The 61,341-nt window shown below is 55.5% G+C and overlaps 7 protein-coding genes and 1 pseudogene across 23 annotated transcripts; 4 read left to right on the top strand and 4 right to left on the bottom strand.

Moving 5' to 3' along the window:
• The first annotated feature begins 8,975 nt into the window (after positions 1-8,975).
• On the top strand, positions 8,976-10,226 carry LOC132232576 (small ribosomal subunit protein uS10-like; annotated as a pseudogene).
• A 4,000-nt stretch (positions 10,227-14,226) lies between these two features.
• On the top strand, positions 14,227-24,844 carry BICDL2 (BICD family like cargo adaptor 2). 4 transcript variants are annotated; one of them, XM_059692837.1, is made up of 10 exons: positions 14,227-14,348; positions 15,634-15,928; positions 18,380-18,595; positions 18,725-18,841; positions 18,952-19,092; positions 19,979-20,176; positions 20,281-20,400; positions 21,087-21,217; positions 21,458-21,578; positions 21,663-24,844. In XM_059692837.1, the coding sequence occupies exons 2-10, from the start codon at positions 15,647-15,649 to the stop codon at positions 21,819-21,821; spliced, it is 1,485 nt and encodes a 494-aa protein (XP_059548820.1). In that variant the 5' UTR covers positions 14,227-14,348; positions 15,634-15,646; the 3' UTR covers positions 21,822-24,844. The 4 variants fall into 4 exon arrangements, with proteins under 4 accessions (XP_059548820.1, XP_059548818.1, XP_059548819.1 ...); XM_059692835.1 differs by having other exon boundaries at positions 18,946-19,092; XM_059692836.1 differs by lacking the exon at positions 14,227-14,348 and adding an exon at positions 14,642-15,006 and having other exon boundaries at positions 18,946-19,092.
• THOC6 (THO complex subunit 6) lies at positions 22,197-25,805 on the bottom strand. Of its 10 annotated transcripts, XM_059692851.1 has the most exons (13): positions 25,666-25,805; positions 24,220-24,335; positions 24,049-24,113; positions 23,854-23,957; positions 23,726-23,763; positions 23,594-23,642; positions 23,405-23,476; positions 23,224-23,326; positions 23,085-23,134; positions 22,929-22,991; positions 22,721-22,831; positions 22,498-22,632; positions 22,197-22,420 (listed from the first exon to the last, which is right to left on the bottom strand). In XM_059692851.1, the coding sequence occupies exons 1-13, from the start codon at positions 25,702-25,704 to the stop codon at positions 22,340-22,342; spliced, it is 1,026 nt and encodes a 341-aa protein (XP_059548834.1). In that variant the 5' UTR covers positions 25,705-25,805; the 3' UTR covers positions 22,197-22,339. The 10 variants fall into 10 exon arrangements, with proteins under 10 accessions (XP_059548834.1, XP_059548832.1, XP_059548833.1 ...); XM_059692849.1 differs by having other exon boundaries at positions 22,498-22,831; XM_059692850.1 differs by having other exon boundaries at positions 22,929-23,134; positions 23,224-23,476.
• Positions 25,748-27,392, top strand: HCFC1R1 (host cell factor C1 regulator 1). 2 transcript variants are annotated; one of them, XM_059692877.1, is made up of 4 exons: positions 25,748-26,197; positions 26,472-26,528; positions 26,642-26,770; positions 27,013-27,392. In XM_059692877.1, exons 1-4 carry the CDS (start codon positions 26,115-26,117, stop codon positions 27,146-27,148), a joined length of 405 nt encoding a protein of 134 aa, XP_059548860.1. In that variant the 5' UTR covers positions 25,748-26,114; the 3' UTR covers positions 27,149-27,392. The 2 variants fall into 2 exon arrangements, with proteins under 2 accessions (XP_059548860.1, XP_059548862.1); XM_059692879.1 differs by lacking the exon at positions 26,472-26,528 and having other exon boundaries at positions 25,751-26,197.
• Positions 27,393-27,626: 234 nt separating this feature from the next.
• On the bottom strand, positions 27,627-29,655 carry TNFRSF12A (TNF receptor superfamily member 12A). Its single transcript, XM_059692880.1, has 4 exons — positions 29,496-29,655; positions 28,680-28,784; positions 28,323-28,457; positions 27,627-28,239 (listed from the first exon to the last, which is right to left on the bottom strand). The coding sequence occupies exons 1-4, from the start codon at positions 29,587-29,589 to the stop codon at positions 28,184-28,186; spliced, it is 390 nt and encodes a 129-aa protein (XP_059548863.1). The 5' UTR covers positions 29,590-29,655; the 3' UTR covers positions 27,627-28,183.
• Positions 29,656-29,660: 5 nt separating this feature from the next.
• CLDN6 (claudin 6) lies at positions 29,661-33,359 on the top strand. Its single transcript, XM_059692867.1, has 2 exons — positions 29,661-30,290; positions 31,811-33,359. Exon 2 carries the CDS (start codon positions 31,839-31,841, stop codon positions 32,502-32,504), a length of 666 nt encoding a protein of 221 aa, XP_059548850.1. The 5' UTR covers positions 29,661-30,290; positions 31,811-31,838; the 3' UTR covers positions 32,505-33,359.
• CLDN9 (claudin 9) lies at positions 33,352-34,931 on the bottom strand. The gene has a single exon (XM_059692868.1). The coding sequence runs from the start codon at positions 34,503-34,505 to the stop codon at positions 33,852-33,854; it is 654 nt and encodes a 217-aa protein (XP_059548851.1). The 5' UTR covers positions 34,506-34,931; the 3' UTR covers positions 33,352-33,851.
• Positions 34,932-48,741: 13,810 nt separating this feature from the next.
• On the bottom strand, positions 48,742-60,294 carry GREP1 (glycine rich extracellular protein 1). Of its 4 annotated transcripts, XM_059692855.1 has the most exons (22): positions 60,252-60,294; positions 59,885-59,914; positions 59,773-59,805; positions 59,356-59,391; positions 58,921-58,950; positions 58,811-58,843; positions 53,336-53,368; positions 52,084-52,116; positions 51,968-51,997; positions 51,845-51,877; positions 51,708-51,743; positions 51,351-51,455; positions 51,043-51,087; positions 50,747-50,788; positions 50,593-50,625; positions 50,106-50,168; positions 49,995-50,024; positions 49,846-49,905; positions 49,588-49,701; positions 49,263-49,307; positions 49,118-49,171; positions 48,742-48,887 (listed from the first exon to the last, which is right to left on the bottom strand). In XM_059692855.1, exons 1-22 carry the CDS (start codon positions 60,268-60,270, stop codon positions 48,862-48,864), a joined length of 963 nt encoding a protein of 320 aa, XP_059548838.1. In that variant the 5' UTR covers positions 60,271-60,294; the 3' UTR covers positions 48,742-48,861. The 4 variants fall into 4 exon arrangements, with proteins under 4 accessions (XP_059548838.1, XP_059548839.1, XP_059548836.1 ...); XM_059692856.1 differs by lacking the exons at positions 58,811-58,843; positions 58,921-58,950; positions 59,356-59,391; ... (1 more) ...; positions 59,885-59,914; positions 60,252-60,294 and adding exons at positions 54,136-54,168; positions 54,246-54,275; positions 54,618-54,653; positions 55,034-55,066; positions 55,146-55,275; XM_059692853.1 differs by lacking the exons at positions 53,336-53,368; positions 58,811-58,843; positions 58,921-58,950; ... (2 more) ...; positions 59,885-59,914; positions 60,252-60,294 and having other exon boundaries at positions 52,084-52,914.
• Positions 60,295-61,341: the final 1,047 nt, after the last annotated feature.

The following is a 61,341-nucleotide window of genomic DNA, read 5'->3' as shown; positions in this document are numbered from 1 at the left end:
TCCAATTCTCTATCAAATAGAACTCTGAGAGGGACATCTCTGCCCACTGCTGGACATGAGGGCTAGAAAGTGTGGTCCTTGGCCTGAAGAAACGACAATTGGCCATAATAATCGGTGCACTCTCTTCTGTCCTGTTCTGTTGTTGTTGTTAATCCTCCCCCAAGGATAATTTTCCATTGATTTTCAGAGAGAGTGGAAGGGAGAGACAGAGACAGAGAGAGAAACATCAATGTCAGAAAGACACATCGATTGGTTACCTCCCATACACGCCCCACCAGGGCTAGGAATCGAGCCTGCAACAGAGGTATGTGCCCTTGACGGGAATCGAACCCGGGACGCTTCAGTCCACAGCTGACGCTCTATCCACTAAGCCAAACCAGCTAGGGCTGTTCTGGTGCGTGTGTTTTTTTAAATAGCATCTGAGCATTTGCATCTATCGCTGAGTAAGCAAAGCCCAGTCCAGACCCAGTGTCTGTTCTGACCAGGACCCATCTTTAACCCACTAGGGCCACCAGCATCACTCTGACTCGCCAGCTTTGATCAAAGCTTTAGCCCCAGGGAATTTGCCCCAGAGCCACTGCCGTCTTCCTGAACGATTAGTTTATGGTGAGCACACAGAGGTATCTGCTGCTGATCCTAATCGTCTTCAAGTCTGGAATGGGGTTCTTCAGATGGACATCTGCATGTCCTACTTTATTCACTCCTCAAGTTCCCATAGGGATCTCCACGGGGACCAAGTTTCCACTGCCCTCCTGCCTGCCCAGATGGCCAGGCCCTTGGTCACTACCCATGAGTTGGTAGAAACAAAAACAGGGAATTTTCCTGTTCAATTCTTCCATCACTGCTGGGAAAACAGCATGCAAGCCAGTCCACTGAACTGCTCTGTCCTTACCTTCTCTGATCAGAGTACTGGCCTTCCAACCAGGATGTTGTCCATTCACCCGGGAACTGCCGGCCACAAACCAAGCAGCTCTTTGTTGTTCCGTTAAGGGCTACGTATAGGGCACTGCCCACGTGACAATTGAAGCCAGGAGCTCCTCACTCCATTCCAAAGTTGGTTGTAGGGGGGAAAGGTTCCCTGCTTGCGACTATGTCTTTGTGTTCCCAGCAGCATGAGCCTGTATAAACCATTTCCATTTCATTATCAAACACTTCTGGGCCCTGCAGTACCCAGTAGAGCATTTCTCTGACATCACCCAAGACATTGTGGGTAGATCAGGTTTCAAGATCACTTTATGTCCTTCAGTCTGTGAGTAGCTTCGATGTACGTCTGATAGCAAGGTAGTCAATGCCCACAAAATGAAAATCCTCTTGTCCAACGTACCAGTAGTCGTCACTAGGAGGTGCTCATGGGTGTTGTAAGAGCCTCATCCCGCACTCCACTTGGGCTATGGCACAGAGACAGCTTCTCTTCCACACTTTGTGGGCTCAGGCAATCACACAGGTCTCCATTCAGCATGTCCAGTTAATGTGGCTTGAAGGGCACATTGACAAGCCTGTTTTACAAGACTGGGTAGGGAAATGTTCCCCAGTTAGATACAATGTCCACCCCGTAACACAGTCAGGTAAGAGACACGACTTCACATAAAGCCTGCTCAAGCATACCAATTCTCCTGCTAACTTTTACCTGAATTCCATCAACCCTCACATTTCTAACTGTAGGCCCTATTGGGATTTATCAACTGGTCTTGGTTTTACAATAGTAGGTAGGGGAAATATGCCCCGGTAGGACATGATATCCACTCCCATAAAACGTTAGTAAAAAAAGATACAACTTCTTTACATAAAGCCTGTTTACATATTCCAACTTTCATAATCTTATAGACGCTTATATTTTACATCTCAATCTAATGATAGCCCCAGTCATGGCTTCACCAGTGGGTTTGGTACCACAGTGTTGGGGGCTCCTGTATCAAGCAGCCCTGGGAACTTTTCTTCTTCACTCCCTGACCAATTAACCCACTCTCCTGCAAAAGGCCTTGGATTAGAGAGAATTCTGGGAAGATGGTGGAGTAGGAAGCACCAGGAATCTATCTCCCCACCTGGACAGAATCTGTCTGATGGAACTGTTATGGAACTCTGAACATTTACAACTCCTGGGGGAAGGATTGGACAGTAAATTGTGGTAAATTTTATGTCTTAACGTAGTAGCAGCTACTCAAAGCGCACACCCAGCCATGTGGCATGTTTACCGGAGCAGCTAGCACACAGCTTTCAAGAACTTCTCAAAATGTCAGTACTACCCAAAGCAATCTACAGATTTGATGCAGTTCCTATTAAATCCCAATGATGTTTTTGCAGAATAGAAAAACTCATCCTAAAATTCATATGGGATCTCAAGGGACCCCAAATCACCAAAACGATCTTGAAGAAAAAAAAAAAAGGAACAAAACTGGAAGACTCACACTTCCGAATTTTAAAACGTACTACAAAGCTACAGTTATCAAAGCAGTGTGGTACTGGCATAAAGATAGACATATAGACCAATGGTATAAATAGAGAGGCCAGAAATACACCCTCACATATACAGTTAAATAGTTTTGATAAGGATGTTAGACCATTAAATGGAGAAAAGATAGTCTTTTCAATAAACGGTTCTGGGAGCCTTGGTCAGTGTGGCTCAGCTCGTTGGGCGTGGTCCTGTGTACCAGGAGGTTGTCAGTTTGATTCCCTGTCCAGTGCCCAGTAGGGAGCATGAAGGAGGCAGCCGATTGAAGTTGCACTCTCACACTGATGTTTCTCTCTCTCCCCTCCCCATTTCTCTCTAAAAATCAATAAGCTATTCTTTTAAAAATTAAATAAAGTAAATGGTTCTTGGGAAAATTGGATGACACATGCAAAAGAATGAAATTGGATCCTTACCTATCACCATATGCAAAAATTAACTCAAAATGGATCAAGGACCTAATGTAAGACCTAAAACAATTAAACTCCTTGAAGAAAACAGGCCAAACACTTCACAGCATTGGATTTGGCAGTGATTTCTTGGATACAATACCAAAGGCACAGGTAACAAAACAAAAATTAGACAAATTTGACTTCACAAAAAATTTAAAATTTTGTGCATTGATACTATCCGTGGGGTAAAAAGGCAACCCACAGGATGGGAAAAATATTTTCAAATCATATCTCTGATAAGGGATTAATATCCAGAATATATAAAGAATTCCTAAAACTCAACAAGAAAACAACCCAACTTAAAAATGGGACTCGAATGGATATTTCTCCAAGGAAGATACACAAATGGCCAAGAAGCACATGAAAATGTGCTCAACATCACTAGTCATTAGTGTTTCCTCTTTGTTCCACTCCCATCAATATTTGCTTAATTTGTCCTATTTCTTAGTGACTTTTAAAATTTCCACTCTGCTAAGACCAATCTGTTGATTCTCTCCTCTGCCTTTCCCCCATTTTCTTGTTAATTAACCTAATATTTGTATTAGTAGTAAGACCCATGAAGGAAAGCAGAGAGAGCAAGTTCTATATCTTCCTGTGGCGCTCCACGTGGCATTGGTGGGAAACAGGCAGTACGCCTTCTCAGGGTTCACCTCGTTTCTATTCGTTTGCTTGGGAATAACTTCTTGTGTGTCTGGATCAGGAGCGCCATCTGTGATAGCTCCACAGGAGCTTCGGGTCCTGTACTAACAAACATGCTCTTCCACTCGCTTTGCAGCATCAAAACCAGGGACACGGCCTCCAGATTGGTCACTCTCACACTGCATTTCAGTAAAGGTTCTTCAGGAAGCTGCTGATACTGATCTACCCTCTGGTTTCTGTAGTTTCCTGGTTTTGCCCTTCCCTGATATTAACTACCTTCTTGGTGACCACAGATCTTAGAGGTTCTTTCTGTGCTTCCTGCACAATTTTCACCTTGAGCAGCAGCTGTGACTAAAGTCTGAGCTTGTCCTAGTATCAAGGTCCAACCTCAAACTCTTTTTAAATTGTCCCCCATATACATCCCGACTGGGGACTGAGCCCACAACCTGGGTATGTGCCCCGACAGGAAATCGAACCAACGTCCTTTTGGTGCATGGGATGAGCCACACCAGCCAGGGTTTGCCTCTTTTTTATTAGCTTGCATGTCCTTATCCATCCCATGAACCAGCTCCTCAGGGGAAGACTCATTTCTAAATCCCATTGGTAAATTTGCCTTTGGCAACTGAGCACAACCCAGCTGTTGCTCCCTCCATCCATGGGTAACCGTGTGGCCACTAGGAATCAAAGGCTCCTTCTTTCCATCCTTTCTCTATCCAACCCATATGTTTCTTTCTTTTTTTAATTAAATCTTTATTGTTCAGATTATTACAGTTGTTCCTCTTTTTCCCTCCATAGCTCCCCTCCACCCGTTTCCCACCCCACCCTCCGCCCTCACCGCCCCCCCCCACTGTCCTCATCCATAGGTGCACAATTTTTGTTCAGTCTCTTCCTGCATCCCCCACACCCCTTTCCCCCACAAGAATAGTCATTCCACTCCCTTTCTATGCCCCTGATTCTATTATAATCACCAGTTTATTCTGTTCATCAGATTATTTATTCACTTGATTTTTATTTTTATTTTATTTATTTTTATTTTTATTTTTAAATATACTTTATTGATTTCTTACAGAGAGGAAGGGAGGGGGATAGAGAGTTAGAAACATTGATGAGAGAGAAACATCGATCAGCTGCCTCCTGCACACTCCCTACTGGGTATGTGCCTGCAATCAAGGTACATGCCCTTGACCGGAATCGAACCTGGGACCCTTGAGTCCACAGGCCGACGCTCTATCCATTGAGCCAAACCGGCTAGGGCGATTCACTTGATTTTTAGATTTACTTGTTGATAGATGTGTATTTGTTGTTCATAGTTTGTATCTTTGCCATTTTCTTCTTCTTCCTCTTCTTAAAGGATACCTTTCAGCATTTCATATAATCCTGGTTTGGTGGTGATGAACTCCTTTAGCTTTTTCTTATCTGTGAAGCTCTTTATCTGACCTTCACTTCTGAATGATAGCTTTGCCGGATAAAGTAATCTTGGTTGTAGGTTCTTGGTATTCATCACTTTGAATATTTCTTGCCACTCCCTTCTGGCCTGCAAAGTTTCTGTTGAGAACTCAGCTGACAGTCGTATGGGTACTTCCTTGTAGGTAACTGACTGTCTTTCTCTTGCTGCTTTTAAGATTCTCTCTTGCCGAAACAGGTTTGGCTCAGTGGATAGAGCGTCGGCCTGCGGACTGAAGGGTCCCAGGTTCGATTCCGGTCAAGGGCATGTACCTGGGTTGCGGGCACATCCCCGGTGGGGGATGTGCAGGAGGCGGCTGGTCGATGTTTCTCTCTCATCGATGTTTCTGACTCTCTATCTCTCTCCCTTCCTCTCTGTAAAAAATCAATAAAATATATTTAAAAAATAAATAAATAAATAAATAAATAAATAAATAAATGATTCTCTCTTTGTCTTTTGATCTTGGCATTTTAATGATGATGTGTCTTGGTGTGGTCCTCTTTGGATTTCTTTTGTTTGGGGTTCTCTGTGCTTCCTGGACTTGTAAGTCTATTTCTTTCACCAGGTAGGGGAAGTTTTCTGTCATTATTTCTTCAAATAGGTTTTCAATATCTTGCTCTCTCTCTTCTTCTGGCACCCCTATAATTCTGATGTTGGTACACTTGAAGCTGTCCCAGAGGCTCCTTACGCTATCTTCGTATTTTTGGATTCCTTTTTCATTTTGCTTTTCCGGTTGGGTGTTTTTTGCTTCTTCATATTTCAAATCTTTGACTTGATTCTTGGGATCCTCTAGTCTGCTGTTGGGGGTCTGTATAATATTCTTTATTTCAGTCAGTGTGTGCTTAACTTCCAGTTGGTCCTTTATCACAACCTCGAGGGTCTCATTAGATTTCTTGAGGGTCTCATTAAGTTTATCGGCGATTTCTAGAAAATTCTTGAAAAACCTTATAACCGTGGTTTTGAACTCTATATCCAGTAGTTTGCTTTCCTCCATTTCTGTCATTTGTGTCCTGTTTCTTTGTCTCACATTTTTTTATGCTTCGCTGTGTCGATAGAGTAGCTTTCTGTGCTGGGTGTCCTATAGGACCCAGTGGCTCAGCCTCCCCAATTACCGGAGGTCGACACTCTTGGTGCACCCCTTTGTGGGCTTTGTGCACAGTCTTGTTGTAGTTAAACCTTGATTGTTGTAGGTATCACTGGGAGGAATTGACCTCCAGGCCAATTGGCTGTGAGAATCAGCTGTGTCTGCAGTGGGAGAACTTCTGTGCTGGAGACACCCTTATGGGGCAAGACTTGCTTCAGTGGGGCTTTGGTGCTCACTGAGTCTGCCCCCTGAGTGTGTCCCTTATGGATCTGAGGAGTTGTAATCTGAATGGTCCCTCTCTGACCACTGGGTACACTGGCTCCTGGATCTCTAAGGAGGTGCTAATCTAGCCTCTGCCTGAGGCTATCCAGCAGGAGCCAGCTGTGATGCAATGCAAGTTGCCCTGGGGCCTTGGGTCAGCTGCAGTTTGTTAGGTAATTATCAGATTTCAAAGGGCCAGGCCTTTCATATGCAAAAGCCTCCTTGAACAGCTTCAGCAGGGCAGGGTCCCAGGGGATCAACAGGGTGGAGTGAGCAGTTATGGCTGCTCTCTGTCCTGCCCTCAGAGGCCCTGCTTCTCAGTGTACTGGCAATAGCTGCAAGCACCCCCGAGAGAAAGCTGCCCTCGAGTTCCGACCGTTGCCAGACAGCCCAGTTTCTCCCATATGAGTCTAGGTCCCCAGAGACTCGTCCGGAACTGGAGCTCAGAGCTTGAGACTCCCTCCCGATTGAAAAAGACAACCATGTCCTCAGCCGCCAACCCTCTCCGCATGCACCTCTGTACCTCTGTATTTTACTTCCGCACCTCACCTCCTCTGAGTCTCAGTATACTTTTCTCTTTCCTTCTAGTTGTAGAATTTCCACTCAGCCAGCCTTCCTGTGGTTCTGGATGATGTCCGTTCCGTCTTTTAGTTGTATTTTTGAAGTGGTTGCGCAAGGCAGCAATCTCTGGTGTTTCCCCTCCAATCCATATGTTTCTATGAGCCAGAGCTGTACTAGAAAATCCCACTTTTCTCATGCCAATGGTAACGCAAACCTCATTTCTTATAGCACAAGTGTTTTAAGAGTCCTGGGCCAGGAAATGGGGTCAGAGACCAATATAAATATATATTTTTTCTCTATTATCTCACATCATGTTTGTCATCAGATTGACAAAAATTACAAAGTCTGGTGATGCCAAGTATTGGGCAGGGGTAGGCCAGATGAAATCCACACTGTGCTGACAGGAGTGTATTTTGTTGCTCCACAATGGAATCAACCCTCCCCACAAAATTTGGTTCAGATGTGGAGACTTTTGAGGCCACTCACACCAAGAGAATATGATGAGCTGGATTACTCACACGATAGGTTTTCGTGGGGAGCAGGGCTTGTCTGAAATGTCTTGAAAAGGCAAAGAGGGGTTTTTATAGTGGTTAGGGAGGGAGCTGGGCTGAGGGCCCCTCCACACTGCCAGGGCTTTCCCAATTTCAGTTTCCCTCAGCAGCAAGGCCTTCTTTTCAGCCTGCCTAGCTGTGCAGCCCAAGGCGAGGGAGGACGCATGGGGCTTTAAGTCTGTTAGCAACCAAACATCAAAAATGGAGTCAGACTCTTTATTACAGAGTGTAAATTAGTACCTACACTTTGGAAACCAGTTTGGCAATATTTAATAAAGCTGAAGAGCATAGCCTCTGTGGTAGATAAAAGATGGCTGCAAATTCTTTGCTACTCCTTCCATTAAGAGATGAAATCTAGTCCTCTCCCCTTGAGCCGGTGGAATGCCATGGAAGTGGTGGTTCTGGGGCCTCCAGGTTGCATCTGAAGACTTGCAGCTTCTTGGAACCTCTCTTTGGGGGAGGTCAGTTGCCATGTCAGACGTCTGGGATCGTCAAACTGTGAGGAAATCCACGCAGGCCACAGGCAGGGGCTGCGTGGAGAGAGAAACGCTGTCTGGCCCCAGCTCACACAGCCATTCAGCCCAGGCATCGGACGTGAGAGCAGAGGAACCGACGGATGACTCCAGCCCAGGCCACCATTTACCTGCAACTGCATGAGGTCCCAGCAGCAAGACCCCCCGCAGAACCAGCCAATCCTCAGAACCAAATTGTTGCTTTTAGCCTCTAAGTTGTGGTATGGTTATTACACAGCAAGCGATCATGGGAACAGCTCTCCCCACGACTCCACTTCTAGATGGATGGTAGCATGAAACGCCCACCAAGGTGCCCATGGAAATATGTGTACAAACGATGTGCATTAGAATGTTGGGAAAGTGCCAGCAGTGTTCATTGATAGGAGAGTGGAGGCATAAAGTCAGGATACACATGGGATGAAATGTCATACAGTTATTAGGGACAAACAAAATCCAAATGCATCATCCTGGATAAATCTCAGAAACCTTCTGGAAAACAGCTGCCTGGATTCTTTTAAAAAATTAAAAAGTCAGTATCATAAAAGACACATAAGAAGACACAGGGACTACTTTAGATTAAAAGGGACTGAAGAGAAATGACAGCTAGATGCAATATGTGATCTTTGAACTTCTCCTGGATTAAAAAAAAAAAAAATCATTTAAAAAGGGCATTCCTGCCTGGCCGGCGTGGCTCAGTGGTTGAGCATCAACCTATGAACCAGGAGGTCACTGGTTGGATTCCTAGTCAGGGCACATGCCCCAGTTGTGAGCTCAGTCCCCAGTAGGGGGTGTGTAGGAGGCAGTCGATCAATGACTTTCTCTTATCATTGATGTTTCTATCTCTCTCTCTCCCTCTCTGAAATCAATTTAAAAAAAAATCTAAAAATAAAAATAATAAATAAAAAGGGCATTCCTGTAATAAACAGTAAAAAGATTATTGCATCTACAGCATTTTACCAATGTCCAGTTTGTCACATGTGATAATAGTATGTGCTTCTGCAGGAGAACATATGTGTCGTCAGGAGATGCTGAGTGAGAAGCTGAAGCAGCCAATGGTTTGGCAAAACGTGTGCCTGCGTGTGCAGCGTGAGAGAGAGAGAGAAAGCAAATGCGGCAAAATGTTCACAGTTGTGAGCCTGCGGGGAAGCTATTCATCACGTTCTCCCTGCAACCTTTCCTTAGGTGTGAAGCTTCTCAAACCTATTGATGCCACTGAGACATACAACACAGATGTATCTCAGAAGCATGATGTGAAGCTTACCAAAGACGCTTATAATGCAGGCACAAAAGACCCCATACTATCTGTGATTCTATTCAGAGAGCATTCTGGAAAAGACGACAGTGACAGAAAGCAGATCAGTGATCACCAGAGGCTGGGGTGAGAGGGAAATTGACAGCAGAGGGTGATGAGGAACTTCTGTGGTGATGAAAGTCTCTGTATCTCTTTGAGGAAGACGCCGCGGCCACTGCAGCGAGCTCCGGTCCTCCGCCCACTCCCGTTCCTGACTCACCGCTGTTTGCTCTCACAGAACAAGTGGGTCAGCGAGCTGCACCGCAGCCACGGCTTTTAAAGAGGCTGAAAGACACCCACAGAACCAGAGTGCGATTCGCCGAATTAGAATTACCCTCACCAGCCGCAGTGTACAATCTTGGGAGGGGTGTGCTGACTTGATCAGGGGCGAGAAGGAAAAGAATCTCAAACTGTAAGGACCAGTTCGGGTGTCTGTCTGCCAAGACTCTGGGAATCACTACAAGACAAACTCCCTGTGGGGAAGGTTCTAACACTTGGGGTTGTTTTCAGATGAGGATCCACAAGTGGATCATTGACTGACAGTCCCTCTGAGATTGCTATCAGGTTACTTCCACCAGCATTGAGCCAGGAGGCAAGGTTAAAGTCACCATTGCAGATGTTCAAATCAACCTTTTAAATAAATTGACTATTAGCTGTTTTTTTCAAAAATGTATATTTTTTTATCCATTTCAGAGAAGAAGGGAGAGGGAAAGAGAGATAGAAACATCAATGATGAGAGAGAATCATTGATTGGCTGCTTCCTGCACACCCCCTACTGGGGATCGAGCCCGCAACCCGGGCATGTGCCCTTGACCAGAATTGAACCCGGGACCCTTCAGTCCACAGGCTGACGCTCTATACACTGAGCCAAACCGACCAGGGCTATCATGGCTGTTTTTTTTAAAAATGTGTTCCATATCATGATTGTGGTGGCAGTTACGTAACTGCATATACTTCTCCAAAGCTCAACAAACGAAACACTTAAAATTGCTTAACTTTATTATATAAAAATTATTCATTGGAGTAGGTTGAATTGTGTCTCCAAAAAATACAAGTCCAAGTCCTAACCTCCAGTTCCCGAGAATGTGACGTTATTTAAAAAGAGGGTCTTTGCCTTGGCGTCATCCCGTGCACTGACAGGTCGCCAGTTTGATTCCGGGTCAGGGCACATGCCAAGGTTGCAAGCTCGATCCCCAGTATGGGGCATGTAAGGGGCAGCCGATGGAAGTCTCACTCTCATATTGATGTTTCTCTTTCTCCCTCTCCCTTCCTCTCTCTCTAAAAAGAAAAAAAATCAATAAAAAATACTTTTTAAAAAAACAGTGGTCTTGCCCAGCCAGGTGTGGCTCAGCAGTTGAGTGTGGGCCCAGGAACCAGGAGGTCTCTGGTTCGATTCTGGTCAGGGCATATGCCCAGGTTGCGGTTGCGGGCTGGATCCCCAGTAGGGCCTGTGTGGGAGGCAGCCGATCAATGATTCTCTCTCATCATTGATGTTTCTGTCTCTCTCTCCCTCTCCCTTCCTCTCTGAAATCAATAAATGTATTTTTTTAAAAGGGGTGGGAGTGTCTTTGCAGATGTAAGTTAAGTCTCCAGATGACATCAATCTGGATTTAGGATGGGCCCTAAATCTAATCACTGTGTCCTTATAAGAGAAAGTAGGGAGCCATATGCGACCCAGGGACACGGAGAAGACCAAGGGGAAGTGAAAATGGAGGCAGAGATTGGAGTGATATGTCTACAAGCCAAGAAATGTCAGGGGTTGCTGGCAGCCCCAGACACTGGGAGAGAGGCATAGACTAGACTTCATCTTAGGAGCATCTGTAAGGAACCAACCCTGCCCACACCTTAATTTTGGTTTGGTCTCCGGAACGAAGAGACAGCAAACTTTTGTTGTTTAGTAATTTGTTACAGCAGCTCTAGAAAACAAATACCCACCTTAATAAAGCTGATTTTTCTTTTTAAGTTGAGAAAAAACAACAACTTGGAAACATCAGGTTAAATGGATAAGGAGCCACGTAAGGGTCTACCATGTAGGCACAGGCCAACCACTCCACCTCCCCGAGCTGGTTTCCTTCTTGGAGGGTATGAACACATCAAAGTGTTATGAGGATAAAACACATCATAATGTGCGTGGTGAGTCACCGTCGCGGCGAGGCTGAGGATCACTAGCACGGCCTAAGTGCTTGTACTTCAACCTCATTTAATCCTCACAACTCTACGAGGTGGAAGTTGTCACACCCATTTCACAGACGGTGAAACTGAGGGTGGCAGAGATTAATCAGCTGAACGACACAGGCATGCGCAGCTGAGAAGTGGCCAAACTGGGATCTGGACTGAGGTTATACGATGTAGCGCCCACGAGCCACGCTCCTTGGCTGTCCTGCTTTATTGGCTCATGTTTGGTTTATGGGTTGAGACCTGTTCCAGCTCCGGGGTGGGCTGTGAATCTCTTGGGAGGCAGGCCTTAACCATTTCATCTCCAGATGAGCCCCGCCTCCTGCCTGACAGGAGGAGGACTCGGGGAAATGTGAGGGTGGGTGAGTATGGGTTGAACCCATGGTGACCCTGGCATTTAGACGGGGTCAGCCCTGCAAAGTCCACCAGGCTGTCACCACAGATGCCACGGGAGCACATGGCAGCTTTGCTAGGCAATAGAGCTCCCAGACCCTTTTGCAAAGAACTGGCCCTTCTACTCCATAGTGGCAGGAAACCTGTCCCAACCCCAGGGCCCAGGAGTTCCGGCACCTAAACCACCCCTCCTCTTCTACCACTGGGACAAGGAGTCTTTGCACCCATTTTCCCACAAATCAGTAGTCCCAGCTCCCATCTTCTTATTTTCTAGGATCCAGGAGGCAACTGATTGATGTTCCCCATGACTCAGGCATCCTCACCCCCCAGCCAGAGGGACACAGGACCCACTGGTACTGACAGGCAAAGCTGCGTATGCACACCTCCACCCATCTTCACCTTCAACGGTGTCATGTTGGTAGCCTTGCCTGCAATCAGCTGGGGAGGGAGTATTTACACCACAGAAACTGGCAAATGCAACAAATCCAGGCTTTCTTTTCCCCCAGACGCCTGCTGTTAAATAGGTACCAGCACACCGCTGCTCCCAGCCCTCCGTTTGTCACTGCTCAGCGGGCCAGGAGTCCCCGTTACAGGAACTCAGGGAGCCTGGAAGTTTGAGGAGACTTGAGATGAGCCACCAGGCCACAGCTAGGACATCACCTACATGCCCAGGCTGCACTGGGCTGGACCGTGGAACCCAGCCCTGGATCCTCCAGTCTCCATTTTTTTTTGTTATTATTATTACTTTTATTTATTTATTTATTGCTTAAAGTATTACAAAGGGTATTACATATGTGCTCCAGTCTCCATTCGAAGGCCTCTGTCCCTGACTGGAGAGCACAGCTCCCAGCTCTACGCAGCCTGGGAACTGAGAGCACCAAGCTGGGGACCACACAGGCAAGTCACTCTAGCTGTCCTCCCCTGCAGCACGGAAAGCAGTGTACGAGCACCCACCCTAAAGTCACACTGCTGCAGGTCACGTTCAAGGTCTGTCCATGGGACCCCAAGCAAGTCAGACCCTCCCTGCGCCTCAGCACCCTCATCAATAAGATGGAGGTAATGGCAGTTCCTGTTTCATTAGGATGTCACAAAAGTAAATAAGTTGTGCATTTGCGCCTATAAAAGAGCTGACTTCGCAGAGTGCTTAATGTGTGTTAGGTTTGTTATTATAATTGTTAATGATTTCCCATCCCAAACCACAACGAGCTATCGACTCACACTTGTCAGAATGGCTATCATCAATAAATCAGAGAGCCCTGGCCGGTGTGGCTCAGTTGGTTGAGCATTGTCCCAGGAGGTCACCGATTCAATTCCCTGTCAGGGCACATGTCTGGCTTGCAGGATTGATTCTCAGTGGGAGGTGTACAGGAGGCAGCTGACTGATGTTTCTATCTCTCTTTCTCTCTTCTTCTTTCTTCTCTCTCTAAAATCAATAAAAACATACTTCTAATAATTTAAAAAAATATGCCCAGCATGTGGCTCAGGGGTTGAGCATTAACCCATGCACCAAGAGGTCACAGGTTCAATTCCTGGTCAGGGCACGTGTCGGGGTTTTGAACTTGATCCCTGGCTGGGGGTGTGCAGGAGGTAACCAGTCAATCAACACTGATGTTTCTCCCTTTCCCTTCCTCTCTCTCTAAAATCAATGAAAACATTCATTTAAAAAATATTTTTATTAATTTCAGAGAAGAAGGGAGGGGGGGAAGAAGAGAGAGAAACATCTATAATGAGAAAGAATCACTGATTGGCCGCCTCCTGCATGCCCCACCCTGGGGATCGAGCCTAAAACCTGGGCATGTGCCCTGACTGGAAATCGAACAGTGACCTCCTGGCTCATAGGTCAACACTCAACCACTGAGCCACACTGGCTGGGCAAAAAAACACACATTTGTTTTAAAAATAGTCGTGGGAGCCCTTGCTAGTTTGGCTCAGGGCATCAGCCTGTGGACTGAAGGGTCCTGGGTTCAATTCCTATATATATAGTCATGGGAGGCAACCAAATTTTTGGTGGCCTTGTTTAAAAAATAATAATAATAATAAAGTAAAAATAGTCATGGGGATGTAAATAAAGTAGAGTGTAGGGAGCATAGTCAATAATATTGTAACTACTATGAATGTTGCCAGGTGGGGAATAGAATTACTGGAGGGAACACTTGGTAAGGTATCTAAATCACTATGTACAACTAATATAATAGTGTATGTCAACTGTAATTGAAAAATAAAGAAAAATATATAAACAAATTCTTTTCTATCCCACAGGGCAGTTGTGGGGGGAAAGGAGCTGACATGGATGCTCAGCGCAGAGTCTGCACACAGTAGGTGCTCAGTTAAGGGGCCCTGTTGTTCCTGACAGGAGCAAGATGGTCAGTGCCTCTGCCCTGGGTTGAGGTGACTTTCCTTGGGCCCCGCCTGGCCATTCTGGTCACCAGGGGGCGCCCCAGCCCCGCCCACGGCACCGCCCCACACCTGTGCACCTGGCGCCGCCTCCGGAAGAAGGGATCGGACGGCAGGGGTCTCGGCGGGATCCCGGCATCGTCGGGTGAGAGCCTAGGGGGCGCTGAGGACCGGGGGACCGGGGCCCTCCGAGCTTCAGGCTGGACAGCGCCGGGGCGGGCTGGTGTGGTTGGCTCGGGGCTGGAGGCACCCGCCGGACTCCTGGGGCCGGGAAGCACAGGGCGCAGGCTGCAAGGAAGGCGGTGGCTGGGCTTCCCACCCCTGACACCTGGGCTGGGGGTTCGAGGGACTATGGGCCCTGCTGCCTGGGTTGAGGTACGGGGAGGGAGGAAGGGGCGCCCCGGAATCCCCAGAGCAGGCCGGGCTGCGGGGGCCATGCCAGGGAGACCCTGGGCGCAGCCTGAGGGCAGCTGGCCTGGGACTGCTGGGATCCCTGGGCTGGGACGCCTGGTGAGGGGAGTAGAGGGAGGGACAGGGGTGTGTGTTGGGGGTTACCCCAGGGAAGCCCCCTGTGCCCCCTCCCTCTGGAGCCCTGAACTGCTGGGCCCTGGGAGGCCCTAGGGGAGTGCCGCCAGCGCCTGTCCCCAGGGCGCGCTGGGGAGTAAACAGGAACCGGGATTGGCAGGGCAGTGTGGCTGGCACAACCTGTTACCTCGCCCTGCCCGGGCCTGGGGAACAAGGCTGGTGCCTACACTCCAGAGAGACACGGCTGGCCGAGCGTCTGGGCACCCGAGTTCTGAGGGGTGAGGAGCCAAACACCTGACTCCTGAGAAAATGGGAGAACGGGGCCAGGACACCTGGGCGAGCATCTGAGGCCCCCGGAGCTGGGTGGGCACCTGGGCTCCTGGAGAGGAGGGGCTGGACTGCTGGGGGCTGAGGGTCAGGACACCTCCGTTCCCAAGGCCCTGTGTTCTTGGAAGGAAAAGGGTCTGGACTCTCCCCCGAGGCCTTCGTCCCTCGGAACCTGGGTTCTGGGAAGTCTCCCGGACGGTGAGAGGCTGGGAACCAGAATCCATCTGGAATCTAGGAAGAGGGAGGCAGGGAGTGTTGGCACTGGGACAAGTCGGGGGCAGAGAATGTCTGCTAGAGGCAGAAGGCAGCCCATTCATTTCCTGCTTCTCCCTGCCTCAGTTTACCCTGGGGACATTAACTGAGCTGAGTGGCCAAGACACGGATCATTAACCCTTCATGGTACAGGGAGGCCCTGCCTGAAAGACTGGGAGGGCTGGCGGACAGGTGAAGAATTAAGGGAGGGCCAGGCCCTGAGGGGGGGGGGAGGCGGGGGAGGGGGAGGGAGAGCTGTCAAGCCCCAGGCTGCAGAGTAGAGTGTCCTGCCGCCACCTGTGCCACAGACCTACCTGTCCCCCCAGACACTGCAGCACCATGAACTCCCCAGAAGGGCCAAGCTTCCCGGTGGGGCTGCTCTCTGGCGGCGCCTCCCCAAGCTGTGACGAGGGCTTCTTCCCCTTCGTGCTGGAGCGGCGGGACTCGTTCCTGGGAGGGGGCCCAGGGCCCCAGGAGCCCGAGGACCTGGCCCTGCAGCTGCAGCAGAAGGAGAAAGACTTGCTGTTGGCTGCAGAACTCGGCAAGATGCTTCTGGAGCGCAACGAGGAGCTGCAGCGGCAGCTGGAGACGCTCAGCGCCCAGCACTCTGAGCGTGAGGAAGTGAGCTGGCGGCAGGGGTGGCAGGCAGGGGGCAGGGGGGGCAGATGGAGGGCAGGTGAGCAGGGGTGGAAAGCCAGGCAGGGGGGTGCTTCGGGAATAATTCGGGGCTGGGCCCAGTCCCCCTGGCAGTGTTGTTTGAACATGGGCTCTGAGGACAAGTCAAGACCTGGAATCAGATCCCCGGCCTGACTGTGTGACCCTGGGCAAGCTGCTGGCCCTCTCTGAATCTTGGGTCCACCTCCTCAGTAGTATAGTGCAGGGGTCCTCAAACTTTTTAAACAGGGGGCCAGTTCACTGTCCCTCAGACCGTTGGAGGGCCAGACTATAGTTTAAAAAAAACTATGAACAAATTCCTATGCACACTGCACATATCTTATTTTGAAGTAAAAAGCAAAACAGTATTTGTATTTGCATGTGGCCCGCGGGCCGTAGTTTGAGGACCCCTGGTCTAGAGCAACCCAGCCGAGTTCCTGGGAACCCCCTCCCCGCCGGGCTCTGGGCTAAGCACTTTCCATGCACCATCTCTCAGTTCTCGCTCCACCTTTGCGGTAGGAACAATTCCTTCCTCTGCCCAGCTTCTGTTGTCAGCCACACTGTCACCCAAGGTCACATCTGGCCCCTGAACACCCTGGGCACCCCTCATTCCGGGATCATGTCATCAGCCCCAATGGCTGCCCCGAGCCCAACCTGAGTAGCTTACCTCCCTGCACCTCTCCACATAAGTGGCACTCCTCATTATGACCCATCACCCACTGTGCCCACCCATCTTCCACCTCAGGACCAGACCCTGGGCATCTCCATGACCTCCTCTACCACGCCTGCAAGCCCTATTGATTCTGCTAAACAGGATCCTGAGGCTGCCCCCTTACCATTTCTGCAGCCTCCCATCTGGTCACAGCCTCGATTGTCTCTGCCCCAGACACGGCAGCCACCTCTTCACCGGTCCCCAGCTTCTCCTCTTGCTCCCTGGAGCGCACCTGCCTATGGGGCAGCCAGAGGGATCTTCAAAAATTACAAATCAGATCATTCCAGTCCTTGCTCAGATTCTCCCAAAGGTTCTTCATCACATTTAGACTGAAATCGAAACTCCTCACCAGAGCCTAAAAGTGCTCCCGGGCGGCTTCCCCAACCTGAGCTCAGCTTACCACCCCTCCTACTGGTGGGGTGGCGGGGGAGGGCTCTTTTCACTTCCTTGAGTAGCCCGAGTTGGTTCCCTCAGGGCCTTTGCACTTACTGTTCCTTGCATTTAGCCCTTTTCCTTCTTGCCCTGCAGGAGTCCATTCAAACATCACTTCCTACCTAGGGAGCCTCCACCCTACCCTGCTCTTCATTACTTTCCAGGGTTTCTTTACAGCCTTTACTGTCCCTCCAAAACACCTAGTTCAAGCACGTGTCTATCTGCCCAAGACCTCTGGACGCAAGCTGTTTGAGGCAGGGAACGCTGTGCTCTGGCTTGCTGCCGACAGCCAGACCCCAGAACAGGAGGAGCTCAGGCAATATTGGATGGATGGATGGATGGATGGATGGATGGATGGATGGATGGGACATGGTGATATTAAGGGACTTGCCTGACCACAAAGCAGCAGCAGAGCTGAGCACCAGCCAAGACCATTGGACCCCAATCCTGTGGGCTTAATCCTGGAGAAGTGTTGCCCCCACAGTGTTGGGTTAAAAACCCGGCTGCCTGGGCTGGGATCCCTGCTCCACTAATTCACTGTGTCCTTGGCAAGGCATCTTACCTCTCTGAGCCTGTGTTCTCGTTTGTAAAATGAGGACGTTAACGATTCTAACTCCAGTGGATTAAATGAAGTCGCACACGGCCTGGCAGGAGTACTGCTAATAACTGTAGCAACTGTGGCTGGCAGCACTTTCCCGCTTCGATAATTAGAGAGTGGGGCTGACTTGCCGGCCTCCCCACGCTGGGTATCTGGGTGTGCCAGGCTTGCCCTCCCACTCGCTGGGCAGGTTTGGGAGAGGGCGGGCAGAGACGTGGGGCCCAGGAGGGGCTGGCCAGGGTTAATTAGAGGGAGCTGGCTGGGAGGAGCTGGGGGAGAGGGGCTGAGCAGAGGCTGTGCAGAAGCTCAACCTCCAGAGCCCCTAGTTGTGTGAGACTATGGGTCGGGGCTTCAATTCTGCCAGACTCAGGCGCCAGAAACGGCGCCTGCAACATCGGGTCCAGAAGTCCAGGCAGCAGCCAGAGGTGAGTGGGCATCAGGGAGCCCCACCTCATGGCCGGAGCGGGGTGGTCAGCCCCTCCTGTCGGGCCTGGAAACGTCTCTCTACTGTGCCCCACCCTGCTCTCCTTTTCTCTGAATCTGCCTTTTGCTCTCTGCCCGCTCCCTCCCTGCCTCAGACTCCCTCAAACTCTTTAGGTCTGTTTCTCGGTCTGGGGCTCTCGTGTTTGTACATCTCATCTCTCCCTCTCTCTGACCTTCTGTCCTGGCCCCACAGCGGCTGCAGCAGGAGAATCACGAGCTCCGCCGGGGCCTGGCCGCCCGGGGAGCTGAGTGGGAGGCCAGGGCTGTGGAGCTGGAGGGGGACGTGGAGGCCCTGCGGGCCCAGCTTGGAGAGCAACGCTCAGAGCAGCAGGACAGTGGACGGGAACGAGCCCAGGCCCTCAGGGAACTCAGTGAGCAGAACCTGCGGCTCAGCCAGCAGTTGGCCCAGGTGGGACAGCCCTAACCCATCCAGGTTCCTGGGTCCCAGTTGGGGGGTGGGTGCCCTGGGATTGGTGTTGAGGCTTTGGCCGCCTGAGGGCTCCACTGTTCCCCTCTCGCCCCCAACCACCACCACCAGGCCTCCCAGACTGAGCAGGAGCTTCAGAAGGAACTAGATGGCCTTCGGGGGCAGTGCCAGGCCCAGGCCCTGGCCAGGGCAGAGCTGAGGACACGACTGGAAAGTCTGCAGGGGGAGGTGAGTGCCAGCTAGGGCTGGGGGCCTGTGGAGCCAGGAAAGCTGGGCTGGGGGCAATCCGGAGCTAGCCCAGCACCTCCCCTCCAGCTGAGGCCTTTCCCTAGAACCAGATGCTGCAGAGTCGCCGGCAGGACCTGGAGGCCCAGATCCGAGGACTGCGTGAGGAGGTGGACAAGGGCCAGGGCAGGCTACAGGCAACCCACGAGGAGCTGTTGCTACTGCGGCGAGAGAGGCGGGAGCACAGCTTGGAGGTGACCAGTGGGGGTGGGATGTGTGGGTGCATCCAGCTGGCCTTGGCCACTGTCTCAGGTCTTCCCGGGAGATGAGGCCAGAGCTGGGTCAATGGGAGCCCAGCAGCGGGGCCACGAGAGCATAAGCATTAGCCCAAGGACAAGTGGGGCCATGGGAGGGAATTAAGCAGGGGTGGCACACGCCTAGAATGCCAGGGTGGCACACTCCTAGAATGCCAGGGTGGCACACGCCTAGAATGCCAGGGTGGCACACGCCTAGAATGCATCAGAACCAAGCAGCTGGGAGGTCAGGAAGAGGTTGAGGCTAGAGCTCAGGCCAGAGATGGTGGGGACATGGACCAGGTCTGAGGCGGTAGAGTTGGCGAAAAGGGAATGAAAAGAGGCAGCGCTTCAGGGTCAAATTTTCTGGGTTCTTATCCCAGGATCTCTTCTTATATTGCGAAATACCCAGCCTGTTTCCCAAGCTGAGGGACGGGATAGTAATGGTGTAGAGCTTTGTTGGGGGTGTGAGGCACTGAGCCCAGCACTGCTGGCTTAGCAGGAAGGCTCAGGAAATGCTGGATGATAGCAGTTAGAAGGCTGACTGTTCAAAGACAGGGCCGGGCTCTCTGGGGTGTGGCTGGAGGGAAGGATGGAAAACTGTAAAACCCAGGCGCCTATCCGCACCCTGATTTATAGGGGAGGAAATTGGTAAGGGGAAGTGCACCACCCAATTGCCGCCTGGAGACCCAGGAGTGGGGGAGCAGGCACCTATAAATGGGATGCGCAGACGCGCGGGGCTGCCTGGCCCTCCGCGGCACGCCAGCGCCCTCTATGGGCCAGCCGCGGGATGCCTGGCGGGTTCGCCTGGCTGACCGCCTTCGCTTGTCCGTCGGTACGTGCACAGCTGGAATGCGCGCGCTCCGAGGCCAGGGAGGCCCTGAGTACCCTGCGGAGGCTGCAGCGGCGGGTTTCGGAGCTGGAGGAGGAGTCACGCCTGCAGGACGCCGACACATCGGGGGCCTCGCTGCAGTCAGAGCTGGCCCACAGCCTGGACAGCGACCAGAACCAGAACCAGAACGCAGATGGACACAGAGACGCCCCGGTGAGCTGGAAGCCCCGCAGCCATCCAGGAGGGCTGCAGACTCCACCCCGCTTCCTTTTCCCACGAGGTTCAACACCTCACTGACTAATTTCTTTGGTGAACAGACCACTCTGTCCCCGGAGACCCAGGAGGAGAGCTTGGAGCCTCCCGTAAAGAGAGCGTCCCTGAGCCCAGGAGAGATGCTGGAGGAGAAGGAGATGGAAGTGGCCCAGCTGCGGGATGAGGTGGGGAGGAGCACATAGTGCTGGGTGTAGGGCCCTTCTCAATGTGTTTCTCTTTCCATCTATAACTCGGCCTTTTTCCAGTAATGGCCCTCTACCTGGTTAATCCTTCATCCCAACAAACTTGCAGCCATGCTTGAAGAGCCTGCCTGGCCCTGGCCAGTTCTGCTCAGTGATTATAGCGCTGGCCTGTGCACTAAAAGGTAGTGGGTTCGATTCCAGGTCAAAGGCACATTCCTGGGTTGCAGGTTCAATCCCTGGCCCCTATCAGTCCATACTATAGGGGAGGCAACCAGTCAATGTATCTCGCTCACACTGAAGTTTCTCTCTCTCTCCCCCTCTCCCTCCCTCCCTAAAAAAAGGGGGGGATATACTTGGTATTTTTAAAAAAAGGTCAGCCTGTTTGCCACCTCCTCCAGGATGACTTCCTGGATGCACTGCCCCCTTAGTCCCACCTCCCAATGCTTCTCCATGCACCCTTCCTGCAGGTTTATACCATCCAAGTAGCCCCACACCAGCCTGGGGGCTCAGAAGATTCATCTCCAGCACAGGGCCACAGCTGCCTGGGGTGTTTGTGGAGCAGGCAAGGGAAGGGCGGTGGGAGAGTTGAAAGCCCAGGCTGCCAAGGAGAGCAAGGGCTTGGAAACCCGGAGGCCTACTTGCCTCTCTGCCTCCTTCCCTGCCTGCAGATCGCGCTTCAGCGGGCAGAGCTCCAGTTGCTGCGGGAGGAGCTGCAGAGGCAGAAGGAGCTGCGGGAACAGGAGGACCCCGAGGAGGCCCTGAGCTGCGCCCTCTCGGACAGGGAAACGGCTGTGAACAAGTGAGCCTGCCTCTGCCGTTCACCACCTCCCCAGCAGGGCACTCCGGTTCTGCTAGGCCTCACCGGGGACATGGGTTCTAATTTTCCCCACTCCGACCTAGGGGCCCTCTGACCTCCTTGGTTTCGGTGTTACGGGTCCCACTCCCGCCGGTGTCCAGGAGGCCCCGCCCACCCCTCCACCCCCCCACTCCCGCTCCCCTGCTCGCCCTCTAACTAGCTCTCTGCCCCTGCCGCTTGCAGGGCCCTGGAACTGTCCCTGGAGCTCAGCCGCGTCTCTCTGGAGCGGGACTCCCTCTCCCGGGAGCTGCTTCGCACCATCCGCCAGAAGGTGGCGCTGACGCAAGAGCTGGAGGCCTGGCAGGTAAAGGGCGGGGCCCGAGGGGCGGGGCTTGGGGCGGGGCCCGCGCGCTGACCGGCTCCTCCCGCCCCGCTGACCTCCCCGCAGGACGACATGCAAGTGGTGATCGGGCAGCAGCTGCGCTCCCAGCGCCAGAAGGAGCTGAGCGCGGCTGGGTCCGCGCCAAGTCGCCCAGCACCGCGCTTCTCCCTGCGCGGGCGCCCTGGGCATGCCGGCTTCTTCAGCAGCCTCTTCCGAAGGACCTGAGGGCCGTCCAAGGGGCCTGCCCTGCCATCTCTGGCTCACTTTCCTCTTCTGGGCAGTGGAGCGACAGGGCCCAGACTGCCTTCCAAAGGGGACTGGTACCCTCCCAACCCAGGAAAGCTGGGCAGGGGCTCCCGGGGAGCAGGCCCCAGCTTTGAGGGTCAGGGGCCCCAGGTCGGTGGTGGGGGGCAGGTGGGGCAGAGCTGTCTATTTTTTGAATCTATATAGGTCTTTTCTAAGCACCAGGGCACCAGGCCCCCTGCCCCTGGCAAGCTCCGGGGAAGGGGTGGGGGTGGTTATTTATGTATCAGATCAGATAGTAATATATAATTCATTGCACCGACTTAGTCTTCATTCTTGAAAAGAAAGCATAGGGAAGAAAAGCCTGAAATTTTATTTTGTGAAAAGAAAAAACAGTTCCGACCCCTGCTCGCTGAGGCCCCAGGCCCTCTCCCTGCCTGAGAGGGTGGGCTTAGGGCCTCTTCCAGGTCCTCTGCTCCAGCCCCACCAGCTTCGGGAGGTCAGAAGGACAGGGAGAAGGCCCGATAGCCCAGATTGGTGAAAACATCCACCCGGCAGCTGTTGCCTGCAGCTGTCAGCACCTGGAGGCAAGAGGGGGGCGACTGAGCTACCCACACCCCTGGCCTCCCAGGACCCCACAGCTCCTTGCGGGACTCACCTTGCACTCCGGTGCTGCTGGCTGCTGGTTCAGACTGAGGCTGAGCAGCCCTGGGGAGGAACCCGGCACCTGGGCCTTCAGCTCCCCACTCAGTTGCCACTGGTTGACGCAGGGGCCCTGGCCAGCTGACAGAATCTGTGGAGAGCAGGCAGAGGGTTTCAGGGTCAGGAACTAAGAGACAGGAACCAGGCAGGGGTGGCAAAGTCACAGCAGCGCGCCTCACCAGGTCCTGGTAGAAGGTGACATGCTTCTGTGGTGCCCACATGGGGAAGATGGTGGTGGGTGTGGAGGATCGTAGGTGCCAGAGGGTGAGTGCTGGGCCTCCTCCACAAACCTGGCAGAGAGGTGAGGGTCCCCCGCCACCATAAGCCACGGGCTCTCAGCTGGGAGGGCCCGGAGCTGCCACCCATCTTGCACTTTGCCTGGCTCACCATCCAGTCGGAGTCGGTTGCCAAGCATCCGATCCAGCGCCCATTGTGGGGCCTGGAGCACTCCTGGGAGGGAGGAGGGGAGGAGAGGAGGAGGTCAAGGCACAGGAGATGCCCAGGGAGAAGGGAGGACAGGGTGTGGGGGGGGCATGCCCTCACCTCATGCTTGTAGACCTCAATTGTCTGGACCTCCTTGGCCATGCGCAGATCTGTGAGGGAAAACCATGAGAGGTACCCCACTCACCCCACCCCAGCCTTCCTCATCACCACCTTCCTCTCCAACTAGTCACCCCCTTACCCCAAAGCCGCACGGTCCCATCCTCGCCGCCAGACAGCACCTCAGGGTTCCGGTCCCTCAGCGCCAGGCAGTGGATGTAGTCTGTGTGGCCCCGGAGGGCCCGCTGCAGGGAGAGGCGCAGTGTCAGAATGGGATCCGGAAAGAATGCCTCCCCCTCCCGCCCGCTCCAGGGCCCTCTCACCGTGAAGGCCCCCGTCTCTAGGTCCATCGTATGCAGCTGGCAGTCCCCCCCTGCCAAGATGAGGGCATTCTCCTGCAGGGGGAGATGGGGTGGGGTCACCCGTCAGTGTCAAATAAGGACAGGGATCGGGGAAGTGTTCGTTTGGGCCAGAAACGGCAGGGTAGAGCCCTAGCCACAAAAGGCTCAGACCTTGGGGACGAGAAGCAAAGCGTTGATCTCAGGCACTTCCAGGCTGGTCCTGGAGGAGAGACAGCAGGGTCAGCTCTGGCGAGGCCGCATCTGCACCCTCACGTGCCCTCTGCCCACGAGGCCCTGGCTTACCTGTACGGGGGCTGACGACACCATAGCTCCTTACAGCCCTTCAGGGAGAGAAGCACTGGGTGACCTCAAAGGTTCTCTCTGGGGCTGGGTGCCCGAGTGCCCCTGCCCCGCAGCTCCACACTCCTTACCTTCTTGAGGATCTCTGCCCAAAGCCAGGCCTTCACCTCCCCGTCCCCAGCGCTGAACAGATGTCGATCCGTGGAGACCATGCTGTAGACAGGCCCATCGTGGGCTAAATGGAAATGCAGAACCTGAGTGACTCTATCCTGCTCCCCTCCTTCACCTTGGGGTCCCCGAAGCCAAACTCGATGGCTGCCACCCACCTTGGAAGGTCACGATGGGCTTCTTACTTTCCTCTTTGGCCTCGGAGCTCAAAGCAGCAGACAAGCTGCAGGCGGAGGGGAGAGAGTGTCTGAGTCGGAAGCTGGGGGCATCAGTCCTAGGAAGGCCACATACCAGAGCCAATGGGTGTTGGCGAGCAGAGGCCAGGGTACCTGAAGATGGCGATCTGCCCATAATTGTTCCCAGCCGCCAGGAACTTCCCGCAGGGTGAAAAACACTGGGAGAAGATGGTCATGTGCAACCGCTGCAGGGCCTGAAACACCTCCATCTGTGGGGAGAGGCGGGCGGAAGCTGTCTGGGAACTCCAATCTGTAGACTCCTTCCTGGTCTCCCTACCGCCAGTTCAGCGGCTGCCCATACTTCTCAGACCTCCACTGAGGCCCCCTAAGCAGGCATCTGCCCACAAAGTCCCAGGGGTGGCTCCAAGAGGGTGAGGAAGGAAGGAAGGGGAGAGTTGATGCAAGGTGCCTAGAAGGACCTTGAGCAAGCACCAAGGCTCTCTTCCAAGTTTCCTTAATTGTTAAATGGAGCTCAGGGGAGATTCTGTCAAGATTGTACGAGCTGCCCTGGCTGGTTTGGCTCAGTGGATAGAGCATCGGCCTGTGGACTGAAGGGTCACAGGTTCGATTCCGGCCAAGGGCACATGCCTGGGTTGCGGGTTCGATTCCCGGTGGGGGGGCGTGCAGGAGGCAGCCAATCAATGATTCTCTCTCATCATTGATGTTTCTATCTCTCTCTCCTTCTCCCTTCCTCTCTAAAAATCAATAAAATATATATATATATATATATATATATATATATATATATATATATATATATAAAGATTGCATGAGCTACTGTATATAAAGAGCTTCACAACGGGTTGCCTTGTTAAAAGTGCACAAAATGTGGCTCCATTACCCCAATAAAGAATAACGTACTACTTCCTAAGCCCTACCCTCTGGCTTTCATGTTAGGCCCACGAGGTATTTCTGGCTTACTCTTCTGCCCAGGGGTCAGAGTCCAAGTCCTACCACCAGCCCGCGCAAAACAGGGTTCAGGACAACAGTACAGTGAAGGCCTGGGGAAGGTGAGCAGGTGCAGGGTGGAGGGGGTCAATGGGGAGAAAAAGGGGACATCTGGAATACTTTCAACAATAAAGATAAAATTTTAAAACTTGCCCTGCCAGTGTGTTCAGTGGTTAGAGCGTCGGCCTGCGGACTAAAGGGTCCGGGGTTCAATTCCTGATCAAGGGCACATGCCTGGGTTACAGGTTCCATCCCCGGCCGGGTTGGGGCGCCTGCGGGAGGCAACCAATTGATGTGTCTCTCTCTCATGGGTGTTTGTTTCTCTCTCTGCCCCCACCCTCCTTACCCCCTTCCACTCTCTCTAATCTATGGAAAAAATATCCTCGTGTGAGGATGAACAACAATAATAAAATTGGGTTGTCTTGTTGAGTTCTAAGAGTCCTTTCTATATTCCTCATGACCGTACTTTAAGCAAAATAGTTTTTTTAAAAAAAAAGGAAAACGGTTCAGGGAAGGACTCCTTGCTCTCCCCTTCTGAACTGGGCATAGACTACAAACCCCAGAATGCACCGCGCATCACGTCCGCCTCACCTGACCCAGAGGCACCGTGGGCGGCACAGCTCGCTCCATCTCGAGAACTACAAATCCCAGAGTGCTCCGCGCGACACAGCCTCACGGGTCCGGACGTGTTCTGGAGCGGTTTACCTTCCCGGCGTCCCACTGGTCCAGTACCGCCGGCAGGTTCGGCCGGCAGGCGGTCGCCGCGTGCCACCGGAGCCCCAGGAGCAGGGGTGAACGCCGCGAAGACCTCCCGGGCCCCCGACACTAAGAGGCGCCCACCGCCGCCCCGCCACGCCGGATCCCCTCCCCCACCCCGCCGAGCAGACCCGCCTTCCAGCCGCGCGCCACCCGTCTTCCGTGCCGCGCGGAATCTCGCTGCTGAGACCGCCTAAAGCCACACCTCCCGCGTGTGGCCACGCCCCCGGAGCTCCGCCTCTGCCGCCCGCATCCCACCCTCTGCCCCAGGACCCCGAACTCCAATGATCCTTCAGCAGCCCCTGGAGCGTGGCTCCCCGAGTCGGGCCCAACGCGACTCGGGGCTGCCTCGAAGCCTGGACGCGAGGTGTGTATGGGGGGTCCCAGGTGGGCCTCGCCCAGGGGCGCAAGAGCTTTGGCGGGGGGCTCAGGGCTCGTCTGCAAGATGACACACAGTGGGGCAAATCAGCAGGACTTGGGCAGGAGCTGAGTCAGGTTTGGAGACTTCCAGAGAGTGGGGGTGACTTAGGCATCATGAGACATGGGCTGGGGGATTCCTGGCAGACGTTCCTGGCTCAGGCTGGCAGATCCTGGCATGGGGCCAAGAGGGTGGGGTGCACCTGGCTCTCTTTTCTCCCTAGCTCCCCCCTCCGAGGAGCTGTGCCCCTGAGCACCAAACGGCGCCTGAAGGAGGAGCAGTGAGTCTGGGGACAGGGAGGGACTCCCAACAAGACCTCTGGCAACTCAGGTCCCCATCAGCCTGCCTCCCCTCGGCATAGCCCAGCCTACCTGCCTCCTGGTCTCTCCCCAGGGAGCCCCAGCGCAAGCAGTTCCTGTCTGAGGAGAATATGGCCACCCGCTTCTCTCAGCTCAGCCTGCATAATGACCACCCTTACTGCAGCCCCCCCCTGGCATTCTCCCCCGCTCTGCCCGGACTCAGGTAAGCCCCATCCACTGTCCGCTATCCGCTGACCGGGCCTTCTGGAGGATCACACCTCCTGGGAGCCAGCCTCCAGGCCTTGCCTCATCCTGCTATTTTTAGCTTCTAGCCAACCTCTGTCGTTTCTCCTCCTCTTGGCTCCTTAGAAGGTAGAGGGAGCCCCGGGGGACCTGAACCTGGTAGGAGGCGGCTCTGCCAGGCCACCCTCAGCCCTATGCCCTCGCTGTCACTTCCTCTTCCAGGAGCCCTTGCTCTGAACTGCTTCTCTGGCGCTACCCTGGAAACCTGATCCCTGAGGCTCTGAGGCTGCTGAGGCTGGGGGACACCCCTGCCTCCCACTACCCTGCAACCCCAGCTGGGGAAATAATGGAGCCCTGAGGGCCGGCAGACCATGTACCTGCCCACGCTGCTTCTCCCCCACAACGGCGGAGATCAACACCCTCATGAAGGGAACAGCTGCCCTGCTTTTCCTCCAGACCAGGCCTGTGAGCATCAAGACTTTCCCCCAACAGAGAAAGACAGAGCCTGGGGTAGGAGGGACAGTAGCATGAAAAGGGAGGCATTCTCCCCCATCCCCCCCCACCCCCACCACAGAAGAAATGAATAAACATTGCTGAGCAGATGATGGCTTCAGTCTGGAACCTGGGGCCTTTGGGAAGAGAGGGCAAGACTGGGGCACAAGATGCTTCAGTTTCTCCTCAAGATCTTCCCCGGAAAGCGGTCAGGGTCTGCCCAGGTCCTGGCAGGCTGGGCTCAGGCATTGAGAATGTGTGAGTCAGAGCCTCACCCCCGCCCCCGAGGCTGACTCACTCCTCCCTCCAGCTCAGGCTGGGGAATCATGCCACTCTCCAATCCATTTAAAGTTAAAGATTCTTTTATTAATAAATTCTCCCGCCCCTCCAAACTTCCTACCCAAAATAAATATCTCCCCTCCTTTGAGGGTTGGTGGGGGCAGTGTCTCAAGGCCAGCCCCCCTAGAGGGCCAGCCCCCTAGTGTTAGGAACAGATCCCTAACCCCCCAGGCTAAGACCCCAGTGCTGGGATTTCAGCACATAGGAGTGGGTGGGACCTGGTGTTCTGTCTGTGCCTCACTTCAGCCTGACCCCCAAGCCATGGGGGTAGGGGGCCTTTGTGCAAATGTTGCAGTTCCTAGTGTCAGCCATCTGGTGTGAGCCAGCCTGGGTCTCCTTTTCTGTTCCGGAGCCAGAGACAGCGCAGTCAGATACCTTGGAAGGTTCCTCTGAAGCCTGGATCCAGGCCTTAGATAAGTGATTCACCTGTCGTCCCCCCCCCTGCACACCCCTGTGATGGGAGTAGCATGGCTCTAGTTGTCTGGGAGGCAGGGGCTGGCTCCACAATGAATGAATGAATGGTGGGTGGGCACAGTTTCCTGATGACCAGGAAAGGTCGTGTTCACTGGATCAGCGCTGCGCCAGGACAGCCCTCCCCGCCGGTCTCCTCGATGGGGGCTGCAAAATAAGAAGAGGGGTCATCAAGAGCTGGGGACATGCTGAGGAGTGACGGCGGGGCAAGGGGGACAGGGCACACTTACTGGTAAACTTCTCTCTCCTGCGGCACCGTCTCCAGACCAGGAAGCCAGAAAGCAGCCCCAGCACAAGGGCTAGGCTCAAGGCGCCCCCCAAGATGGGCCACAACAGCCCAAAGGAGGCTGAAGGAGCCCCAGCACCTGCAGGCAGGACTCAAAGTCAGACCTCACCCCTCTCCGGACCAGCCCCACCCCCTAGATCTGAGCCTCAAGTCTTTCCCCTACCCGGATTGGCGCCCCTGCCCCATTCGCCTCTCACCTAATTCCCCCCCCCCCCCCCATCTAAAGCCACCTGCTCCCCTCTCTACCCCAGCAACTCCCCTATGCTGGGGTCCGCTCGCCTCTGGCCCCGCCCCCACTCACATCCCCGGCAGAAGTCGCTGTGCGGTAGGGCTGGACATGACTCGCAGTTCATGCACTTGTCGAGGTCCTCGCTCCAGGAGCTGCCGCGGGAGCAGGGAGTGGTGCCTGGGGAAGGGGATCAGAGGCTGGGGGCGGGGCGCGGCTATTCTGGGGGCCGAGGTCTGGGTCGGCGGCTCGTATAACGTGAGTCACCGGCGCCCTCTTCGCGCATTCCTCACAGGTGACCGCACCGCCGGACCGGGATACGGCAGCGCGGGGTGGGGGAGCCGGCGGGCAGGAGGCTGGGGGGGTCAGGTCCCTCCTCACCGCCGCCGCCGCCGGCGAGTGACTCATTCCTGGGCACCGGGCCCGACCCCGGTCCCTCCCCCCCCCCCCCCCCCCCGCATAGCTGGGCACTGAAGTCACCGGATGGAAGGGAGCACCCCACATGGTATGGGGGACACAGACCCCCGTGCCTCTCGACACCCCACCCCGACTCCGGTCCCTGGGGCTGGGCAGGCCCGGTACTGACCAGGCTGGGGGCCTGCCCCCTCACCGGATGAGACATCCCGCCTTCAAACTTTCTCCATTTCCGAGTCCGAGTGGGACCGGCAGGAAACTGAGGCCGGGACTGGGAAGGAAGCTCGGAGCGAGACGGGACCTCCCCTGGCCAGGGAGCGCGGTGTCTGGGAACTACCTGACCCCCGATCCCATGCACCCCCCAGTTCTGCCCCCTCCTCTAGCTCCCCCAAACCGGCTCCCGCATCCCAGTCCGGGGTTCCCCGGTCCTCACGCCCTCCCGCCTCCCGCCCAGCCCCTGCTCGGCGCCCGGCGTACCTGACACCGGCTCCCCGGCCGCCGCGCACAGCAGCGCCAGCCCGAGCCCCAGCACCAGCAGCCGCGGCAGAGGGCGCAGCAGGGCCAGAGCCATCGTGCGCGTCCCGCGACCGCTACGGTCTGAGCCCGCCGCTAGTCTCCCGGACAGACAACCTCAGCCGGGTCCCCGCCCCCGCCTTCCGGGGCGGACCCCACGCCTCCGGCCCAGCGGCCCGCCCCCGGGCCCCGCCCCGCCCGGCCCGCTAATTCAGCCCGTAGCTCTAACCCCGCCTGCACGCGCGGGCTGCGGGCACCTCGCCGGGACAGTCCGGGCTGCCCTCGGGGCCCAGGTCCGGGAGGTGTGTGCGTGTCGGGGGAGGAGGCGGAGGGCAGACATGAAACCATCCCTCCCGGCGCGGAGGGCAGCATAAAAATGACGGTGTGTCCTCTGATGTTTACCTTAGGACACAGTCACCTAGTAAAGTGTGGGCTTGTCTCCATTTTGCAGAGTGTGAAACTGAGGCTCGGGAAGGTGGAGGAGCCGAGGCCCGAGGTCCGTTTGGCTCCCCGGCCTGCGCCCTGACTCACTGCGGGCCCCCGTCAGTCGCTGATGTCCCCACACCCCGGCCAGATGCGGGCGCTGCAGCGCGTCTCAAGCGCCCAGGACCGACCAAGTCGGAATCCGCGGGACGCAGTGGTCTCTGCCCCTCCCCGGGGCGGTGGTCCGGTGACGTCACTGCCTCTTTAAGACCCCCGCTCCGCCCCGTCCCCGCACTCGCGGCTCTTTCGGATCTCGGCAGAGCCCCACCTGCTCAGGTGAGCCTCGGGGCAGTGCGCGTGCTGGGGAGGAGATGGGTGCCTCGAGGAACGGGGTGCAGGGTGCGGGCAGCATGGAGAACTGGGCTGATCTTCTGCCGAGTCCCCGGCCGGGGCAGATCGGGTCCTTTGGCGGCTCGAACTGGCTAAACGCCCCTCCTCTCTTCCCCTGGGACAAAGGCCCCGACACCCGGGCGCCCCTCCCCCACCTGCATGCGCGCTGGGCCGGTCGCCCCTCCCCCTCACCTGCGGGAGCCGACCCTAGGCCCGCGCGCGCGCTGCCCCCGGGAAGATGGGGGACTGAGGACACCCGCTTGTGGGCGGGACTCCGAAGGGGGGATCGGGAGCGGTAAGGAGCGTCCTCGGACAGAATCGAGCCGATAGTATGTGGGAAGGGGACGGAGTGGAGGGCAGGGGAGAAGCGCGAGGTGCCTAGGCTGGAGGGGCCGCGGCTTTACCTCGGCCAGAGGTCTGGAGGGGTAGACCCGGGACTGGGATGGAGGAGGGCTGGCCCACCCCATCCGGCCTCCCCCGCCCAGGTCTTCAGCTCCCGCCTAGCGGGTGCAAATAAAAGTGAGTGGAGAGTCTGCTCTCTGGTCACACTGCTGGGCTGGTGCTAGCTTTAGGTCCAGGCCGTGGCCCGGAACCTTTGGGCAATGGAGAGCCGTAACAAACACCTACACAGAACTGATCTGGATGGAGTCCTCCAACATGAAATGAGATGTGAGGGGAGACAGGCGGAGGGGCTGCTGTAGAGGAGCTGGTTCACTGGATAGACCCCAAGGATTTCAGCTCCTTTTCGAGAAGTTGTGTCTTGAGAGGATGGCATTATGGGAAAGAATACACAAGAAAAATGTCCCCGACCTTGGCAGTATGCTCTAGGGCCCCAAAGGGAGGGCAGGAGAGTGGGACCCAGGGAGACAGCCAGTGGCCTTAGGGAAGGAGGCTGTGCTGGGGCAGGCCAGGTGGGGATGGTGGGCCACACAGCACAGAAGATCTTTAAGATCAAACTGGTAGCCACCTGCCTGAGGAACCGAACCATGTTGGGGTGAGGGGTCTGGACTCTCCCGTTGGGTGGTGGGAAGGAGGTTGGATCGCTAATCTTGATGGCTTTGAGATTGAAACTCAATAGCTAGAGCCAACCTCCCATCTGTGCGCTCTGTGGAAACACCTGCAAACTTCGCTGTCACTCCATCTTCTTTTGTCACTTTGCTGTTTGATCAAATGTACCCATAGTGGCTGAGGCCAGGGACTAGCGCTGGCTTAGGCTTTATATTATCTTCCCTTTGTACTCAAAACAGACTGTCACATAACTAGGGGGAAAGAAATATATGCTAAGGCATTCATGCTCATTTTGCCCATGAGAAAATGAGGCTCTGGGCAAGACATGGCACCCCAACTCCCAAGGTTTATACTCCTGGTGTTCTGTGTGGCCATGGCATCGGCCATGGGGATTAGCACTCGTTGGAGGTGAGGGACCTTGGCCAGCTGGTCTTAATATTACTCTGCTCTGTCCCCAGGGCAGCTCCTCTCAACCTCAACCTCATCATGGCCTCTGCTGGTCTGCAAATCCTGGGGATCGTCCTGACGTTGCTGGGCTGGGTGAATGCTCTAGTGTCCTGCGCCCTGCCCCTGTGGAAGGTGACCGCCTTCATCGGCAACAGCATTGTGGTGGCCCAGGTGATGTGGGAGGGGCTGTGGATGTCCTGCGTGGTGCAGAGCACAGGCCAGATGCAGTGCAAGGTGTACGACTCGATGCTGGCGCTGCCCCAGGACCTGCAGGCCGCCCGAGCCCTCTGCATCATCACCCTCCTCATCACCCTGCTGGGTCTGCTGATCTACCTCGGTGGGGCCAAGTGTACCACCTGTGTGGAGGACAAGGACTCCAAGGCCCGTCTGGTGCTCACCTCTGGGATCATCTTTGTCATCTCAGGGGTCCTGACCCTGATCCCCATCTGCTGGACGGCCCACGCCATCATCCAGGACTTCTACAACCCCCTCGTGGCAGAGCCCCAAAAGCGGGAGCTGGGGGCCTCCCTCTACCTGGGCTGGGCGGCTTCTGGTCTTTTGTTGCTGGGTGGGGGGCTTCTGTGCTACACCTGCCCCTCTGGGGGGTCCCGGGGCTCCAGCCATTACCTGGCCCGATACTCAGCATCTGCCCCACGAGCCATCTCTCAGGGGCCCTCTGAATACCCCACCAAGAATTACGTCTGATGGGTAGGAGGACCGGGGCTCCCTTGACCATGGAGCTTAACCCCTGAGCTGGAGTCATCAGAACGCACGACAGTTTCTGGGTTGCTTTTATCTGGTTTTTCCTTTTAATTGGGCAAGGGGGTATTTTTCTTTTAAGCCATTTGTTAAACACCAAACCAAGAAGAAATTCAGTCTCACCTGGGCTCTGCTGCTGGCATTTCTCACTTTGGATGATGAGACCAAGGAGGCAACACTTCAGTTTCTCCATCTTTCTCCACCTTGGACATTCCCGCCTTGGAGGCCAGCCCGGAGCTGTGACCCCTGGTGAAGGCTGTTTGCTGGCCAGGTACCCTGTGACAGCCAGGTGCTTTGACAGTCTGTCCCCAAGAATTCCTGCGCTGGTGGGGCAGGGCTTGCAGGGATGAGCCCCGCCTTCTTGGTCAGGCCTCTGTGACCCAGAGCTCGAGCCTCAGTACCCTTGAGAAGAACAGGTGATACGTTACCCAGAACCACTTACCTCCAAGGATTCTGACCTCTGGCTCTTCCATGCTTGTCTCAGAGTTGCTTCCCAACCATGCTGTAGACCCCTGACCCTCTCATCTGCAGGCCCTGCACACTTCTGCCATGGCGCACCCACCCACTAGTTTTTACTAAATAAAGAGTGTTTTGTTTTGTCACTTGCCATTGGAGTTGCTGGGAGGCTGTTGAGATCCAGCCTGGAATAAGGTGAACATGAGCGACTCACCTCTGTTGCTCACCTGCCTCGCACGGCCTGAGTGAGGTTACCCGCTCAGCAGGACCTGGAGCAGACCTTGGCCTGACAGCCCGGCCACCTGGTCTTCCCTGCCCAATCACAGGTCAAGGCAGCAGAGGTACAAATACTCTTTATTCTGGGAACGGGTGGGGGCAGGGAGTGGGTTGGGCCCTTCTGGCCTGGAGGAGATTGGCTTCTCCCAGAGGGACTGGCCTGGGTCTCTGAATGAAGGTGGTGGCCAGACTGGAGGGGACCGGCTCCAGGGCCAGCAGAGCATAATCCTCTCCTTGTTTGAGCCAAGGAGTACGGCCCTTTGGGGGAGGCCCCAGTTCCAGGGGCAGGGGAGGCCTCAGGAAGAGGAGGAGAGCCAACGTAGGTCCAGGAAGCAGAAGACAGCAACTGGTTGGGGGAGTTGGGTGGCCAGGAGGTGGGGACCCCATGGAGGAGGATCTGGGCTCAGCCAAGCCATCTGAGACTAGCCCAGCAGCCAAACCTGGCTGGAACTCCTAGAAAGTAGGTTTCATGTGGGGAAGGGGTGGAGGGTAGAAGGCAGGGGTTGGAGAGGGCATCCAGCGCAAAGTCAAGGCTCTGAGCAGTGGGCTTCTGGAGACACTTCACACATAGTCCCTCTTGTCCATTCCAGAGGTGCCAGAGCGGGAGGGGATGGAGTAGCCCAGCCTGGGTCCTCTGGGCCGGTCGATCTGGGGCGGGGGGCATGTGCAGCAGAGGAGGCCCCCGCCCAGCATGAGCAGGGCAGCTGCTGCCCAGCCCAGGTAAAGGGAGGCCCCCAGCTCCCGCTTGAGGGCCTCAGCCACCAGGGGATTGTAGAAGTCCTGGATGATGGCGTGGGCCGTCCAGCAGATGGGGATGAGAACCAGGATGCCTGAGAGGACGAGGATGACCCCCGCGGTGAGCACAATTCGGGCTTTTGCAACTTCGTCCTCCACACAGGTGGTGCACTGGGCTCCCGTGATGGCCACCAGCAGACCCAGCAGGGAGAGCAGGAGGGCGATGACACAGAGGGCTCGGGCGGCCTGCAGGTCCTGGGGCAGCGCCAGCATCGAGTCGTACACCTTGCACTGCAGCTGGCCTGTGCTCTGCACCACGCAGGACATCCACAGCCCCTCCCACATCACCTGGGCCACCACAATGCTGTTGCCGATGAAGGCGGTCACCTTCCACAGGGGCAGGGCGCAGGACACCAGGGTCCCCAGCCAGCCCAGCACAGCCAGGGTCATGCCTAGGAGTTCGAGGCCAGCTGAAGCCATCTGTCCCCTCAGTTAGGTCTTCTCCGCTCTCGGTGGCCTGGCTAACTGAGGAGTGCGGCGTCCGACGCTGCCAAGCAGGGTCTTGGTGCCTGCCAGGAGTGGGCGGTCAGTGTCCTCAAGCCAAGACAGTCCTCACATTTGTGAGCCTCTTGCAAGGCACCTCCTCGCTCTGTGCCCCTGGCAGGTGTGTCCCTGGTCCCCAACAAACAATCGCACAGTCCTGCTCAGTTGAATGGCTGGTGTCCCCTTGAGGTGCCTGGTGGCTGCTTCTTCTCCTGCCACTCTGCAGACACGTTCCTACCACCGCCTGTCTGACCAGCTACGCAGAACCTACCCTGTGACCCACCTTCAGGCTGGGGAGAGCCTCATCCCTCTGGCTGGCGCAGGATCGCGAGGAGCAGTGCAGCCTTGCCCGGGGCACCTGAGGACTGCGCTCCTGGCCACAGACATGGGGTTTTAAGGCCGAGGCAGGGGAGGAGCCACCAGACCAAGGCTGGGAGACTGGTGCTGTGGGAGGAGGCGGGGGCGGGGCAAGGGGGGGACCCAGAGTGTCGGGGATGGGGAAAGAGCACACACCATGACCTGGAAGAAACGGGAGGAAAGAAGAACATCCATGCCTGTGGGAACCCAGACACAAAGGAATGGTGAGGCCTGGCCTGGTAGCTCATTTCGTTAGAGTGTCCTCCACGTATGCCAAGGCTTGGAGTTCCATCCCGGGTCAGGGTACATGCGAGAATCAACCAATGAATGCATAATGAGTGGAACACAGATCTCTCTCCCATCCTCTCTCTCTCAAAAAAAAGAGGAAAAAGAAAGAAAGAAAGAAATGGTGAGTCTCAGGGAGAAGAAGTGCAGCTCACAAGGTAACAGTTGGCTCAGGACAAAGAAGTGGGAGAGTTGGGGGCTCAGCCCGCCTCCTGAGCCTCCTCCACCCCCAGCCACCCCTCCCTCGCCGCCTTCGCTCTTCCGGGCTGGTTCATTTCATGATGATGCAAGGGTACCCCAGCTTTTCCAGTATCGAGAACCCCCACCCGCCCCAACCCAGCGCTAGGACTCTCCGGAATTCGATCTGCCTCCGGTCTCAGCCCAGGGCCCTGGCGGCTCCCGGGGGAGGGGCCCCGCCCGCACCGTTTCCTAGGCGACAGGTGCCTGGCGCCCAGCTCAGGTGGCATCGTCCAGGCAACGGCCTAGAAAACCACCCCCTCGCTTCTACCTCAGCCCAGGTATGCCCTCTCCACCCCCTCCACTGAAACCGAGGGCCAGGCTGCAGTCTCTAGAGGCCCGGGGATAAAGAGCCCGTTGTGGGCGTGGGGGAGGAGCACTCAGGGCCTGGAGTGAAAGGAGAGGGGCAGGGACAGAGCACCGGGTGGAGTTGACGCTCAGGACCCCTCCCATGCCCCTGGGAAGTGAGTGATCACTCTGGGTGAGATACCGCAAAGAAAGGCAACAGGGGTTAGGCCCAAGTGACTTGGGTTTCTTTGAACCCTGCCTCATCATCCTCAAGAAAGACGCTCTAATAGAAATATCAATGATGTGAATCATTGACCGGCTGCCTCCTGCATGCCCCCTACTGGGGATCCAGCCCACAACCCCTGACGGGGAATCAAACCGTGACCTCCTGGTTCATGGGTCGACAATCAATCACTGAGCCACACCAGCCAGGCTGGAGGTAAATACACACACACACACACACAATACACAATAGCTCAACCTGCTATTTCTGCTGGCAAAGGAAAGACAAAAATTATAGCTCTTTACCTACAAGTATCATATTTTAGTATTTCTTTTTTATATATATATTTTTAATGATTTCAGAGAGGAAGGGAGAGGGAGTGAAACATCAATGATGAAAGAGAATCATTGATTGGCTGGCTCCTGCATGCCCCCTACTGGGGATGGAGCCCACAACCTGGGCATGTGCCCTAGACCGGAATCAAACCCGGGACCCTTCAGTTCGCAGGCTGACACTCTATCCACTGAGCCAAACCGGCTAGGGCTGTTAGTATTTCTTTAAGCACGGTCAAATGATTTTTATATTAGTAGCTCTCATAATGTGTTATCGAGATTGATGACATGAAGAACTAACCAGTCAAAAGCTGTGTATATTGTCTTTCTAGATTTTATGGAAGTCATGAGGCCAGCTCTGTAGCACAAAGGGTACCATTATATGTCCACAAAGAAACCAAAATATTGATGTACAATTGATTTTTGACAACGATGCCAAGACTGTGATTTTTTATTATTATTATTTAATCTTCACTTTATATTTATTTATTTATTTATTTTTTATTGCTTAAAGTATTACAAAGGGTATTACATATGTGTCCATTTTATCCCCCCGCCCTAGACAGTCCCCTAGCCTCCCCTATCCCCCAGTGTGTTATGTCCATTGGTTATGCTTATATGCATGCATACAAGTCCTTTAGTTGATCTCTTACCCCCCTACCTCCTGCCCCCCAACCCTCCCCGGCCTTCCCGCTGCAGTTTGACAATCTGTTTGAGGCAGCTCTGCCTCTGTATCTATTATTGTTCAAAAGTTTATAATGGTCTCTATTATCCATGAATGAGTGAGATCATGTGGTATTTTTCCTTCATTGACTGGCTTATTTCACTTAGCATAATGCTCTCCAGTTCCATCCATGACGTTGCAAATGGTAAGAGTTCCTTCCTTTTTAGAGCAGCATAGTATTCCATTGTGTAGATGTACCACGGTTTTCTAATCCATTCATCTACTGATGGGCACTTAGGCTGTTTCCAGATCTTAGCTATGGTGAATCGTGCTGCTATGAACATAGGGGTGCATATATCCTTTCTGATTGGTGTTTCTGGTTTCTTGGGATATATTCCTAGAAGTGGGATCACAGGGTCAAATGGGAGTTCCATTTTCAGTTTTTTGAGGAAACTCCATACTGTCTTCCATAGTGGCTGCACCAGTCTGCATTCCCACCAGCAGTGCACAAGTGTTCCTTTTTCTCCACATCCTCTCCAGCACTTGTCGTTTGTTGATTTGAAGACTGTGATTTTAAAATTGATTTTAGAGACAGGAAGAGAGAGAGAGAAACATCTACCACTGTCCCACCCATTCACCCATCATTAGCAACTCCTGTATGTGGTCTGACTAGATATCAAACCCAAAACCCTGGCCCATCTGGACGGTGCTCCAACCAACTGAGCCACCCGGCCAGGGCTATGATTCTAATTTCAGATTGGTGCATTGCTCTTTAGGATAGTTTAAGAGAGGTTTATACTTTCATCAGATTTGCAAAGCGATGGTTGACCCAAAAAAGCTTAAGAACCCCTAAAATGAGGAGACTGAGGCTAGAGCTAATTGGTGGGTCTGCAAGTGAGCGAGCTGCTGTGGTTGGGCTTCCTCTACCCCTGGTACCTGTTTGGTACCACCCCATAGGGCCGTGGGGAAGTGCTGTCCAGTAAGAGGGGCTGACTCTGGATGTCTGAGAACTGGGAGGGGGTGCTGACGACAGCAGACAGTGATGGACACAGGGAATCTTGGGGTGGGTTTGTCCAGCTCCTCCAGTTTCCCAGGCCTCACATTGCATGGGGAGAGGGGGTGTCTGAGAAGAAAGGCAAATAAAAGCAAGCTTTCAGTAGGCTCTCTCTAGGGCAGCGGTTCTCAACCTGTGGGTCGCGACCCCTTTGGGGGTCGAACGACCCTTTCACAGGGGTCGCCTAAGACCATCTGAAAACACATATATAATTACATATTGTTTTTGTGATGAATCACTGTGCTTTAATTATGTTCAATTTGTAACAATGAAATTGGGGGTCACCACAACATGAGGAGCTGTGTTAAAGGGTTGCGGCATTAGGAAGGTTGAGAACCACTGCTCTAGGGTGTCTGCAGGGCTGCCAGGAATCCAGCCCCACAGGTTTGGGCAGGTGTCAGGCAGACTCAGCAAGCAGGGGTCTCTGGAAGGGCCCACTGACCTGCCCACAAGGCCTCCCATCCTGGGCAGCCAGCACAGGGTCTTTGTGGTCCCCACGCCCAGAGCAAGTCTGCCTCCTGCCTTGGCCATAAGGTGCCCAACTCATCCTGATTTGCCTGGGACATTCTTTTTTGAGCATTGAGTGCTGCGTCCTGGGGAAACAGGGACATTTGGTCAGCCTTGCTTCCAGGGCACACCAGTTCCACAGGCAGCTCTAAATCCTTAACGTCCCCCGGGCTGGTGTGGCTCAATGGATAGAGCGTCGGCCTGCAGACTGAAGGGTCCCAGGTTCTTTCCAGTCAAGAGCCAAGTGCACTGGTTGCAGGCTTGGTCCCCAGTAGGGGGCGGGCAGGAGGCAGCCAATCAATGGCTCTCTCTCATCACTGATGTTTCTATCACTCTCCCTCTCCCTTCCTCTCTGAAATCAATAAAAATATATTAAAAACAAATAAATAGACGAACAAACAAGCAAACCCTTAATGTTGTCACGGGGCCTTGTGTGGTGCCGCGCACTCCAGGTAATGGTAGTGCCCCAAGAAGGCAATAAAAGGACCCTAATTTTTTTAGATCTTAGTTCTTTGGCCCAAAATCTCTACACTCAAGCAGGGGGAGACCCCACACTGCTAAGGACTGGCCAGCCACATGGGAGATGGGTGCTCAGAAGATAAAGATACCCCCACTTTTACCCGCACCTCCAGAAACCAGTCCCTGCGGGAGGTACCTCCAGCCTGGCCTGGTCGCTTCAGCTTCCTCCCTGGGCACGCCCATTCTTCCCCGCTTTGATAAGGCGCTTGCCTAGAGGGAGAGTAAAAGGGGGAGAATTTGTCGCCGAACTGGAGAGACCGGCAGGGGGTGGGTGTGGCAGGACAGATTCCTAGGGCACCTAAACAAGAATGCATTTCCCGCCCTCAGGCTCCTTGGATAGAGGCCAGGAGGCCCCAGCCCCTCTCTTAGGTCCCCTGGTCCGCCAGGATTTGGTTGGATCTGGGAACTGAAGGGTTAAAGTTGGAGCCTGAAGCAGGGACGGAGATGGGGCGGGAATGCCAGTGATATGGAGACTCCCACCCACCAAGGCTAGCATTTCAATGGCACTTTAACACTGCCTCTCGAATCCCTACCCCCATCGGCCTCTGCCTGGAAAGAGGTGGGGTAGAACTTCCCCGCAGAGGGAGGAAACTCCGGAGGTGGCCTGGCCCTCCGCCGGCCCCTCCAGGGAGGGACAGAACCGGACCTAGTCTTTGTTCTCTCTGGGCGGGCGCGGGGCTGGGGACGCTCTGGTGGGCAGCAGAATACAAAGCCCCATCTTCTCTCTCACTCTTTTTACAATTTATTTTATTTTTCCTCACCTGAGAATATGCTTTTTATTGATTTTAAAAAGGGGAGATATCGATGTGAGAGAGAAACTTCTTCGATTGCTTCCCATATGTGCCCCAACCAACCTGGGGATTGAACCTGAAACCCGATTATGTGTCCTGATTGGGAATCGAACCCGCCACCTTTCAGTGTACAGGGTGACACTCCAAGCAACTGAGCCACACCGGCCAGGTCATCTATCTCACTCTTAGAGAGGACACGTGGGCCCATGATAATGGAGAATTAGTGTTACCATAGCCACCATGGTGCTAGGAGTGGTCTGGGGGTGGGCTTAGTGGCTGCACAACCCCAAAGGCATCACATACTGCTCTGGGGAGGCGCCTGAGGCCCTGGTATTATAGGTAGAAGAGCAGGTCCAGGTTCCTGAACCAAAAGGTGTGGATCAAACTTTGAGGTCCCATAAGAATTCTCACCAGGCCCCGGCCAGTGTGGCTGGGTGATCGGAGCGCTGGCCTGCGCACTGAAGGATCTCGGGTTCAATTCCCGCTTTAAGGCCGAAACCGGTTTGGCTCAGTGGATAGAGCGTCGGCCTGCGGACTGAGGGGTCCCAGGTTCGATTCCGGTCAAGGGCATGTGCCTGGGTTGCGGGCACATCCCCAGTAGGAGATGTGCAGGAGGCGGCTGGTCGATGTTTCTCTCTCATCAATGTTTCTAACTCTCTATCTCTCTCCCTTTCTCTCTGTAAAAAATCAATAAATTATAAAAAAAAAAAAATTCCCGCTTTAAGGGCATGTACCTGGGTTGCAGGTTCGATCAGGCCTGGGCAATCAATGTGTTTCTCTTGCATCCGATGTTTTTCTCTCTCCCTTTCCTTCCCTTCCACTCTCCCTAAAAATCAATGGGAAAAAGTCCTCCGGTGAGGAATAAACATATATTAAAGAATTCTCACTGGTTTTACAGCCCCCAATTTTACAGACATGGAGACAAGCTAAGGAAACATGGCCTAAGTGTATGTGAGTGAAACAGGACAAGCCTGAGGCAACCCCAGACCCTGAACTGACTTCAAAGCAGGCTCCTTGCCCAGCACAGAGGGGAATGCCGGGTTAGCTGGGCCTCCTGGTGCTTTTCTCTGCTGGGCAGCACAGCAGGACAGCCCAGAGTCAGCTATCCTCTCCTTCCCCCCACTTCCTGTGCTGGGAAGTCTCTGCAGAGTCACACCTGGATCTGAAACCACCCTCCACCTGGCTCACTTGCACCACGTCCGTGTCTGTGTACCTGATGCAGAGAGCACCTGTGTTTGCTCACCAGCTGCAGCAGGCAGCTTCCTGGACCCTGGGTCAGACCTGGTGTCACCCCCACCCGAGGGATTCACTGGACAAGACACAGCTACCCTAATCTCAGGTGCCTTGCCTCCTGGCTGTAAAATGAGGGAGAAGTCTGCCCTGCTCACCTCCAGAGTCACCGAAGACGTTTGCCCGGGCTGCCAGCCCCTCATACGCCTCCGGGGATCACTACAAGCATGTTTTGTCAAGAGCATAATGGGGGTTTCACTTGTAAACCTAGGCAGACTCCATGGATTGATTTGACTTTATTATCAGTTGTAATTGTCAGCTTTCAACCAGCAGCAGTTATCCAGCTGGAGTTTTGAGGGTGGGGTTGCCCCCTCCTCAAAGTTGCCTTCTGGAAAGATACACATGGTCTTGTCCTCCCTGTTTACTGCCTGATCCTTAGCTGAGAGGAGAGGAAGAGGACGGGACCTATAGAGCAGTGGTTCTCAACCCTGGCTGCACGCTAGAATCACCTGGGAATCTTTTAAAAAATCCTGATTTCTGTGTCTTTGTTATGGGGTGAGGCCACAACATTAGTAACAAAGAAACAGAACTTCTGGAGGGTGAGGCCCAGAAATCAGGATTTTAAAAAAAGATTCCCAGGTGATTCTAATGTGCAGCCAAGGTTGAGAACCACTGGGCTAGGGGGTGGAGGAAGCAGCAGGCCAGCAGGAGTGAGAACTCGGCCACAATCCAGCAAAGGGGAAAGACCATCACTCTATTTCCTTCCTGTACCAGTGAGAGCTTCGTCAAGGGGCTAGTACCTTAGGTTCTTGCCTGGGGACTCATGGGCACCCAAAGCTCCAGGTCAGCAAGGGACAGAGCCTAAAACCCAGTAAGGGAAGTGGGGAGACAGCTCAGGAGACGGGCCAGCCCCAAAGGGAAAAGGACACGGCCTCTATGGATTGGGCGGCCCTACACCCTGGGACCCGAGTATCGCCTTATTTGAAAAAGGGTCTTTGCACGTGTAATTAGGTTAAGAATCTCAAGATGAGATCATTCTGGACTTAGGGTGGGCCCCCTATCCCATAACAGGTGTCTTAGAAGAAAAAAAAAAGAAAAAACAGAGGGAGATTTGAGACACAGACACAGGGGAGAAGGCCATGTGAAAATGGAGGCAGAGGCTAGAGTGATTTCTTTTTATTTTTTAAAAATACTTTTTTACTGATTTTTTTACAGGGACGAAGGGAGAGAGAGAGTTAGAAACATCGATCAGCTGCCTCCTGCACACCCGCTCCTGGGGATGTGCCCACAACCAAGGTACATGCCCTTGACCAGAATTGAACCGGGGACCCTTCAGTCCGCAGGCCAGTACTCTATCCACTGAGCCAAACCATTTAGGGCAAGGCTAGAGTGATTTAGCCACAAGCCAAGGAAGGCCAGGAGCCACCAGAAGCTGAACGGGGCGAGGAAGGACCCTCCCCTAGAGCCTTGGTAGGGAGCACAGCCCCGATTTTGTACTTCTGGCTCCCAGAGCCGGGAAAGAATAAATTTCTGTTGTTTTGAGGCACCCAGCTTGTGGTGCGTTGCTACAGCAGTCACAGGAAACTCATGCACTGCCCTTCTTGCTGGTAGGTCCCGGGACCTCAGAGGTCTCCCAAGGTCAAGTTGGCTTCCTGATACTGCTCCTGCGCTGCCACAGAAGAGCCCATTGAGATAGGATGTCTGCCTGGTTACCTGAGCCCCAGCTACCTGAGTAACAAAGAGAACTTTATTCTGAGTTGTAGCATGCTGGGCAGAAACTGGCAGGGCGGCAGAGGAGAGCAGGTGAAGACGGGGAAAGGACAGGGGCTTCCTCTCATGACTCACCCTGTCCCGTGGGGATGACTTTACAGCCCTTGCCCCAGGGTCCAGTATCGACTGTCCGTCAACACCGCTGTTTTCCTGGTGCACCCAGGCCCTTGGGACCCATGGATCTATTTCAGGTGAAAGTATGACAAGATGTGGAAGGCAAGATCGGAGTTTCCAAGAAGCCATACAAACCCTAGTAGAGGAAGGCCTGAACAGTGGCGCCCAAACCCTCTATTTTATAAAAGAAAATGAGGCCGAGCCCTTGGCAGTCCTCCGGTCTGTCTTGCTCCAACAGTGTTTGGACGGAACAGACCCAGGGATGCCTCTTCCAGCCTCCGACCACCCTCCAGCCTCTTTTCTAGTCACCACCTTCAGAACCACCTCAGACTTCCTCGGCGTCCCAGACCAGTCAACACCATTTTTGCCGTATTGCTGGACAACCATGAGTTCCCATGGTCGGAATTATCCTACCGAGGTAAAGGCTGCCATCAACTGCCTGGTCAACCGCGTCTGAGGGCCTCCCACACCTACCTCTCTCTGGGCTTCTGTTTCTACCATGAGCGTGGCTTTGGAAGGGGTGGGCACTTCCTCCTTGAGTTGTGAGTTGGCCAAAGGCACCTTTTAAAAAAATAACTAATTAATTTTGCGTTGTTCCTCACCCAAGGATATTTTTTCATTGATTTTTTTTTTTTTTTAGAAAGAGAGGAATAGAGGGAGAGAAGCAGAGAGAGAGAAACATCAATGTGAGAGACACATCGATTGGTGGCCTCCTACACGGAATGAAGCCTTGTGTAGCTCAGGTACATGGCCTCGACCAGGATCAAACCTGGGGCCTTTCTTTTTTTGTTTTTGTTTGTTTATTTGTTTGTTAATCCTCACCCGAGGATATTTTTCCATTGATTTTCAGAATGGGAGGGGGAGAGACAGAGAGAGAAACATCGATGTGAAAGAGACACATGGATTAGTTGTCTCTGGCACACACCCCAACCAAGGCCAGGGATCGGATCGAGCCTGCAACCAAGGTACATGCTCTTGACTGGAATCAAACCCGGGACCCTTCCATTCTCCGGCCTATGCTCTAGCCATTGAGCCAAACCGGCTAGGGTGCGAGGGTCTCTTAAAAGATCAAAACCTCGCCGTAACCAGTTTGGCTCAGTGGATAGAGCGTCGGCCTGTGGACGAAAGGTCCCAGGTTCGATTCCGGTCAAGGGCATGTACCTTGGTTGTGGGCACATCCCCAGTAGGGAGTGTGCAGGAGGCAGCTGATCGATGTTTCTAACTCTCTATCCCTCTCCCTTCCTCTCTGTAAAAAATCAATAAAATATATTAAAAAAAAAAAAAAAGATCAAAACCAATACAGTTGCCGTTATCTTCTAGGAGGTGATGAAGCTTTCCCAAGATGATGGGCACAACTCAGGATGCCATGGAAGCCGCCATGGTTTTGGAGAAGAAACCAAAAGAAGCTCTTTGGCTCTGCATGTCCTGCATTTTACCTGCACAGACCCTCATCTCTGTGACTTCCTGGAGAACCGCCTCCTGGATGAGGTGAAACTCACCAAGCAGATGGGTGACCACCTCACTAACTGCCCAGGCTGGCTGGCCCCCAGGCTGGGCGGGGGAAGTATCTCTTCAGAAGGCTCACCCTCAAGCACCACTAGGAGCTTTTGAAGCTGAAGCTTTGAGCGACCCCTCTGCATTCATCCCCCTGCTGTCTTTTGCCTGAGCCACTCCCTGAAACCACCAAGCATCCTTTTAACCATCCTGGAGCCCTCTCCCATGCATCGGACCAAACGGAAACAAAAAAGCTTTTTGCAGCTTAAAAAGAAAGAAAAGGAGATATTTTGGGTACCTTACTAAAGCATTTTCAACTTTTGTTTCATTCCTCAAACCACGTGCTGTGGGCCCCGAGCCCCACGCGCCCTGATTCCCAGCCAGCTTATCAGCACAGGGAAGGAGTTACATTCTCAAATAACCAGGCAAGAGGCTTGCTATGGAGCAGGAAGAGAAAATGGAAAAAATGAGTTTATTTTCAGACATGCTGCTTTCTCCCCCAAACCTGGACTTCTCCCCTGGCCCTCCCCTCTCCTCCAGCCAGGGCGCTGACCCACGCATTCCGCACCTGCCCGTGGGCAGGCGGCGAGGAGCACAGCCCGGTGTCCCGGGAGGGAGGTCTACCCACGCGCCCGCGGGAGGGCCGGCTGTCAATAGGGCGGCAACAGGAAGAAGTGCGGCGGCGGCAGCGGAGGCGGCAGGGGCGGGGGGAAGGGGGGCGGCGGCCAGGACTCGCGGGGCGCCGGCGGCGCCAGCAGGCTGAAGGGCGAGGGCCGCGCGGGCAGCGGCGGCAGCGGCTGCGGGGGCGCCTCGGCTATGAGCGGCGGGCGGCCGCGCGCGCCCACCGGCCCGGGGGTGGCAGCGATCGCGGTCTCCGGGAGCGGCGGCAGCGGCAGGTGCGTGGGTCGCGGCGCTGGCGCCGGCAGGCGCGGTAGGTGCTGCAGGGCAAGAGCGGATGCGGGCGGCGGGGGAACGCAAGCCTCGGGCGGCAGCTCGGGCAGAGCCAGGTGGGCGCCGGGGCCCCAGGGCGCCAGCGGCTCCGGCCGCAGCGGGAGCGAGGGCAGCGGAGGCAGCTCAGCCAGGGCGAGCGCCGAAGGCGGCGGCGGCCCGGGCCGGAGGTCGGGAGGGAGGCCAGGGAGCGGCGGGTGCGGCAGGGTCGGCGCGGGCGGCGGGGTCAGCGAGAGCGACGCGCGGGCCCGGCCCGGCCGCGAGCGGGCGCGGGCGAGCCGCGGGTGCGAGCGGGAGCGAGAGAACCGCGTCGCCAGCTTGAGTGTCGTCGCTGTCGCCGTCGCCCCTGCGCCCGGGCGCCGCTCGCGCCTCCGGTCCGCGCTTCTTCCCTCCGGCTGGGGCCCGCGGAGTGTACGGCGGGCCGCCCGGCCAATCGGAGCCGTGCACCGACGCGCTCCAGCCAATCAAGAGACAGGGTGCCGACGGTCTACGCATCTTCTCCCCGGCGGGCACTAGCGATCCCTGGCAGCCAATCAGAGGCGGCAGCGCTCTCTGTCTCCGGCCCAGCCTATCACCGTGGCCCCCGGCGCCGCACGCTCCACGGCCTGCTTGCCCTGACGGCAGGCGCTGCACACGCACGAGGGGCGCCCCCACCTGGCCCGAGGGACCCTGAGCCGCTACAAGTCCCTGGACCTACACCGCCCACCCACCTGCGGTGGCCACTGCGGAGCGTGGTGGCTCTCCTCTTTGGTCATGTTCTTAGTAATTCCGGACTGAGGTGCCTGCGTGTGGGCAAGATCTACGCAGATTTCCACGTAGTTATCTTTTTAAAAAAATATATTTTATTGATTTTTTACAGAGAGGAAGGGAGAGGGACAGAGTTAGGAACATCGATCAGCTGCCTCCTGCACACCCCCTACTGGGGATGTGCCCGCAACCAAGGTACATGCCCCTGACCGGAATCGAACCTGGGACTCTTCAGCCCGCAGGCCGACGCTCTATCCTCTGAGCCAAACCGGTTAGGGCTCCACGTAGTTATCTTATAGAAAAGATAAAAGCATATTAATTCTGCCCTGGCCGGTATGGCTCACTTGGAGTGCTTAGGAAGATGTTACTGATTAGATTTCCGATAGAGCATCGGCCCCATAGGGTCGCGGGTTCGATTCCTGGTCAGGGCATACACCCAGGTTGTGGGTTCGATCTCTAGTCGGATGCATACAGGAGGCAACCGAATCAATGAAAAACATATCCTCTGGTGAGGATGTTTTTTAGCCCTGACTGGTTTGGCTCAGTGGACAGAGCAACGGCCTGCGGACTGAAGGGTCCCAGGTTCGATTCTGGTCAAGGGTATGTACCTTGGTTGCAGGCACATCCCCAGTAGGGGGTGTGCAGGAGGCAGCTGATTGATGTTTCTAACTCTCTATCCCTCTCCCTTCCTCTCTGTAAAAAAAAAATAAAATATATATTTAAAATGAAAACTATATTAATTCAATAGCAAAGCTTGACTGACATGTAGCATTTAATATTGTTAAGAATAGTATATGACATGGGTGAAAATCATTAAATAAAAAGAATGGTCAATTTATTTAAAGTCAGAATATAGAAATCTTTATAATATTAGAACTTTTCTAGGTGGGTACTGCCCTCAGAGACAGCCTGCTCAGTGGTGCCTGTGCCCAGATGTTGGCTCCTAATCCTGTTCTCCAGTAAAGAGATGATGTGGTTTATTCCATACCTCAGGGGAGAGAAATACATGAGGAGACATTTTGGATATTTTAAAGAATCAGTGGTTCTGTGAAAAAGCAAAAGTCTATATGATTCTCAAATACAGCAAAATCAAATGAGGGAAATTAGGCTGGAATTCCAATGATGTTTACAGAATCTCCCAAAGGTTGATCCCCAAAACATTGTGCATACTGCAGTAACATTTTGATCTCCACCCAAGTTATCGTAAACCAGGCCATAAGATGAACTGAGTTCCTCATAGAGTGCCAAGTCCCATCAACTCTATTCAACTTGTATTCTTTTTTTTCTCTTTTAAAAAATGTTATTAATTTCTAGAGAGAGAGTAAGGGACACAGAGAGAAAGAAACATCAATATGAGAGCAGAACATGGATTGGCTGCCACTGGGGATTGAGCCCTCAATGTAGTCATGACCTGTGACCTCCTGGTTCTTAGGTCGATGCTCACACACTGAGCCATACTGGCCCGGCCAACTTGAATTCTTCAGCTAAAACTTCACCAGGTTGCAAGAAGAGGTGTGGGTTTGGAAAGACTCAGAACACACTGGTCCTATAACTGGGTCAAAGATCAGACAGAATAGGGGGTCAATTCCCAACCTCCATTTCAGACCCAGCCTAGGAGAGTAATTTGTACTGCATTTCTGGGTGAGTCAATTTGTAATCATGAGATGAGAAAATAAAGTGATCCAGTAGTACTGATACTGTAGAGTGGGTTAGTAACAGGGTTTTTTTTTGAATATATATTCTATTGATTTTTTTACAGAGCGGAAGGGAGAGGGATAGAGGGCCAGAAACATCCATGAGAGAGAAACATCCATCAGCTGCCTCCTGCACACCCCCCACTGGGCATGTGCCCGAAACCAAGGTACATGTCCTTGACCGGAATCGAACCTGGGACCCTTCAGTCCGAAGGCCGACGCTCCATCCACTGAGCCAAACCGGTCAGGGCAGTAACTGGTTTTTTAATCCAGTTACTAATGTTTTTTGAAAACATTCAGTAATCTGAGATAACAAATATCTCATTTATTCATTTCCAGGAGTGCTTAGGAAGATGTTACTGATTAGATTCACCCACACTCTCCATCAAGTAGATTATGTGTATATAATAGTTTGAAATACCTAAGGGAATTGAATTAATCAGACTTGTAAGACAAGTAAAATGTTTAGGGAGGGGGCATCGATCTGTCAAATTTATAATCTAATGGAACATTAATCAAAGAACGTGAAAGTGAATTTTACACCCAAATTATAAGATTAATCAGTAAAATGATGTCTAGAAGCAAGTGTAAGGGCTTAAGGAAAATGAGATTTTAGTTTAATAACTCTAATAAATTGTTATAAATTAAGACACAAATAATACACAAGCTCCCTAACTTGGATGTGGCTCTCCCAATAGATTGTTGCCAAGCGATGCCCCCTCTCCAAAGGCAGGCCCGAATCTGTTCTGTTCTCATCAGAGCAAAGCCCGTAGCACACAGCCACACCATTTGTTGAATGAATGAATGAATGAATGAATGCGGTGCAGAGTGGAGACTGTAGGCCCAGGGGGCTCTAACCCCAGGCAGCCCATCCCACCCTCACCCCGCCATGGCACACAAAGGCAAACAGAGAAGCACATCACCTTTATTAATACTTCCAGCCTGCAGGCGAGCCCAGGCCAGAGACCAAGCCCAAGGGTCTGGCCGTCCTTGCCAAGCAGACCAAGCTCTCAGGATGACAGTGGACCAGCTCAGGGGCTCAGCATTTCCCAAAAGGGCAGTGGCCTGGGAAGAGGTAGAGCAGAGCTCTGGTGAGGTGCCCCCTCCTCGCCTCCTGGGGGAAATGAGCCCTCTCCCTCCTCTGGTCTCTGAGGTCAGTCACTCAGCAGATGACTCCGGGTGGTCTGAGAGCCTGCCCTCCCTCCCAAGGGCTGGGGCATCCCCAAGTGCGGCTTGAAAGGGTGACAATGGTGGCATGGGGAGAGTGGGGAACAAGGCCACGGGCTCCCCCTCACCTCCATAGCCATTTTCCAGCGGGCCACTGCTGCCTCGCTTCACCTCAGGGCCTCCTAAGGCACAAACAAGCCAGGGGAACCAGGTCACAGAACTTTTCAGTGCTCCCCCCAGCTTCATCCCAGGCCTTGGGAGAACCCCACTCACCAAAGGGTCTGGGGCCCAGCTCTGGCCTCAGCTGCTCATAGGGCCCTGGAGATAGGGACGGAAGGTAGAGCACTGCATCCCTGATGGCCCTTGATCTGGTCTGTCACCTCCTCATCTTAGTCCAGGTGCCAGGCTCGTGCTCAGGGCCCCCTGCTCTCCCTGTCCCTCCTCCAGTCCCATTCATTCCTGTCCCCCTCATACTTCCTCCACCATCAATGTCCCCTCCATCTCCGTAGGGCTATGGGGTGGGCCTGGGCCCAGGACCCAGCTCCCTAAAGCCACCCCTCGTCCTCCCCTCCCAATGTTCTTCCACACACCCCATTACCTGGCTGGCTTTCGACCCCTGAATATGCACCTCCGGCCCCATATCCAGGCTTCCAGGCAGCCCCCCAAGGCTGGAGGGAGGGCCAAGGAGAGCCCCTCAAAGCCTCAGTCTGACCTGCAGGAGGAGAGCTTCTGTGGGAACCTCTGTCCACTGGACCTGAACATCCAGAGGCCCCAGTCCGCCCTGGGCCTCAGAGCCCCCCAACCCCCAGTAGCCCTTGCCAGGGTCCACTCTGCTCCCTGACCTCTCATTTCTTACCATTTCCTTCAGAGGCCGGAGCTGCGGCTTTGGGGTACACCAGCGCTTCCTCGCCATACCCTGCGCGAGATCGACGTGATTCATTCCTGACCAGACCTTGATGTCCCTTCCCCTCACCCCCTGCACTCTGTCCCCGGGACCCAACTCACCGTTTCTAAAGCCATTGGCCCCAGAGAACCCTGAGGAGGAAAGAAGTCAGAGGCATGAACAGCCCCTGAGCCGGGAGCCCCTCCAGCCTCCCCAACCCCACCCTTAGGCACCTGGCTGCAGGAGGGCCTCGGCGAAGACCCCGGCTCCCAGACCACCATTCCCGTAACTAAAACCTGCAGGAGACAGATTGGAGAGGGGCTGGGAGGGGGGCTGAGGGTGGACAGCAGTGGGGAAGCCAGGGTGACCAGCTCATGGAGAGGCAGACTGACTCACACAGGTCACCTGGAGAGGGCCTCCCACATCCCCCACCCTCAGCACGCTGACCCTGTCAACCTCCTGGAAGCCTTCCCGGCTCCTCTCTGGGCAGCCTCCCTTCCCTCCTGGCCTCGGTCTGTCACTCCACCCTCGCCTGAAATAAGACGGCACCTGGCCTGGCCACCACTGTAGCCCAATGCATAGGAAATATGGGCTGGGTGAATAAGGAAAGAGACAGACATGACAAAGGTAGCAACAAGGAGGGCTCATCATGAAGGAGGTGCCAGGCTGTGCCCAAGATGAGGGCCTGGGCAGGGAGGGTGGGCAGGGAGGGGGGCTCACCAACTTTCTGAGGTTTGAGGCCATCACCAAAGCCTAGAGTAGAGGAAACGGGGGTCAGAGGTGGGGGGCGGGGTCAGAGATGGGGGCGGGGTCAGAGGTGGCCACAAGGGTGGGGATGGGATGGGAGGAAGAACTCAGGCGAGGGCCTCCTCACCCAGTTCTGCTCCTGGTCCGTAGCCGTTTGAAGGGTGGAACCCTGTGAAGGGAACTGAGCTCAGGGGGAGGTCCACACTTTCCCAAGGATGGACCTTAGGAACTCTGAGGAGGAAGGAGGGATTCTCTCTACCCACAGGGAAAGGGGTCAGAATAACTGAGTTTAGAAAGCAGCAAGAGAGAAGGAGGGCAGACTTGGGAGGGACCTCCCTGGCCTGAACAGCTGAGGCAGCCTGGCATAGGGTGATGGGGGAGCGACCCTGATCTGGATGGGCACAGAGGCGAGCAGACTCACACCTGCTTTCTGAGGCTTCAGTCCCCACTGGATAGCTGGCGTCGGTGCTAGCAAGAAAACCAGGGGACGGGAGTGAGCCAGGGCCAGGCAGTTTGGGACTGCCACAGCCTGCCACGCGGGGGACCGGCGCTTGGGGGGGCTGCCATATTGGGGGTCACCTGGGTCTCCGAGCCAGAGTTCAGGCTTTTCCTCAGTTGGCTCACAACAAGCCTCACTCTCAGGTGAAGAATGGGCATGGGGGCTTCTGAGCAGCCCAGCCAGGACCAGGTACACCCCTCCCTCCCCCCATTGCCACCCACTCCACACTGACCTGGGAACTTGCCGTTCTGCGCTGGGGCGGGGGGCTGGGCTTTGGAGCCCCAGCCCCCTGCTTTGTCAGAAGGGCCTCCGGGAGTGGGAAGCCCATTGCAGGGACCTAGATGGGAGGAGGGAGGGGGCCGTGAGCCCAGACGGGCCTGGGTCCGGCCAGTCCACCAGCCTGCAGTAGCTTCTAGGGCAGACACAGCTCTCAAGGGGGGGCCACTGGCCAGGACAGAAAAGGCCCAGTTCCTCTGGGCCACAACCTGCTCTGGGGACCAGGGGACCCAGCCACCTGACATGGTTTCTGCTAGTTGCCCACCCAGCCCCAAGGCCTGTCAGCCTACCCCCCTTGCCCCTGGGGCCTCACCTGCCTGGGCCCCCAGCCCGTTTCTGCTGCCATATCCTGGAGAGGAAAAGCAGGGATGTGAGGGGTCCTGGGGGCGGGGGTCCTGGAAGGAGCCATAGGAGAAGGTACGGGACTGAGGTAGGGGCTCTCGCACTTGCCTGGCTTCTGAGGTTTCACGCCCCCTTCCAGACCTGCAGGAGAAGCGGAGAGACAGCTTCCGAGGGGCAGCCCTCCCCAGAGGGAGCCCTCTGTACCTGACACTGAGGCCCTCACGTACTCACCAGGCGGGAGCCCGTTTCCTGGTGTGTATCCTGGGAGGGAGAGCAGGAATGAGGGCTGGGGCCGGGGTGGGGGGAGACTTCAGGTGGAGGTGGGAGAGGGGCAGGGGTGGGCTCACCTGGCTTTGGAGGGCTCATGCCCCCTGCTAGGCCTGGGGAGAGACAGATGGAGGCTGAGTGACAGATGGACGCCATTCTGCCCCTTCTCTTTCCCAGGACCGAACTCTTTGCCCCACGGGACCCTGTGACATCACTTCCCCTCCACCTTCCAGAGCTCCATGCCTGCCCTGCCTCCCCCATCTGGCTGATCTGGCTGGGCCCCTTCCCTCGGGAAGGCTCCATCCAGCTCCCAGCCCATTCCTGTAAACCGGGGAGACAGGCGGGGGGCTTTGAGGGGTCACAGATGAAGGGAATAGATAGTTTCTGGAGGTAGAGAGTAGTGGGGTCCAATTCTGGCACTAGTTTTAATTCTGGGGTTTTTTCCAACATCACCGAGCAATTTTCGGGTACCAGCTGGGTGTCCTACAATTCTGACCCTACCTACCTGGAGGTGGCATCAGATCCCACCGGTTAAGGGCTCAGTCCCACAATACTGTTCCCTCCTCCCACTTCTGCCCATTGCCAATCCAGGTTGTCATCTGTGCTTCTGACCAACCAGCTCTATAAATCAGAAGTTCCGATGACCCCCTCTTTGGGTTCAATTAATCTTCTAGTGCAGTGGTTCTCAACCTTCCTCATGCCGCGACCCTTTAATACAGTTCCTCATGTTGTGGTGACCCCCAATTTCATTGTTACAATTGAACAGAATGAAAGCATAGTGATTCATCACAAAAACAATATGTAATTATATATGTGTTTTCCGATGGTCTTAGGCGACCCCTGTGAAAGGGTCGTTCGACCCCCAAAGGGGTCGCGACCCACAGGTTGAGAACCGCTGTTCTAGCGTGGCTCCCAGAACTTAGGTATATTATGAAAGGATACAGCTCAGAAACAGCCAGATGAACAAATGTACAGGATAAGGTTTGTCTGTGAGACGGCGTTCGGAGCTTCCATGCTCCAGCCCATCACCCTTCTCTCCACCCCCACCCCCTTCACCAACCCGAAAGGACCTCTCCCAACCCTGTCCTTGGGGGTTTTTACAGAGGCTCCCTTACAAGCAAAGGGGTGGGATTAAAAGTTGCAACCCTCCAATCACAAGGTGGCAACCGGCCTCAGGGGCTTTCCAAAAGTCACCTCATTAACACAACAAAAGAACTTAGGAAATTCCAAGGCTTTTAGAGCCAGCTCTGTGCCAGGAATGGGAGAAGACCAAGTATATATTTCTTACCATAAATCACAGTATCACAGTGTGGATCAAAAGGAAGGGTTTACCTGGCTTCTGAGGCCTCAGGCCCTCACCAATGCCTGGAGAAGGGAGGGGAGCAGGTGAGGTGCCCCTTACCCACCCACTGGGCCTCTCCTCTAGAACTCAGGCTCCCGGGGCCCACTCCACTACCTGGTCCCTGGCTGATGGGAGCCACAGGCCTGTGCGGGCAGGAGAGGGAGAGGCAGAGGCAGGAGGCGGGCAGCTGGGCTGCCTTTCCTCCCAGCTTAGGAACCAGAAGCCCTGGGGTCTCTCCTGCCTCCCCCCGCTCCCCCACCTTCAATTCTCCAAGTCTGGTGGGGCCCGTGAGAGGACCATGAGACAGGATCTGGGTGAAGACACCAGCTCCCTCCAAGGGCCGCCTCCTCTCGCCTTCCGGCCTCTCTCAGCCCCTCAGTCCCCACCTGTTTTGTAGCCATCCTGAGCAGGGGCCAGGGGGGCGGGAAGGATGAACAGGAGACTTGGGCCCTGGCTAAGGTGGGGTAAAGGCTGGCAGGCAGCCAAGCCAGAACCAGGGATCATGGAGGTTGCCCCGGGCCTCTTTTAATCATTTACCAATCCGGCCCCTCAAAGGCCCGGAGGGAGGTGGAGAGGACACGCAGATGCGGATGCTCACCTCAGACCCCACCAGTCCCAGCAGGCTGGGCTCCCAGCCCATTCCCGAATCCTGTGTGTGTGTGTGTGTGTGTGTGTGTGTGTGTGTGTGTGTGTGTGTCTGGCAATATCTCAGTGGGGTGTGAATAGGTGTCTGGAGCTCAGGGTTTGGGGAGGTGGAGAAAGAAGAAAGCCAGGCAGGGGTGAGGCTCACCTGGCTTCTGGGGTTTCATAGCCCCTCCAAAGCCTGGTGGGGAGAGAAGCAGTAGGTAAGGAACCCTGGCCCCATCCCTGCGCCTCCCCAGAGCCCCGGCTCACCCCTACCTGGTCCATAGCCATTCTGAGCTGCAGGGCCTGTGGGGAGAATCGGGGGGAATGGTGAAGCTGGCTGTGGGCTGAGGGGCTGAGGCCAGCCCTGGGGGTCCCCTGGTCTTGCCTCCCATTTCTCTCCCATGGTCCTTGGCTCCCTGACACCCTTCACCCCTGAAGCAGGGAGTGTCCCTCTTCTTAGAGGTAAGCAGCCCCCGCTCCAAGCATTAGTGCTGAGGAAGGTGGTGCCAGAGAGAGAGAGGCCTGAGAGAAATGAGGACAGGACGGCTGTCCTCTCACCTGGCCCAGGCCAGGCCTCCAGCCTGTGCTCCTGTCTCCCCGCCCCCCAGCCCCTGACCCCTCAGGACCAAGCCCAGCTGCCCTCACCTGCTGGGGCTCCCAGTCCATTTCCATGACCATATCCTGGGGAGGAAAAACAGGGGTGGCATGAGGGGCAGTATGTGGAGGGGTTCAGTAGAAGCAGGACAGAGTCAGGCAGCCTCAGAGAAGAGGCGAGGGTGTGGGGGGTCTTTCCCTCACCTGGTTTCTGCGGGTTCACTCCCCCTCCCAGGCCACAGGCCAACCCTCCATCTCCCCACTATAGGGCACCTAGTTCTCTGTGCCCCGCTCCCCAATGAGGCCCCTGCCCCAGTCCCTAACCCACCCCCTCCCTCTGAGAAGCCTGGGCTCCTGCCCCACAGAAGGCCCCGCTGGCTGCAGATCCTGGAGAGAGACAGGCTGTGAGTGGGGTGCGCTGGTTTCAGAGGGCACATGAACAGAGACACGACTACGGCAGGACTCACCTGGCTTCTGGGGCTTCATGCCTCCCCCAAAGCCTGAAAGGATTTGGGAGCAGGTGAGGGTCTCGGGAGCCCCTCTCAGGCCTCCCCAGGCTCCTACCCGCTCTACTCCTACCTGCTCCAAATCCGTTCTGGGTTGCTGGGCCTGGGGGAAAGGGAGGGTGAGCTGAGGGCTGGGGGTCTGGCTGAGGTAGAGGTAAAGGTGCCCCCTCTTAGGCCAAGTCAGAAAGCTTGGATTCTAGAGGCTTCCAACTAAGTGCTCCCTCAATTATTCACCAGTCCTGCCCCTCTGAGGCCTGGGAGGGAGGCAGGAGAAGACACCAAGACATAGCCCCCCCCGGCCCCCCACCAACCAGTGTCACCTGGCCGGCCTCCTAGCCTGTGCCCATTCCCATTCCCGAATCCTGGGGTCACAGATCCGGGTGTGGGTGTGAATGAGGGGAGGGGAGCTCAGGGTTTGGGGAGGTGGAGAGAAAAGGCTGGGGTGAGGCTCACCTGGCTTCTGGGGTTTCATAGCCGCCCCAAAGCCTGGTGGAGAGACAGGCAGCAGGTGAGGGAACCTGGCCCCATCCCTGCACCTCCCCAGAGCCCCGGCCCACCCCTACCTGGTCCATAGCCATTCTGAGCTGCAGGGCCTGTGGGGAGAAGGTGGGGGAATGGTAAAGCTGGCTGTGGGGCTGAGTGGTTGAGGCCAGCCCTGGGGGTCCCCTGGTCTTGCCTCCCACTTCTCTCCCCATGGTCCTTGGGGCCCTGACACCCTTCACTCCTGAAGCAGGGAGTGTCCCTCTTGTTAGAGGCATGCAGACCCCGCTCCAAGCATTAGTGCTGAGGAAGGTGGTGCCAGAGAGAGAGGCCTGAGAGAAATGAGGAGGACAGGACGGCTGTCCTCTCACCTGGCCCAGGGCTTTCCCACCCCTTTCCAGGCTTGGGAGGCAGAGAGGCTGACAGTCTCTGCCAGGCCTCCAGCCTGTGCTCCTGCCCCCCCCCCCACCACCCCCACTTAGGACCAAGACCAGCTGCCCTCACCTGCTGGGGCTCCCAGTCCATTTCCATGACCATATCCTGGGGAGGAAAAACAGGGGTGGGCATGAGGGGCAGTATTTGGAGGGGTTCAGTAGAAGCAGGACAGAGTCAGGCAGCCTCAGAGAAGAGGCGAGGGTGTGGGGGGTCTTTCCCTCACCTGGTTTCTGCGCGTTCACTCCCCCTCCCAGGCCACAGGCCAACCCTCCATCTCCCCACTATAGGGCACCTAGTTCTCTGTGCCCCGCTCCCCAATGAGGCCCCTGCCCCAGTCCCTAACCCACCCCCTCCCTCTGAGAAGCCTGGGCTCCTGCCCCACAGAAGGCCCCGCTGGCTGCAGATCCTGGAGAGAGACAGGCTGTGAGTGGGGTGCGCTGGTTTCAGAGGGCACATGAACAGAGACACGACTACGGCAGGACTCACCTGGCTTCTGGGGCTTCATGCCTCCCCCAAAGCCTGAAAGGATTTGGGAGCAGGTGAGGGTCTCGGGAGCCCCTCTCAGGCCTCCCCAGGCTCCTACCCGCTCTACTCCTACCTGCTCCAAATCCGTTCTGGGTTGCTGGGCCTGGGGGAAAGGGAGGGTGAGCTGAGGGCTGGGGGTCTGGCTGAGGTAGAGGTAAAGGTGCCCCCTCTTAGGCCAAGTCAGAAAGCTTGGATTCTAGAGGCTTCCAACTAAGTGCTCCCTCAATTATTCACCAGTCCTGCCCCTCTGAGGCCTGGGAGGGAGGCAGGAGAAGACACCCAGACATAGTCCCCCCCCCTCAGTATCACCTGGCTGGGCCCCAAGCCTGTGCCCATTCCCATTCCCGAACCCTGGGGTCACAGATCCGGGTGTGGGTGTGAATGAGGGGAGGGGAGCTCAGGGTTTGGGGAGGTGGAGAGAAAAGGCTGGGGTGAGGCTCACCTGGCTTCTGGGGTTTCATAGCTGCTCCAAAGCCTGGTGGAGAGACAGGCAGCAGGTGAGGGTCCCTGGCCCCATCCCTGCGCCTCCCCAGAGCCCCGGCTCATCCCTACCTGGTCCATAGCCATTCTGAGCTGCAGGGCCTGTGGGGAGAAGGTGGGGGAACCATAAAGCTGGCTGTGGACTGAGGGGCTTAGGCCAGCCCTGGGGGTCCCCTGGTCTTGCCTCCCACTTCTCTCCCATGGTCCTTGGGGCTCTGACACCCTTCACTCCTGAAGCAGCGAGTGTCCCCCTTGTTAGAGGCATGCAGACCCCGCTCCAAGCATTAGTGCTGAGGAAGGTGGTGCCAGAGAGAGAGGCCTGAGAGAAATGAGGAGGACAGGACGGCTGTCCTCTCACCTGGCCCAGGGCTTTCCCACCCCTTCCCAGGCCTGGGAGGCAGAGAGCCTGACAGCCTCTGCCAGGCCTCCAGCCCGTGCTCCTGTCCTCCCTCCCCCCGCTTCACCCCCACACCTCCAACCCTCAGGACCAAGCCCAGCTGCCCTCACCTGCTGGGGCTCCCAGTCCATTTCCATGACCATATCCTGGGGAGGAAAAACAGGGGAGAGCGTGAGGGGCAGGATGTGGAGGGGTTCAGTAGAATCAGGACAGAGTCAGGCAGCCTCAGAGAAGAGGCGAGGGTGTGGGGGGTCTTTCCCTCACCTGGTTTCTGCGGGCTCACTCCCCCTCCCAGGCCACAGGCCAACCCTCCATCTCCCCACTACAGGGCACCTAGTTCTCTGCCCCGACCTTCGGCCCCCAGGCCCCTGCCCCAGTCCCTAACTGCGGGAAGCTGCCTATTGTCTTCACTGGGGGAGAGGTGCGGACAAGGAGCCCGGAAGGCTGTGACCCTTGAAGCCCTGGCAAAGGTCAGAGCTGTGCACCCGCTGTTAGTCCAGACAATGGTCGCTGAAGCAACTTCCCCATTTACTATTATGTAAATCCTTGCTGATGGGCCAGGCTGCCTGTTACTGGAAATTGCCTGCCTAAGGGCTATGGATGGATCCCAAACCAATAAAAGGTCGGTGAGGCCTGAGCACCAGGGGAAGTCCTTCCCCTTGAGTTGGACTTGCCCGCCTGGCCCCCCAATATTTCCAATTTATCTCTTGTCTCTTCTCTTTCATTTGTGTGCGGCTCCTCTTCCAGATCCTGAACCCTGAACCACGCGGGACGTGGGGGAAAACTTTAAACACCTAACCCAGCCCCCTCCCTCTGAGAAGCCTGGGCTCCTGCCCCACAGAAGGACCCGCTGGCTGCAGATCCTGGAGAGAGACAGGCTGTGAGTGGGGTGCGCTGGCTTAGAGGGCACATGAACAGAGACACGACTACGGCAGGACTCACCTGGCTTCTGGGGCTTCATGCCTCCCCCAAAGCCTGAAAGGATTTGGGAGCAGGTGAGGGTCTCGGGAGCCCCTCTCAGGCCTCCCCAGGCTCCTACCCGCTCTACTCCTACCTGCTCCAAATCCGTTCTGGGTTGCTGGGCCTGGGGGAAAGGGAGGGTGAGCTGAGGGCTGGGGGTCTGGCTGAGGTAGAGGTAAAGGTGCCCCCTCTTAGGCCAAGTCAGAAAGCTGGGATTCTAGAGGCTTCCAACTAAGTGCTCCCTCAATTATTCACCAGTCCTGCCCAACTGAGGCCTGGGAGGGAGGCAGGAGAAGACACCCAGACATAGTCCCCCTCTCAGTATCACCTGGCTGGCCTCCAAGCCTGTGCCCATTCCCATTCCCGAATCCTGGGGACACAGATCCGGGTGTGGGTGTGAATGAGGGGAAGGGAGCTCAGGGTTTGGGGAGGCGGAGAGAAAAGGCTGGGGTGAGGCTCACCTGGCTTCTGGGGTTTCATAGCCGCTCCAAAGCCTGGTGGAGAGACAGGCAGCAGGTGAGGGTCCCTGGCCCCATCCCTGCGCCTCCCCAGAGCCCCGGCCCATCCCTACCTGGTCCATAGCCATTCTGAGCTGCAGGGCCTGTGGGGAGAAGGTGGGGGAACCATATAGCTGGCTGTGGACTGAGAGGCTGAGGCCAGCCCTGGGGGTCCCCTGGTCTTGCCTCCCACTTCTCTCCCATGGTCCTTGGGGCTCTGACACCCTTCACTCCTGAAGCAGGGAGTGTCCCTGTTCTTAGAGTTAAGCAGCCCCTGATCCATGCATTAGTGCTGAGGAAGGTGGTGCCAGAGAGAGAGGCCTGAGAGAAATGAGGAGGACAGGACGGCTGTCCTCTCACCTGGCCCTGGGCTTTCCCACCCCTTCCCAGGCCTGGGAGGCAGAGAGGCTGACAGCCTCTGCCAGGCCTCCAGCCCGTGCTCCTGTCCTCCCTCCCCCCGCTTCACCCCCACACCTCCAACCCTCAGGACCAAGCCCAGCTGCCCTCACCTGCTGGGGCTCCCAGTCCATTTCCATGACCATATCCTGGGGAGGAAAAAGAGGGGTGGGTGTGAGGGGCAGTATGTGGAGGGGTTCAGTAGAAGCAGGACAGAGTCAGGCAGCCTCAGAGAAGAGGCGAGGGTGTGGGGGGTCTTTCCCTCACCTGGTTTCTGCGGGTTCACTCCCCCTCCCAGGCCACAGGCCAACCCTCCATCTCCCCACTACAGGGCACCTAGTTCTCTGTGCCCCGCTCCCCAATGAGGCCCCTGCCCCAGTCCCTAACCCACCCCCTCCCTCTAAGAAGCCTGGGCTCCTGCCCCACAGAAGGCCCCGCTGGCTGCAGATCCTGGAGAGAGACAGGCTGTGAGTGGGGTGCGCTGGCTTCAGAGGGCACATGAACAGAGACACGACTACGGCAGGACTCACCTGGCTTCTGGGGCTTCATGCCTCCCCCAAAGCCTGAAAGGATTTGGGAGCAGGTGAGGGTCTCGGGAGCCCCTCTCAGGCCTCCCCAGGCTCCTACCCGCTCTACTCCTACCTGCTCCAAATCCGTTCTGGGTTGCTGGGCCTGGGGGAAAGGGAGGGTGAGCTGAGGGCTGGGGGTCTGGCTGAGGTAGAGGTAAAGGTGCCCCCTCTTAGGCCAAGTCAGAAAGCTGGGATTCTAGAGATTCCAACTAAGTGCTCCCTCAATTATTCACCAGTCCTGCCCCTCTGAGGCCTGGGAGGGAGGCAGGAGAAGACACCCAGACATAGTCCCCCTCTCAGTATCACCTGGCTGGGCCCCAAGCCTGTGCCCATTCCCATTCCCGAATCCTGGGGTCACAGATCCGGGTGTGGGTGTGAATGAGGGGAGGGGAGCTCAGGGTTTGGGGGAGGCGGAGAGAAAAGGCTGGGGTGAGGCTCACCTGGCTTCTGGGGTTTCATAGCCGCCCCAAAGCCTGGTGGAGAGACAGGCAGCACTGAGGGACCCTGGCCCCATCCCTGCGCCTCCCCAGAGCCCCGGCTCATCCCTACCTGGTCCATAGCCATTCTGAGCTGCAGGGCCTGTGGGGAGAAGGTGGGGGAATGGTAAAGCTGGCTGAGGGGCTGAGGCCAGCCCTGGGGTCCCCTGGTCTTGCCTCCCACTTCTCTTCCCATGGTCCTTGGGGCCCTGACACCCTTCACTCTTGAAGCAGGAGCTCAGGGTTTGGGGGAGGTGGAGAGGAAAGGCTGGGGTGAGGCTCACCTGGCTTCTGGGGTTTCATAGCCGCCCCAAAGCCTGGTGGAAGGTCAGGGAGCAGTGAGGGATCGGAGTCCCATCTCTGTGCCTCCCCAGAGCCCTAGGGGGCACCTACCTGGTCCATAGCCGTTTTGAGCTGCAGGGCCTGGAGGAAGGAGAGAGGGGGCTCTGGCTACTCATCTCTCCCTGAGGCTCTACCCTAGGCCTGGCCCCTTTAGCTCTCACCCCAGACCTGGACACCCCCAGCTGGGTCCTGGCCTCCTCCTAGAGCCTGAATGTCATACCCAGCTGCCTGGTCCATCTGGGTAGGCGTCACTGCCAGCCACCATGTCTACCAGCCAGCAGGGTGAACTTGAGGCCTCCTTCTCCTCTCCAGCCACGTGCCATCAGCATTGCCCCTGCCCCACGGCCTCCCAGCCTTTCCAGTGCCCGCACCCTCCCTGGCCCTCATTTATCAGCGGGTCACGCCCTCTAGTGGGCATTCCGGCCCCGGAGTTGCCTCTGCCTGCCCAGGTGCCCCAGGCTCTGGGAGGGCCTGTCTCCAGCACTTGGCCGGCCCCTGGATGTTTGTTCAATGAGTGTTTCTCGTGGGAAACCAAGTGGGAGAGGCAGAGGGCGGGTCTCACCTGGCTTCTGAGGTTTCAGTCCTCCGAGACCTGAGGAGAGAAGGCACTGCCCATGAGTCTGTGAGTCCACCTCGCTCCTCCTCTCCCCTCAGAACCAGGGTCAGGCACCCACACCAGACCCCCCTCGGCAACACCCCTGCTCCTGAGCCC

This window comes from Myotis daubentonii, chromosome 4 (assembly GCF_963259705.1).
Source record: "Myotis daubentonii chromosome 4, mMyoDau2.1, whole genome shotgun sequence".
Lineage (NCBI taxonomy): Eukaryota > Metazoa > Chordata > Mammalia > Chiroptera > Vespertilionidae > Myotis > Myotis daubentonii.
This window is presented reverse-complemented; position numbering and strand designations above follow the sequence as displayed.

Coding starts and splice junctions, on each gene's coding strand:
- BICDL2 (XM_059692835.1), top strand. CDS start 15,647: ATGAACTCCCCAGAAGGGCCAAGCTTCCCGGTGGGGCTGCTCTCTGGC. Junction 18,596..18,724: donor TCAGCCAGCAGTTGGCCCAG/GTGGGACAGCCC, acceptor CACCACCACCAG/GCCTCCCAGACTGAGCAGGA. Junction 21,218..21,457: donor AGGGAAACGGCTGTGAACAA/GTGAGCCTGCCT, acceptor TGCCGCTTGCAG/GGCCCTGGAACTGTCCCTGG.
- THOC6 (XM_059692841.1), bottom strand. CDS start 25,704: ATGGAGCGAGCTGTGCCGCCCACGGTGCCTCTGGGTCAG. Junction 23,477..23,593: donor CTTTGCTTCTCGTCCCCAAG/GTCTGAGCCTTT, acceptor CTCCCCCTGCAG/GAGAATGCCCTCATCTTGGC. Junction 23,135..23,223: donor TGGGACCGTGCGGCTTTGGG/GTAAGGGGGTGA, acceptor TTTCCCTCACAG/ATCTGCGCATGGCCAAGGAG.
- HCFC1R1 (XM_059692877.1), top strand. CDS start 26,115: ATGATCCTTCAGCAGCCCCTGGAGCGTGGCTCCCCGAGTCGGGCCCAA. Junction 26,198..26,471: donor CCTCGAAGCCTGGACGCGAG/GTGTGTATGGGG, acceptor TTTTCTCCCTAG/CTCCCCCCTCCGAGGAGCTG. Junction 26,529..26,641: donor CGGCGCCTGAAGGAGGAGCA/GTGAGTCTGGGG, acceptor GTCTCTCCCCAG/GGAGCCCCAGCGCAAGCAGT.
- TNFRSF12A (XM_059692880.1), bottom strand. CDS start 29,589: ATGGCTCTGGCCCTGCTGCGCCCTCTGCCGCGGCTGCTGGTGCTGGGG. Junction 28,785..29,495: donor GGCCGGGGAGCCGGTGTCAG/GTACGCCGGGCG, acceptor CCCCTTCCCCAG/GCACCACTCCCTGCTCCCGC. Junction 28,458..28,679: donor CAGCGACTTCTGCCGGGGAT/GTGAGTGGGGGC, acceptor TCCTGCCTGCAG/GTGCTGGGGCTCCTTCAGCC.
- CLDN6 (XM_059692867.1), top strand. CDS start 31,839: ATGGCCTCTGCTGGTCTGCAAATCCTGGGGATCGTCCTGACGTTGCTG.
- CLDN9 (XM_059692868.1), bottom strand. CDS start 34,505: ATGGCTTCAGCTGGCCTCGAACTCCTAGGCATGACCCTGGCTGTGCTG.
- GREP1 (XM_059692853.1), bottom strand. CDS start 52,453: ATGTTGGAAAAAACCCCAGAATTAAAACTAGTGCCAGAATTGGACCCC. Junction 51,456..51,707: donor CGGGCTGGGGGCCCAGGCAG/GTGAGGCCCCAG, acceptor CCTCCCATCTAG/GTCCCTGCAATGGGCTTCCC. Junction 49,308..49,587: donor AGGGGTCGAAAGCCAGCCAG/GTAATGGGGTGT, acceptor CCCTATCTCCAG/GGCCCTATGAGCAGCTGAGG.